The 60948-nt window shown below is 29.9% G+C and overlaps 1 protein-coding gene across 1 annotated transcript; it reads right to left on the bottom strand.

Annotated features, from left to right (window-relative positions):
- Positions 1 to 299: 299 nt before the first annotated feature.
- Positions 300 to 46069, bottom strand: LOC107457189 (homeobox protein OTX2-A-like). The gene is given in 4 exon segments (NM_001323839.1): positions 300 to 924; positions 1946 to 2106; positions 25557 to 25790; positions 45911 to 46069. Coding segments are annotated over 3 exon segments (912 nt in total). The 5' UTR covers positions 25762 to 25790; positions 45911 to 46069; the 3' UTR covers positions 300 to 378.
- Between the last annotated feature and the right edge of the window lie 14879 nt (positions 46070 to 60948).

The following is a 60948-nucleotide window of genomic DNA, read 5'->3' as shown; positions in this document are numbered from 1 at the left end:
TCAACACTAGGACTCGAACTCCAGATCTGCCGGTCATAATATTGACAGATAAGCCCTTTCGGCTATGATGTGCACGCAGTTACCAAGAACTTAGTAGGTGATTCTAGTGGGTGCGACAAAATTCTGGTTGTTTAACCGTATTAGGTGAAAGCAGTTAATAAACAGCTCTTCTCAGTTTAATTACCATTTTATTTAGGGTTATTTGACTGTTTTGTTTAAATATAGTAAAATAACCATTCAATAAATTGTTATTTAACCATTTTTTTCTGAGAAATTTCTAACTGTGTATAATATTTTTCTTTTTTTGTTTAGAAAAAAAAGTAAGGAATGAAAGAAAAACTTTTGAAAATAGGCCTTATTTACAATGTAGTCTCGTTTTCACAAACTCTCGAATTTGAGATGGGGCTTGGAATCGTCCACTAAATAGTCATTTCGTGGTGGAGGTAGCGCCGAGTAAGCGTTGTACATGTCCCCCCTGTTGTGAGACGATGTGAGGGGTTGATAGGAAGGATTATAAAAGGGGGAGGAATCGTAGTGAAGAGAAGAGTAGGGACTGTTCTGGTGATGGAAGTATCCATTGGTATTGTAGGTCGTTGCAGCCGCGGCCGGACAATTGTACTGATAGGTAGGGGACTCCAATTTCTGCATGCAACTGGTGGTTATGTTGGGCAGCACGTAAGTGTCCGAATGGGTTGTGGGACTGTACTGAAGATTCCTTGGTGGTATGGGTTGTATGGGAATGGACGGACTGGAGTCTCCGGACGCTGGACTGGCTTGTGATTGGGACGTTGAAGGACTGCTACAAGACGGAACCTGGGCTGGAGGACTCTTCGAAACTTGCTTTTTGGTGGAGCGATTTTTACTGGAGCCATTTTGATTTTGTGCTTGCTGGCGACACTTGGCTCGCCTGTTTTTAAACCACACCTGAAAAGAGACACAAAATATAGCATCCAAACAATATTTAAATTCATAGCAATAAATGCAGAAAAACACACAATGTGATTTTTAATGAAAAGTACATTTCCAAATCGTACTTACAAAAGCAAAATACTACTTATGGATGGTATTTTCGACACTAGAGAGCGCTGCAGGCTCTTTGCTGCCTATACTTCCGGGTTACTGCTTCTGGGGTGTATTTTGAAGCCATTTGGCTCAGAACGTGTTCATTATGTTTTGAGATTCTTTTGAAGAGTAGTTCTTGCAAACGTTGTATTTGTTTATTTATTATTTGTGTTTACAATGAATTGTAAGTCTAAATACTACTAATAAAGATGTCGTTATATAATAAGAAAAGACAGGACGCTTATATTATGTTATTAATGTTAAAATTATAAAGGGTATATAATTTTAACATTAATTTTGAAATAGTTGTGTTAAGTAGAAGTAACATGTGATTTTGATCAATAATAAATATGTAAACCTAACCTTTGAAAAAGGAATCGTTATAAAACACTTCCTACCATTTCAATAACATATGCCAACTTTCGAATTTAAACCGGAATTATAATTTATAGACTTAATCTTGCTGCTAAGAGAATATGCTAACACTAACGTGTGCACCAAGAACAAACGGTAATAAGCAAATGGAAAAAGGTCAAATCAGGTCTGCGAGTTCTTTCTAAATCTACCAAAAATGTCATCTTTTTTTTAATAATGTATCTATAAATAACTAAAACGTTTAACATTTTATATAAAACATTTAAAAATTTTAACAGTGAGGACTCATTCATACTTCATTCACTGATCGTAATTTTGACCTGAACCAGAGAACGATAAATCTCCAATGCAGTACCCCCAGAGGTCTTGTACACACATACATACACATATATATACATATATTAGAAGGAGGTAACTACATTAAGACTAAGTCACTGGAGTCAGCTGATGACGAGGTTATGTTGTTCTAAATGAAATGATTATTATTTAAAATGAGTGATTGACATACTTGAACTCTTGATTCTGCCAATCTAATTTGGTTTGCGACTTCTTCTCTCATAAAGATGTCCGGATACCTGGTTTTCTGAAAGAGGGCTTCTAGAATATCTAATTGGGCTCTCGTGAAGGTTGTCCGTTCCCTCCTCTGCTTTCGAGCTCCCTGCGGATTAGCTGCAAAAAGAAGTATTGATGAACTACAGTGTTTTAGAATTTTTTATATATATATATATATATATATATATATATATATATATATATATATATATATATATATATATATATATATATATATATATATATATATATATATATATATATATATATATATATATATATATATATATATAAATTTATAATTCAAATTTTTTAAAAAAAATGTATAAACTATCTAAGGAAAAAAAATTTTTTTTTAAACTGTGCAAATTCTGAGTGAACTGCTGATAATTAGCAATAATAATAAAACAGTTTTAAAAATGCTACGCATTTTAATGAATTTAAAACAATATTTTTTAGATACTTTGTTCCACATGAAAAAACTTAAAAAATTGTTATAAAAAATCCAAATTAAAATTAAAAAAAATCAGCCCTCACTATTCGTATAAATAAAAGATAAGCATCTACGTTTGTCTCTTAAAACATTTCGCTAGTATTTTATGAAAAATGCTGCTTAAAATTGAACAGAAAGCTTGAGCATTGATTAGGATTTTTAATTTTTAGATCAAATTGACTTGCTAACTGAATTTTCTATAATTTATTTCGTTTTTTTTCTCTCTTTAATCTCTTACTCATAATTAAGAATTTTTATTCTTCAGTTGGGTTTTTGAAATGAGTTGTGTGATGCCTCTTCTAAACTACACTTTCTTCTCTTATTAAACAATTAAGTAATACAAGTACAAACGACACCGAAAACGACCTCAAAGTCCTAAAACTTAAGAACTGGAGGGGAGTTGCCATGGACAGAGGGAGCTGGAGAAGGCGTGCTGTTGAGGCAGCCAAGGCCTGCAAAGGGCTGCTGCGCTCCTGAAGAAGAAGAATACAAGTACAAAATTTTAAAGTCAGTTCCTTCTTAGGTCAACAGAGAAATTTTTTATTTTAGTCACTTCTTATTCAATAATTAAAATTTCCTTTCTTCCGTATAAAACTAAAATTAATTCATTAAATTTATTGAATGGCTTAATATTTGAAAAAAAAAACTGTATTAACATCGAGTGTTTTCCCCAGCAAGTTTAAAAAAATGTACTTGAACTCTTGAGTGGATGAATAAAAAGTATTTTATGAACATTTGAATAATAGAGAGAGAGAGTGCGTGAACTAATAGTAGGAATTGGGTATAATATGAAAAAAACACAACTACTTCCACTTCGAAAATTTTACTAGGAATAACATTTACCTTTAAATTGAATTAATAAGCAGAGTTTTAAATATGTTTATTAAATTCATAAACCTAGATAAAACAACAAAATAAATTATTTCAAAAGAAACTAGACTAATACAATTCTAACCTGGTGAGTAGTGACTTCTAACAACACACTTTGTTTAATGTTTATTTGTTGCTAGAAATCAGGTTCGCAGAAAAGTCTGTTTGCTAGTTAAATTTAGTAGGAATAACACGACCTGTGACGTAGGCTATAGTATACCCAATTGAAAAGAAGAAAAAAAAAGCAAAACGCGTGGTATCAGACAGCTACAAAAGTGTAATTTTGATGACGTGAACGACACGTGCAACCACGTAATGATCTTTATTGAATTTATTTGACATAGCGAATATTAAATAATTAAACGTTTAAATGTGGGCAATAAACTATTTTCTTGCTCAAACAGAGCTGTAAGTTAGAAGTGATCACTGATGTTATCTTTAAAATATGAGATGAACTGAATCGCTTATAGTAAAATTTAAAACAATGACGAACGCTTAACCTATCAGAAAATTCCATTTCGTTTTTTGCTTATCCCTTTTTAATGAATGAATTAATATTTGAAAAAACTATATTAACATTAAGTGTCATACACTAAATGTATATTTGTACTTGAGTGAATGGCTAAAAAGTATTTTATGAAAGATTGAAAATTGGAACAAGATAATAGGGATAAGGTGAGCTAATAGTAGAAATTGTATAGCAGCGAACAATTTGTTTATATGAGAAATGATTTAAAACAAGCTAATTAATTAATTATAATTCGTCACAAATGAGTACACAAATCTTGAAAAGGATTTAGCAATCACATATATTTCCAAACAAATATTAGACGAAAATGAGTGTTTGCACAGCGATCATAACTTTTTTTTTTCTTTCTAAGACCAACAAATTCATTATTTTTACCTTCTAAAACATCACTTATCTTTGTTCAAGTTATGAAGCAAAATTATTTTTATTTCGTTCATTTCTTTTTCAAAAATTTACTACAGCATCATCAATACTTTTTCTGTTTTTTTTTTTTTAAATTATCAAATGAGGTATTATGCATAAATAGCAAAAAATAATTTGAACACTAAAGAAGGATTGTCTTGTATTAATTTTTTTATAGCATAAAATTTCACCTTACCAAAATCTTGACGACGCAAACGATTTTTTATCATTTTTGACTTATGTCTAAAGTTCTAAAACTTTTTACACGAGAGTTCGAATTTTGAATAGCATTCATATATCACTTATAATTTGAGCACATAATTTTCAAAAAAAAAAAAAAAAAAGAAAAGAAAAGAAAAGAAAAAAAAAAGAAAAAAAAAATGCCGAAATTTTAAAACTCTGCTAGAATTTTCATTCAAAAATTATGGTAAATTAACCGGCAACAGTCTGTCCATCCGATTAACCATAAGGTTTACTATAAGAAGCATGTTTTACCCTAGCTGGTTTTAAACCATTTACAACTAGTATAGCCTCAAAACCATAAAAACGAAATTAAACTGGGCATAGGAACTAAGCTTTCCGTTAGGTAATGAGCATTGGAGAGTGCAGGACATTGGAAACTCTTCATGTATTGTAAATAATAGAGGAAATAGCGTGATGTCAACGCTGTGATTCGAACCCCAGTTCTTTGGGTCATAAGACTGCCAGAATAGTCCTCTCGGCTATAATATGTTTCCGCAGTTGAAAGGAATTCTGGTTGTTAAATCATATTAGGAGAAAACAGTTAACAAACTGTATTTCCTCACAGTTAACAGTTTGATTACCATCTTATTTATGGTTATTTAACTGTTTCGTTTGAATATAGTAAAATAACAATTAAATAAATTGTTTTTTAACTATTTTTTCCCAAAAATTTCTAACAGTGTATTAGACTAGAAGAATAATCTATAATTTTTTTTTAAAAAATGCATGGAAATGATAACACCCCACGCATCGAGCAAGTTATTCAAAAACAGAAATTAATAACGATCGCTAACAGGTGTCATTTTGGATTGAGAAATCAACTGAAATCAGAGCTTGTTTCCTTTAAAATTAATTTAGATAATACTTTAATTAAACCTGTATTACTTCATGGCAGCGCCTTCCAATAAAACTGAGGAAAATAAACCACTCATTTTTGATAGAAAATTACTCAGAGCCACCTTCGGAGCTGTTGAGGAAAACAAATATTTATTGGATTCTGTACAATTATGAATTATACGGAACCAAACATAATTTCAGTTTTATTAAGTTCTATAGAATAAGATCATATCAATAGAAAGAATGAGGGTGTGACTCAGTTGAGAGGACCGCCATAACGAGGAAGAAACTTTTCGCCGCAAATTCTCCTTCATTACTAGTTTAAAACTTAAAAGAAAGAAAAAGTAAATTCAGTCATGAAGTTTCAATGGTTGAAGAAAAAAAATACTTCAAAATACTAAAACGCAAATGAATTAATCAAAAGAGAACTTCTCATTTGCGTCATCCTCGGTTACCTTCTCATCATTTATTTTCATTTGTATATTTTAAAATGTTCTTTTCAGTATTTGAAACTTCCATGGCTTACTCTAGGTTTGTCTAAACTCACTTTTTCTACACTTTAAATTTTAAATGAATAATAAAGGAGAAAGAAAATGCACGAATTTATGGTTATTTAACTGTTTTGTTTGAATACGGTTCAATAACTATTCAATAAATTGCTATCTAACCATTTTTACCAGAGAAATTTCTAACAGTGAAGACAGAGGAAAAATAGATGAAGAGGAAAATTTTGGAAAAGAATGTCCCTCTATAACATAATCAAATGAGATACACTTAAAAATTCATTTGATTCTTCATTAGATGATTAGAAGCATTGAATTGCATTTATACTTCTGTGTAATAATTTCACTCTGCAGTTGAAGCTCGCAGTGAGGGTTAGTCAGCAGCCGTGAAAGCACACACAAACACGTCCATAAGAGGGGGAGGAGTGACGTGTACGTGACATACGTTACAGTTAAGAGTCCGGAACTGAGAAGAGGTGAGTTTTTGTGGAAAAAGGTATTATCTGTTGAGCGGATCTAATGACGTTTTTCACATTTGTTTAGGCTTCTCGAATTTCCACGACACCTACTTGAAATGCGTTCTGCAGCACCGGAGCCTAATTATATCCACCACCACCACCCCCTTTTGTTATATTGTGTTTCCGCCAACTTCTACGGAAATCCCCTCTTCAAGTTAAATGAACTCTTCTATTAAAAATGACCTTTTTTAAGTTAAAACACCCAAAATAATATAAAGATGCCTATGAGATACTCAAAATAGGCAATCCAATTAAGATTCCCAAAATATACTGCGATGGGTGAATATCGAAGATTGGGGGGTCTCATTCACATAGTTCCTACTTCCACCCCCCAAATACAGTCAAACCCCACTGTAGAGAACCTTCAAGGAACCGAAATTTTGATTCACTCTATAAGTACTGCAAATTATTTTAACTCATTTTTCCGAACTGCTCCCTTTTATGACACGTTATTTAAATAAATGACCCATCAAAAGAAATACAAAAACAATGTGTTGACTTTTATTTTTTATGACTCTTCGTCTTGCTTATATATATATATAATATATATATGCTTATATATATATATAATATATATATAAATATATATATATATATATATATATATATATATATATATATATATATATATATATATATATATATATATATATATATATATATATATATATATATATATATATATAAAATGCGGAGAGATCATGTGAAAAGCCACTTCTTGAAGAGAATGCGGGGCGGTTGCTTTGAAGTCTCGATTACAAACACGTCGCTTTCCTTCCATTCCTTTTAATGAACTGACCCTCCCCTCCATTTTCGATTCCTCTCCTCCTCCCCCCACACACATTCTGCCTCTAATTGCCTTGTCGTTTCTATAGGTTATATCTCAATCATTTTGCGGCTTTTTCGCCACACTCAGAATAAAAAAAATCACAGGCCTCATCGTGTATATTGGATATTTTCGAACGAGCCAATTCTCTCTCATTTGCAGCCAAGGGTGGCGCTTATTAACCGACGTTCTCTCTTCTACAATGTGTTCTATATAATCCTCTATTCTTACTTGGAATATTTGGCATTTATTCAAGAGTTATTGACAGACAGAAGAAAAAGGATGCACTATAAGATTCTGTGTAAAATCTTAATTATTAGTTACCTATACGTTAAAAATAAGTACAAATGGGAAGTATATAAAAATCTCTGAAATAAAACTCATTACATGTATGTTTAAATACAAAAGCATTACATATAAATTCGTGCAAAACATGTCATTATTAAAACACTTCAGTCCGTCTAATCATTGGGTCTCATTATTATAATATGCTAATATAATACCTGATATAATAATTATTCGATATTTTTATAATATATCGTCTCATGTATCCAATCGTCGAGTTTATATTATATATCGTCTCATTTCACCTACTGATACACGAACGTAAGCAAGTGCAAACCGGTTATAAATATGTTTATATATATTATAAATATGTCTAATAATTTTTCCCAGTGACTGTATTTATATATATTGTATATATACATATATATATATACATATATATATATATATATATATATATATATATATATATATATATATATATATATATATATATATATATATATATATATATATATATATATATATATATATATATATATATATATATATATATATATATATATATATATATATGCATACACACACAATGTTTCAACTACATGATGTGTTTATTATTAGCATTAACAGCTATCAAAATGGTTTGTCAGTGTCGATTGAGAATGGGGCATCGTTGCTTGCTGGCGGAAGGGGGGGGGGGTAGCTCACGATAAATGGGGATGGCATCCTATAATTTTTAACTGTTTGGCTGAGATTTGTTTAGATATTTAACTTACATATGTTTGATTATGGATTTCATCTACATTGGTTTGTTAAATATTAGAATAAATAAATATACTAGCTATGGTAAGGAATATATTAAATAGAATACATATGGGATAAGTTATTATTTACTTCTGAAAATGGATAGGGGGTGGAGCAAAAGGAAAGGGTTGTCAGCCCCACTTCTTTTCTACGAGCCTTGCCAGCAATGTTCAAATTCTATTTTATCTGATGATTCATTGCCTTTTGAAAAATATGAAACTCATAAAAACGTTACAATTTCATTTACTCTATTTAATTTTTTAAAAAATTTATTCGATTGAAATAAAACTGCAAGAATATAATATTTTCAAGTTTTAAACCTGGCAACAACAAAAAATTGCTTTTTTGTTTTTTAAAGACAAACGATTTAATTCGTGTTTTAATAAATTAGAGAGAGTTCGTAATTTCCAACGATTTTTGTTTCAATTTAAATAGTTGATCAGAGTTTTTAAAAAATATCTCTAAAAGAGGGAGATTTGCAGCCAAAAATAGTGGAATGGCTGTTTTGTGCAGAAAAAGAAAAAAAAGGTAGGGATGAATTTATTTATTCGAATTTTTGTTCTAAGGGTTTGCCGCTGCGCAAAATTTATGTTTCGCTCACCTTCTTTAAAAGACTCACGCACGGCGATTGGTTAACTGCTCCTCTTCACGCACCTCTAACAACAAAAGAGAAAAGAGAGAACGTCTCTAACGAAGAAAGTTCGCAGTAAGTTACGGCCGCAAAAACGACCTAACAATTTATTAAAAAAAAAAAAAAAAAAAAAAAGTCAGTGCGAATTCTCCCCCTTCTCTCTCTCTCTCTCTCTCTACCTCTAAGATAATAAAAAAAAGAAATATGCTTGTTATTCTGTAGAATAAACTGTTGGGAGGGAAGAGCTGTTGCAAAAGGAATATTTTAAACATTAAAAAAAAAAAAAATCGATAGTTCAAAAATGATTTTTTTTTTTGTTGTTTAACACTAAACATACCAACACATAGTATATATATCTATTTCGAACATAGCCGGACAAATAACCGGACTTTATGTTTCTCGATTGAATGTAGGAAATATGGATGTTAGGAGGGAAATAAACTAAAAAAAACTGTATTATAATTAAACAAAATTGTATAGTGCAAATTTTCATGAATTGCAAGCACAAAGGATTTTTAATTCATTGCTCAATTCTGTTTCCATTGTACATTTTCCGCAGACATATTTCTTCTAATTATTATTACTTCTATAATTCTTATAATTATAAGAATATATAAGAATTCTTATAATTATAAGAATATATAAGAATTCTTATAATTATAAGAATGTATAAGAATTATAATTCTTATAATTAATGTTATTTCTTCTAAGAACTTGTGCTGTCGTGATTGTTCCGACATTTTTCTTCGTAAAAACTAACAGTTAGTTAGAAATGAAGTAAAGCTATCGAAATGAAATATAAGATACGGATATACCAAAACATTTAGTTTTTTTTCCCACATTTTCTTGCACAAGAATGGCCAATCTAAAATTTTAGTGTGAATTCACAGTTATTCTGATAGAGCTCACTACGTAACACAGTCTTTGCAGAAATGTGCTACTCATCGAATGCAATGCGTTGAACACGCATATCATTGTCATTTCTGATTTGACAACCTTATAGAGCAAATAAATTGTTCTTCCGGTCAAATGATCGATTGTGGTAGAAATAGGTATAAGACGAGCATTATTCCAAACAAGAAAAAAAAAATAATAGTATACAGGGCTCGAAAAACCGCCCGTCCTCGGCGGTCAAAAATTCCCTTCGGACAACGAATTTCTCGAATCCGACGTCCGTGCGGACGGCCATTTTCCCGTTAATGTTCGTGATACATTTTCAATTTTTGTTATCTTACAAGAGTCTAGCGCCTCAATTCTAAAATGACTCTCCAATCTCGAAATACAGCAACATACTGCGTATGATGGAATGGATGTTTTCTCTGTCTGGGAGTACTGTAGCGGTTGAAAGGGGCTTTTCAGCAATGAACTTACAAAAAAACACATTACGTACTGGTCTTAAACAAGAAGCTGTTAAGCGCAATTATGAACCTACCTAAATGCTAACCCCTTTTCAGATTTCTGTGCAGAAACCTCTGTAAATCATTGGCTTGATTGTGGAACTGGCAAACGTCCTATTTGATTCATTTAAAAAAAACGCATTACCCTCGGATAAATTGACATAGCAGATAACTTGACTTTTGTCATTTAAATTATTTCATAAAATAAATATTAGGTTACTATTAGTAACCTAGTATTTCTCTTATTACTGTATAATGTAATCCTAGTTACTACTAATTCATTGTGCAATTTATATAAATGTTTGTAATAAATAAAAGAAAATTATGTTTTTATTTATTTAGAAGCTATGGGTTAGTTTCAAATGAGGACGGGTACATTGTTGGACATGTGTCGTCCTCGGGGACTGATAAAATTTTTGAGTTTTTTCGAGCCCTGATAGTATATTAACTGCATACAATTGTTAGAAAAAGTCATGAAGTCAAATGTGCAAAAACGATAAAATGATGAGCGCATTAAAAGTTCTTAAACGGCCATTTAACCGGTCATGGTATGATTAGTGCTAAAAGAGATTGGACGGTGGTAGTTAGCAGAGATTGAACCAACAAAAGGCGCCCCCTCGAAAGGTCACAAGAAAAGGTCAGGATTTCGGATTATAACTATGCAACGTGATTATAATTATGCAATATCAAACATTCATAAATTATTCAATATTTTACATTTAAAATTTTTTATTTAAACAAATTTTTCACTACATTGTACTCTCGTTGGTCCAAAAAGTAAATTATAATGTTTGAAATAATTATGAATACTTAATTTGGGCGATATTAAAGCTGCCTAAACATATTTTAGTTGAAATTTAATTTTTGACTTTTAGCCAAAGATCATGGTCTTCTGGCCCACTGTTCATTAAATTGTTTGGCAAAAATTAAGTCAAGCATTGATGAAACAGTGAAAAAATGTAGTTTTCAAAATAATAAGTAATTTTTCTTTGGTTTCTCATCTGCTAATGAACTTACAAAATCAATGAAGCAAAACTCGATCATTTTAATTTATAATTTTTGAACAGTCATTCAGAATATTTCAGTCATTCAGAATAAAATTTTGTTATTTATGCAAAATGTTGTTTACCAGACATTTATTTCTAGCACTCCCTTTGGTTTTCTTTCTAATTTCTCATTCACATATGATGACGACCTTTTTTTAACACAGATTTGTTTCATTTTATTTTATATCCATCGTTGAACAGCCGAGCCAATTTTAGGCTTACGACTGCCAATGTTCAACTTCGTAGCCTTGTCAATTTGAACCAATCCAGAAGACAAGGAAACTCTTATATCAGTTGTTATTGATTTGGTATGGGAGCATGGAGGACTTTGCCATTCGACAACGTGCATCAGTCACCATTTACTACACGGAGAGTCTTCGGCCGGCCTGGGATCCAATCCACAAACTCTTGGACATGGGCCCAGTGCCCTACCAACCAGCCTATGATTTGAAATGTTGTGGCGTTTATCGGAGTTAATCCAGAAGAAAAAAAAAACATTTGGCCAACGGGTAAACAGTGATACCCATTGGCCGAAAGCGTAATAAAGGGATCGCAATTTTTTCCTTTTTATTTTTGCTTTTTAAAAATGTGAAGAATCTGAAAGTAACAGTTGTTGGGTCTTTCAAATGAAACAATTCTTTTAAAGTGGCGTACTTTTACGATGCAATTCCTTGAAAATGTCGTACATACATATTTTTTTAATTTTATAATAATCAGGCACTTTGCCGTCCATATATTTTGTATTCAATTAAGGAAATGAATAAGAAAAGAAAAAAGTTGTGTGAAATACATAGTAACAGAAATGATATTCAGTCAATCGTATTTATGACTTTACGGTTTAAGCGTCTTCTATGAATAATTATTGCTCTTTTTTCTTTTTCCTTCTAGTATCAGATTTCACGTTTGAGTGATCGCGTATTTATCTAGATTACAGAGAAGAAACACCAATTGAAGGGAAAAAAACAAACCTTTTGTTCAACATTCCAGTGAGTAAAGGATTTGACCCCCCCCCCTCCATAGCGGCATGATTTTTCTCAAATATTTAAATATTGATTTTCTCATTATTTGATTATCAATATGCCGGGGTTGTGTTGACTACCCCCCCCCGACATATTGATAACTTTAATATATTCCCATAAAATAGGATGGAATGCGTATTTTTTAAGAAAGAAGGAGCTTATTTTGTTTTTTTCTATTGAAACCTTAATGGTGTGAAAAATTTTGTACTGTATACCATTCTTACGAAGAAAGTGTGTTAACTTTGTCTTTTAAGGGGTCTCAACTTTGCTGTAAGGGGTTAACTTTGTTATGTAAGGGATGTTTTGAAAAAAAAAATATTGTTATACTAAATTTCTTCTCATAAATTTGACAACAAAATATTGTTTGATACCTCCAAAAACTTCTAGAGTTCCTTAAGCACGTATATTCACCGAAACCTCAAACAATCATTTGTTCTCAGAATTAATATTTCGAGCTTCCAAGTTAGATATTTTCAACTAGCCCCTTAATAATTGGTATATGCCTCATTTATGATAAATGAATTTAATAAACTGATTAAATTTAATATTATGGCTTTAATTAAATAAACTGATTTTAGTTAGCATTTAGTTTATTCAATTTCAGAAATCGTGCTATATTTAGATCATAATTTTTTTCAAAAAAAATATTTTTCTTAAGAAAATTAAATTTTTGAAGTTGAAAAAATGTGTGCATATATATATATATATATATATATATATATATATATATATATATATATATATATATATATATATATATATATATATATATATATATATATATATATATATATATATATATATAACACAAATTAACATGAAAAACATGAATGAAACATGAATAAAAAACCTGCATATGAATCCACCTCTCAATAGTGCGATATTCTCTGAAGCAATAAACCCTTGTAAAACGATTTTTTTTTCAACCTTATTTTCTCCATTTATCCTTATTTTCTCCATTATTGGTGTTTTCAGATAATTTAAGAAAAATCCTACTTTATCATATTTTGCCTTTTTTTTTCCTGTCTTTTCTGACAAGAAAAGACTCACTGCTGATGATGTACTTATCTTATTTACAGTGAATGGAGTGAATGAACACCAGCCCAAGACCTTCCATTCTTAGAATTGCCTCCCCTAATCTCTTAAGAAGTCATTGATTTCATATTTAACCATAATTACCTCTCTGCGAATTCAATCCAAATTGATTTAAATTTTATGTAATATATAAATAGATTTATAGTTAATGCCTATATAACATTAAAATTAAAAAAAAAAAAAAGAAATTATTATTGTGTTCCCAAAGTATGTAGGCCATCGACACATTCCTCTGCAGCACTCTATTTATTGGGTCCCCATATCAGTGTTGTAGCGAGGTTTTGCTGTAGTTTGGTGCAGAAGAATTCTAGGTAAATCTCCGTCACGTGTTCTTTTTCTCTCCGTACTTATATGTATATTTGTGAATCAAAAGAGGAGAAAAACGGCATCGCGTGTCTCTTAAAAAGAACACGCAAAGTATTCTATTACAACAGAAAACAAATTTGTATCATTTTATCCAAACCGTGAAAAGAGACACTCAGCGGACCATCCTATTAACACACGCAAAAAGAAGTTCTCTCAGTACAACCACAAATATTGAATCAACGTTTTACGCCACATTTAAAATTGTGATGGCTGACAATACCCATTGGTAAAATGGTTGTTGTCTAATTTTCTTTTTACCATCTTTACGTGTGATATTCACCTGAATGAATATTGAAAACGATCCAATTTGAACTGAAGGTCAGAATTTCTGATTCATAATTAAAACAAAAATAGCGTTCAAATGATGAAATTCTCTTTTATTCACAACTCAAGCATTTATGGGATCTCTCTGGTCCCCTATCACAAAAATAAACCCAACCACTTATTGCGTAACAAAATTAAAAGTGAAAAAAATAATTCTAAAAAAATTATCAAGTAGCAGCGATCGCCATGCAATGACGACGCATGCGCACGTTGAACACGATTGAAAACTGTGATGACGTCCAAATAAGGTGCGCGCACCATCAAACCCAAAACAACACCCATTTTTTCAATGGGTAATAATAGTTAATGAAGGGGCTCTTTATTTTCCCCGTCATTCATTAGCCTTCATCCGTTTTTTCAATTCCTACGATTTGCTCACACCCTCCTTCTATCTTGTTCAAATGTTCAATTGTTCATAAAATTCTTTTTGTTCATCGATTCAAGCTCAAATTCATTTTTCTAAAAACTTGTAGTGGATGATACTTAATGTTTATATAGTTTTTTTTTCTTTTTCAAATGTTGATTCATTCATTAAATAGGGATAAGCAAAAAACGAAATGGAACTTTCGGATGGGTTAAAGCACTAGTCATTGTTTTAAATTTTACTGGTTGCGATTCAGTTTTTCACCTATTTAAAAAATAACATTAGTGATGATTTCTAACTTATAGCTCTACTTGAACAAAAAAAAGAATAGTTTATGGCTCGCATTTACATATTTAATTATTTTATAGTCATTGTGTCAGATAAATTCAATAAAGAACATTACGTCCAAATAAGGTGAGCACGTCATTCAACCCAAAACAACACCCATTTTGCCAATGGATAACATTGTTTCAAAAATTCTTTCCACCCTAAAAGTAAAGCTATGTGAATAATTTTCAATTTGAGCAAACTTTTCAGAGTTGGGGCAACTTTTAAGATATTACATCACACACACCCTTTTTTTTTCTATCGAACTGCAACTTTGGACATTTTGCTCCATTTTCAGAAGGAGCAGCGAGGACTTAAATAAGAGTCGCAAGCTGTAAAAATAAGTGTCATTTTCATTTGAGTTTTCATAAAAGAGCCTCAATTGGGAAAAATGCCACGGCGGAAATTTTTCTTAAACTCTTTGAACCAATAGACAAGTGGTTTATAGGACACGGTGTGGTGACTTTTGAGCATTTCCTGGTTGGCGACAACAAAATTTCTTGACTCTCTTTTTTTTTTTTTTTTTCAAATATTCTTTTTTCTTTTCTTTTTTTAATGCGTTTTGTTTCCCAAAGAGATAAAAATAAGAAAAAGGAACTTGTGGGATGTTAATAGGGGAGTCACGTCCTCCCAAAGAGGTAATAATCGTCTGGTTCGATTCTTTTGACTGATCATTCGATTCGATTGAAAAAAGAAATGTTCTGTACCAGGAGAGAACTCAGAATAAGGCTTCGGGGTCCGCACGCGCCGCTATTAGCTTTGGAATTCAATCGATGCAAAAACATGAATGCGTTTTGAGGTTCATTTAAGCTTTTTTCCTCGTTTTCCATCAGCTCTTATTTCTGAAAAGATAAATTATTTACTTTAAAAAAAAAACAATTCGCTTTATTTATTGTTTAATTGGACAGTTAAAAAAAATATTTTTAGTAAAGCTTATTATACATTGACTAAAAATTCAAACCCTAACAAACATATAACTATAAAATTCAAAATAAAGAATAATATTTAAAACCACGTTTTTGTAGTGGAGAATAATAATTAAAAAAAAAAAAATTGAAAAACGAAAAACGTGGGGCTCATGAAATACATAACAGTAATGTTATATTAGTGTGTGTATGTGTGCTCTTGAGAATATGTGTACGTATATCTGTAATTCTAATTGTATCTGAATGTGGATGCGGAATATGTTTGTGTATATGCATATGTATGTGGATGTATATGCGGCTGTGCATGTGTATGAGTAAGAAAATGTGTATATGCATGTGTATATGTACTGTTATGTATTTCATGCGCCCCACGTTTTTAGTTTTTCAAATTTTTTTTTAATTATTATTCTCCACTACAAAAACGTGGTTTTTAAAAATATTATTCTTTATTTTGAATTTTTTTATTTTAAATTATAATTTTTTTAATTTTTATTTTATATTTTTTAAAAATTATTACTTTTCAATTATTATTCTTCACTACAAAAAACCTGGTTTTTAAAAATAAATATTTTTATTTAGATTATTTTTCTTAGTCAAGAGTAGTCAAGACTACTACAAATAATAGAACTTTCATTTTAAATTAGGGATACAAAAATCCTTATCGAAAAGCAATACCTTTACGACTTTCATTAGTTTTATGCTGATGACAACCAAAGCAATCTGGAAATGAATGAGGAAAAACTGGATCCTACCGCGTGATTTTTCAGCCAATAAAAATGCTCCGACAACGAAAATCTTTTCACCTGACATGTAATACTAATTTGAAATAATGGAATCGACAACAAAAGACAATCTCGAAAATAATTTATTTTTTAAAATTTTAATTTTATTTTACTTTGTATGTCTTTTTTCTCTTCATTTTCATGCATTGTCATCCAATTCTGAACTGTGTGCCAAATTTGAAGTCTGTAGCTAGTCGGGAAGTTAGTTTAAAATCGATTACAAGATTCCACCCGGACAGACATACACGAAGGCAAGTTTATATAAACGTGGTAATAAAATAGCACTGTTCTGTTTCACTTCTATTTCCTGTACTTTTGGTGCACCCTACCCTTTCTTGAAGTGTATCCATGATGGGCCCATGAAAGCTGCAGTGCAACGGGAGAATGTTTTTTCAAACATTAATTCAATTTAATTGATTCATTTTAGTTTTATAGGGGAGAAAAGAAATTTTAACTATTTAATAAACTAAAATAAAATGTTTCTTTGCTGACCTTATTCACTTTAATATTTTTTTATATTACTCGTTTTATATTTTATTGCAGAAATTGTGAAGACCCATTAAGCAAAACTGTTGTTTTTATATGCATTCAAAAAAGTTGTTTTGTTGTAAAAACGATGATGAGCAATGTCTAGTTCGTTCTCCCTCTCTTTACCCTTCCCCCCCACCTACGACTTACTACTTATAAGTACGACTTTGACTGCATCGCATTAATATTCAGTGCATAATTCTTTTCTTTTTTTTAAATTGTCACGCAAAATAAAAATATCTGCTAATGTTTCGCATAAATTCTAGCATTTCTGAATAACTCAATAGAGTTTACATGCGTACCCTGTTTTATGCTAGTAGTGGGGTAAAATCGGCTGGTTTAACTTGTTGCAGAAAGAAGAAAATCATTTGTAAAATCGCTTGTACATCAATGAACTTTCGAATATGACATTGTGTAAGACTAAACAATGAATATCTTGATTAAATCAGTCAGTTTCTAGGTCACACAATTTAGTTCTAAAAAGCCTTCGAATCCTACTCCCCCCCCCCCAATCAACCAACCATACATACATCTTTCCATCCATAGATATATCCATACATACATCGGTCCATATATATCCATCCATACGACATCCTTACATAGATCCCTACATGCAAAGATCCATACACACATCTATACATATTCCTGTGTAAGACGAAACAAATTTAAACAATTTGACTCATTTATACAAAACAAGTAAAACAAAAATTTTTTTTCCATTTTGTAGCGTAATGTGAAGATTATATAGCGAGTAATTATTATATACCTGAATCAAGTATTGGGAGAAGTTTGCCTTCGTGTACAGCTCTTCAGCATTTTCATGGGGCGTCACCATTAGATTCGCAGTAAATGTACACAACGGAAAGAATTAAAAAGTTATGTTTAAGTTGACATGTCATTGAATTTAAGAGTTAAAGAATCTAAAAGTTAATCAAAATCATCAGCAATACGCTCTTATAAATCTCCACAGTATGTACACCTAAATGAATCTAGGGAAATGAACTTTTGAATATGTCAATCTTTTCTTTTTCAGAGTAACGCTTTCTCATTTTATTTTTTTGTCGGCAGACCTTGTGACCGTTCTTCCGGAAAAAAACAAAAATAGTGTCCCCCCAAGGTTCTATTCCACGGAAAGAGCGTTTTGACACAAATGTGTGCAATAATAATGGCAATAACAACAACTGACGTCAATTATTGAAAAATATCCCGAAATAAAGAGACTCTTTCATTTTCTTCGGTTGGATTAATACGATTTTATTAATAAAAATTGGGTTTATGTTAGAACCACATAATGTCAAACTATTTTTGTTTTTGTTTTTGTTTAAACGGACAAACTATTTCAGTGTGCTAAAGTAGATCATTTATTCTCCTTCCGAATTTTAAATATTAAAACTGTTTAGAAACAAGCGCACAATATATCAATGAACGTGACTCCTTTGAAATAAGCATTGAAAATAATTTGTGAGATCCATTCAATTTCTTATCTTTTAAATTAATATTAGAAAATTATTATATATATATATATATATATATATATATATATATATATATGGAGCAATCCATACAAAATTTACACCCATGATACAAAAATGATATAATTAATTTTTTTATTGTTCTTTATTGAAAATAAATCGACACGTATTTTTGCGGTTTTGTTTAAATTGCATATATTTGCCTATACGAATTTTTGAAAATTTCGCTTTTTTGAGCGCACGACTTTGCAAGTAATTTTTTAACGTATTGCCATCCAACAGCAAAAATATTTAAATACACTTTCTTGAAGTGATTTTTCTCAAATTTTGGGAAAATCAACATTAAAATATAAAATGTCTTATTTTTAGCATAAAAAAATTCATTTTTTGAAAAAAAAAAAAAAACAATTTTTGTTTCGCAATTTGAACTTTTTTGATTTTTTTTATATTTCGACAGTGTGAAGTATAATCAATAATGATATTAATTCCAAATTTTTGGAATGGTAAGACACTTTGTTCAAAAGATATAAACAAAACAGTGGCGGCGCCGCTCGTTACTCGTTACGACAAGCCTGACGTTTTGCAACTGCAGATCACAACATTATTCTTAATATTAAAGTGTTCCTTTTTCTAATCTTTAATCAATATAAGATGTCATCATCTAGTTTTAAAGATCGTTGCTGTAACCCTTTTAAAATAATATCCCATACAATAATAAAAGGTTTTCGAAAACCAAGTGCTAGTTTGTTAGCCAAAAATTCATCATTGATTGAAAATGATTTGTTATGTACAGCTTGTAGACTAAAAATGTCAAAGTCATATTTGGAAAGTAATTTTAATTATCTTTATTGTGAATATAGAAATTTTTTTTTATCATATTAAAAATAATTTCTTAATTTTGTATTTATTTACGTTTTAGTTGCCAACATTAAAAAATGCTGATCCTGAATCTTGTGCAAACAATTCAAGTTCGGATGACGATTTAGATTCAGATGAAGATTCGGATTTTGATTCGAGTTCTTCTGACGAATCTGAAGATGATGATCCGAATTATATTCTCGAGGTGATTATTTGTCAAATATTTGTTTGTTATACATAAAATTTATACATGACTTAGTCATTCATATGTGAATAAACTAATGAAATTAACTTGTAAAAAATAGGCTATATCGTATCCAGAAGAGATGCTGGCAGTTTTAAAAACTAGGTTTTACGACTCTAAATCGAGTGAACAAGAAAAAATTGACATTTTTATGACTTTGACTACTATGTTCTGAAGTGTTTCAAAAGCTGCTAACAAAATAGGAACGAGTAGGAATTTAGTTAAAAAAGCCAGACATTTATTGTCAGCAGGCAGCGTTGTGAAAAAAATTGGTATTTACTTAGCAGTATTACAATTGAATTTCTTATGATATGACTGCTTTAAATGATATTAAATTTTCTTTTGAAATAGGACACACATTGCCGAAGAAGACTGTTGATAAAGTGATTTAATTTTATGAAAGCAATCATGTAAGTTCTCTTATGCCAAGTAATGCTCTGCGTGTGTGTTTGTCCTACGCATGAAAACATGAGACTAATGATTCTTGGTATGAAACAAAACTTTGATTTGCTTTTAAAATCAATACTTTCGATGAATAAAATTTTTATATGTATTAAAAAAATAATGAAAATCTCATAGGAAACAACTGATGCATGAGGAAGACATCGAAATTGTGTATCATCATGATTTTTTGTCAAGAATACTGTGTGTTCAGCCAAAACGAGAATCTTATCTTCATCAGTGTGCAAATTGTCTAGACACGTCAACTCTTTCAAAATTTGTTGCTGCAAAGTTTTAAAAGAAAAGGTGTTGAAAATGTGCACTGCAGAAAGTGGGTTTCAAAACCTCGAACTTCATTAGAAAATATAGAACAACCAACAGAACAATTCGTAACTGACTTTGTACAATCTTCTGAGTCATTTTTACACCTTGCTTTTCTCGCGACACAGCAAGCAAATTTTTACCAGAGTAATATTAATGACCCGGAAACTAATGAGTGCCTTATTGTCTGTGATTTTACGGAAAACTGTGATTTTGTTATACAAAATGCTGTGTCTGGGTTCCACTGGAACAATAACCAGGCAAACGTTTTTACAGTTGTAATATATATTATTATAATGATGGCGTTGCCGATCGCAGAAGTCTCGCAATAATTTCAGATTGTTTGCACCACGATTCTGTAGCGGTTTATATTTTTCTCCAAGAAACGGTCAAATTTGTGTCCTCGTTGAGTCGTGATATAGAAAAATGTATATTTTTCGGATGGTGCTCCACAGCAATTTAAAAATTTTAAAACATTTTTAAACCATATGTAATTTCGAAAATGATTTTCACAAAAAAGTGGAGTGGCATTTTATCGCATGGCAAAGGCCTGTGTGATGGTGTTGGCGGGTACATTGAAGAGGTACGCAACAAGAGCTAGTTTGCAAAAAAATACCGACCCAATTACAACTTCACTAGAACTGTACAGTTGGGCTTCGAAATCTTTATCGTTACCTAATATAACCGTTAAATATGTTGATACTGATGCTTATGAATCAGCCAAACTTCTTCTGAAACCTCGATTTGAGAAAACAAACACTCACAGGCTACATTGCATCACAACCGACAAAGACAACAATTTATATTGTTAAGCAATACTCGTCTTCTGAAACTTCTGAACTAGTATCTATATTGAAGGGAGCATCTCGAAAAAGGAAAAGATTAGTTTGAAATTAATAAGAGTGTGTATATTACACTTCATTATTATTTTATGTCTTAATTTTAGTTATGCGTTAATATCATATAAAATATCTAAATTCTTATTTATAATAAACAGTAAAATAATAATTATTATTAACTAAAAATATTTATTAATTGTTTATACATTTATATAATAATAAAATATATTGTAATTATTTATGTATGTGGAATATGGCTCGACTATTCTCAAACTCATCCGCTACAACTAGAACACTGTTTTGTTTTGAACAAAGTGTCACACCATTCCAAAAATTTGGAATTAATATCGTTATTGATTATACTTCACACTGTCAAAGTATAAAAAAAAATCAAAAAAGTCCAAATAGCAAAAAAAAAAAATTTTCTTCTTTCAAAAAATGAATTTTTTTTTATGTTGAAAACAAAAAAATTTTATATTTTAATGTTGACTTTCTTAAAATTTGAGAAAAATCACTTCCAGAAAGTGTATTTAAATATTTTTGTTGTTGGATGGCAATACGTTAAAAAATTACTTGCAAAGTCGAGTGAGCAAAAAAGCGAAATTTTCAAAAATTCGTATAGTCAAAAATATGCAATTTAATCAAAGACGCAAAAATACGGGTCGATTTTTTTTCAATAAAGAACAATATAAAAAAAAATTTATATAATTTTTGTATGATGGGTGTAAATTTTGTATGGATAATATTGTGAATATGTTGCGAGAGAGAGAGATGATATGTTGCGAGAGAGAGAGAGAGAGAGAGAGAGAGATGGTTTGTTGTGGATGCGGGTCACGTGTGTCGGGACGACCGCAACTCATTTTCAATCAATGATGAGAGCGGTCATGAGACAATCTAATAGAATTAAATTGGTGTGGGCCCATCCCACTCTCAAAATTTTCCGGTGATTGATTTCTTTTTCTTAATTCTTTAATGAGTATCAACCATTTGGGGGGATTGGTCAGATATCCGGCAGATGGCGCTTTCTGGCCTCTTCATCTGTCTCCACAAAGATAGGATGTTTGATATAAATAATTGTAATAATTAATGGTTATTTGAAAGACTCTATGATTTAACTGACTTCCCCATTGATTTCGAATAAAACTCCTGTCGTCTGCGTTTCCGGAAAATAGATTTCCCCACAATTCGAAATCTTTCCTTAAGAAGAAAAAAAAATGAAATGTCACGTGCAGTTTAAGTGCATCTTGAAAATTAATATATTAATGTGAATGTAAACAGTCCCTGACCACATTATGAGACGCACTGTAAGATTCTATGTAAAATCTTAATGATCAGGTGATTTCAGGTGATCAGGTGATTCAGGTGATCAGGTTTGCACTTGTTTACGTTTCTTAAGGAATGGGTTAATATCTATATATATATATTTCTCTTACACGGCACCAAAAAAAAAGCCTCATTACAACTCCCCGAATGGCAACGTTAGAAAATCGACCAATGATTGTTGCTAAAAATGTCACATGGCAAATCTATATGAGGTGGCTCAACATATAGCGCTTTTAAAAACGGAAGCAATAACCAGAGTGAGCATTATCAGGTTGTTCAATTCAGATTCATGCCCCAAAAACATTATAGTATTTAATTTAAACTCAATTAGGAATTAATTAATTAATTGAAGTGAGAATGCGTTAAAAGGCCGCTGTTGAATTTATATTTTTCTACTGGGAGCTACCTAAGCGTCTAAAAAACGTCTAAGTGTTTGTATCGAATGCATTGAATTTTTTGATTTATGAATGAATTTATTATACACATTTAGTTGAATTTAGGTGAGTAACTGCAATATTTGATAATTTATTTTGCTAATATGTTTCTCATTTAGCTAATGTTTTGATTTTTTCACCATGTGCAATCTAAATAGCTAATATACTTTTTAATAGCCAATAAGAACATTGATAGAATTCTTCTACATAAGTACAATACTATGTCTTTGATGATAAAATACTATGTCTTTTATGATAATATACTATGTCTTTGTGCTAGAACATAGTGTTCATTGGCGAGCGAGCGCAGCGAGCCATGGTTCACGGCGTGAACCACATAGGATTGCGTAGCAATTCTCGGGGGTTGGCGAGCGTTAGCGAGAAGGGGGCGGAGCCTCCTAGTATTAGTATATTATAATAATTGGATCAAATGATTAGACGCACTGTAGTGTTTTAATAATGACATGTTTTGCACGAGTTTATCGGCCATACTTTTATATTTAAACACACATGCAATGAAAGAGATTTTTCATATACTTCAATGTTCTAGCATTCACAAGCCAGGATAATGACAAATTCGCCCTTTTATAGCATATAACATTACTTTAATTTAATATTTTGGCCTAAGGCGTTTATATTCTGTAGAAAACAACAGGATTTCTTTAAATAACTCAGATAAATCTATGTATAGTTTATGTATTTAATGATTTCAAGAAGCCAGGAAAATGACAACACAAAAACCTACTCACCATGAAAACTTTTTTGAAATAAGTTTGAATTGGTTCTTTATTCATGCAACAAGACATGTTCATGTAGGAGGGCATATAATCAATCTATTATCATAAGATATTGATTGCTGGCTCTATCTATTTCAGTTATAAACCACTAAATAAAAATAGCCAGGAAAATGGCAGATTTTCTTGGGACAAACAAATTATTGACAGAAAAATTTTTTAAACGAAGTTTTTTTTAAATAATACCCTCTGCGTATATTCTAGAAATGCTTACACCGGTTGAGATACAAAAAATTAGATATTGAAAAATGTATGGAAAGTTTTGAAGCAAGTTACAATTTGAAACATAGTTTGTGACATACCAGGAAAATGACATTTTGAAGTTCAATTAAATTTTTTAACTATACAAAACAGTCACTGCTAGTGCGAGGTCATTTTAAAATGCAAACAGCAATGCTATTTATAAATGTTTTTTTTTTAAAAAAAAGTTCTTTTAGTATGATAGTATTAGATCTTGGAGCAATGGACTGTGTCATATTTCGTGAGAATCACCCATATATGTATACAAAATTGAGGGAACTGAGATAGGAAAAGCAAACAAGTTTCAAAATGAGCGAAAAATGAAGAAAAAATAAATCTATGGAAGACAGAAAAAAGTTCATACTATCCTCTCCTCTTTTGGTTCATTCGATCCACAAAAAATAATATTACAGCAAGGCACGGGAACGAACATTTCGTTCACTCTAATCCGGGAGTTCACTATGAACCATGTTCACTATAGCGGGGTTTGACTGTACATCTATATATAAACGTTATTTGCACCTCGAATGACATAATTAATATTTCGCCGAATTCTTTTATTGCCGGGAGAGAGGAGATATTTTTCCGTGAACACTTCTACGGAAAAAGAGAACAGAAGCATTTCTTCTCCGAAAGTTCATTATCAAAGAGAAAGAAGAAGAAGGGGAGGGGGAAGAAAGAAAGAAAATAATTAGCGTGGCGTGCCACTAAACTCTCATTCAACATCTTTGTTTATTTTTTTAATGAAAGGCATCGAAGCATGACATTGAATTCTGAGAGGTGGCGCCTATTAAAACATCGGGAGCTATTTATAAACGCCTTTTGCCACTCTGGCAACCCCCCCTTTGCCTCTTTATTATTATTATTATTATTTTGCGTGGCAACGGCTCATAGTGTCGACAAGAACGAGAAGAAAAAAAATAAAATTCTCTTCCATAAGGAGTTCCATTAAAAGATCAGTCACACGAAAGCCCAATGGATTGACTTATCTTAATACAATCGAACCTCGCTATAGTGAACCTTCAAGGGACCGAAATTTCGGTTCACTATAACCGGGAGTCCGTACTTTAACTCATTTTCTGAACGGCTCCCTTTTATGACACATTATTTAAATAAATGACCCATCAGAAGAAATATAAAAATGATTAAAAAACAATATGTAGTCACAAAAGATGCGTTCACTTTTATGACTCTTCATCTTGCTTACAAAAAATGAAGGGATGGGAAACTATGAGATAGAAGAAGCAAGCAAGAAAAAATGCTTATGGCTACGCTCCACTCAATAGATGATTTTAAAAATCGGTATATGTATTTTACGAAGAAATTTCGAAATGACAAAAAAAAAAAAAAAAATGAGGAAGAAAAAAAATCAGTGGAAGACAAAAAAGTTCACAATCTCTCTTCTTTTGGTTTCACTCTATCGACAAAAAATAATATTCCATGCGTGTGTAGAGTGAGGTACACTGTAAAAAGAATGCTGACATACCTGGATAGACCATTGCAGAGCGGGATGAAGGGTCGAGTGATGTGGCCATCGGACTGACAGAGTATCGGGGGCTGTAGGTGAAGTGTGGATTGGGGGTGTAGGTGGTAGTGGGTGGAGGGCCGTACTGGTGATGGAGGGGCATTTCGGGGCCTCGGTACGCGGTGAACAGGCTACCCGAGGCTCCCCCGTTTCCTCGGGGTGCCATGCCTTCCCCTTGCGTCGGCCACAGGGTGTCTGAAACAAGAAAAAAGTAGAACATTAGAACTAATCACTCGGACATTGTTGTAAGAACTTTCTTTCATTCTATTGAAATGTCATTTATGACACCTATCACTATCGGTTGTTGAAATTCTACAAACGCGATTTTTTTATTTATTACTAAATAACAAACATCGTGTCGTCAGCTCACACGATTATATCCGCAAATTAGAATGCTTTCTAATGGTGTATCAATGCATCCAAAGTAAAATATATAAATACAAGAGATTATGAATTATATCTTTTTGATATAATTTTATAACAAAAATATATCATAGATTGACAAGATTATAACAAAAAGATATATTCTTGTCGTCAGCTTACACTATTATATCAGCAAATTAGAATGCTTTCTAATGGTGTATCAATGCATCCAAAGTAAAATACATAAATACAAGGTATTATGAATTATATCTTTTTGATATAATTTTATAACAAAAATATATCATAGATTGACAAGATTATAACAAAAAGATATATTCTTGTCGTCAGCTTACACTATTATATCAGCAAATTAGAATGCTTTTTAATGGTGTATCAATGCATCCAAAGTAAAATATATAAATACAAGGTATTATGAATTATATCTTTTTGATATAATTTTATAACAAAAATATATCATAGATTGACAAGATTAAAACAAAAAGATATATTCTTGTCGTCAGCTTACACTATTATATCTGCAAATTAGAATGCTTTCTAATAATGTATCAATGCATCCAAAGTAAAATATATAAATACAAGAGATTATGAATTATATCTTTTTGATATAATTTTAGAACAAAAATATATCATAGATTGACAAGATTATAACAAAAAGATATATTCTTGTCGTCAGCTTACACTATTATATCAGCAAATTAGAATGCTTTTTAATGGTGTATCAATGCATCCAAAGTAAAATATATTAATACAATAGAAAATTTTAAGGAAGTAAACAATGAGAAATATAAAAATGAGAACCGAAGCTGATGTCAGCTTCTGTTGTTATTTTTGTATTTCTCATTGTTTACTTCTTTAAAATCAATTTCATTTCAATTCTGTGATGGAATTTCTGATACATTGCGCAACTTTATTCTGGAATTGCAGTATTGAACTGCCTCATACATGATTTCTGCTTTTATAGACAAGAGATCATGAATTATATCTTTTTGTTTTCATGCCGCTACTCACCAACCCCTAATATTCTTTTTTGGCCATAAAACAGTTTTTTATTTTTATGAAAGTTCAAATTATTCGCTTAAAATATTGTGTTTGTTCCCCGCTTTCAAACATTTCCTTATGATTTCTATTAGTTAACATGAATAAATTTGTTTAGCAATCAATTTTTTAAATAACATTTAAGATTAAAGCTATATTGTTAAAAAAATTTTGGTGAGTTTACAACCATAATTTAATATTTTTGATGATGTATAAAAGAATGATGTATAAAATGCAATTACACAAAATGGATTATCACATTCTTAATTATTTAATGAATCTCTTTAAGTGTATTTTATAATGATATATTAATGTAATTAGGATCACAGTGCCCTTGCAACATTTTTTTGTTAAATAAAGGTATAATCATTCACTTTGTGGAAGCCTTACATGCTCATTTAACTTATAATCAATAATTTATCATGAAAAAATAATTAAACTGTTCAATTTTTTTTTAAATTTTAAACAAATTTTAAAAAATTCAAAATTTTAAAATCCTTAGACTTTTTTTATTTCATCATACTTCATCACTTTTTTTTTTCTTAGTGCTTACAATATTCATCTTAACAATTTTAAGCATTCATTTGTTGATATATAGATTAGAACATTTTTTATAGGTAATTCTGTAAAAAAGTAGAAAAAAAAAAGTTAAAAATTCCTGTTAGGTATATATAACATGCTGTGAAAATTGAAATACCTCATGAAATGCTTATTCCAATCCACAATTTAAATAAGTGTATTATAATTAAGATGAAAAAGTTTACATCAAAACTTTATCTTAAACAGAAAAAATTCCTTAGGGATTTAATTAAGAACATAAAATTATCATCTATGAGAAAAGGCACTTTGAAGTCTGTCTTCTGATCAAGTTTCTGTTTTAGGGCAATCTAAAATCATTCGTAACTATTTTAAAAATGTAGATCGAGAGATGATTTTCTTCCAGTGCATTTGAAATAGTTTGAAGTTTTATTATGAGCAATAAAAATATATATATCGATATTTTGGTCATTTTTTTTTTGTGTGCTTTGACCCCTTAACACCAAAACAATAATAACTTGTAAAACTTTTAATAAGTTTAGTCACCGATTTAAATATGTTTTATTTTAAAATATAACTTCATAAGGATATGTTATAGAATCACGTCATAATAAAGGAACAACTCTTATGGTTTTAAACTCTTAATTTAGAAAACAATCAAAATCCAAAACAGTGTAGAATAAAAGAAATAAATTTTTCAGGTCACATTTAAGTTTTGGATACAAAAATATTTTATAACGAAACAATAGAGGTGACACCACTTCACTTTCCTGTCCAATCCATCATCCAATAGAAATTATTTTGGAATCGTCCAATAGGAATAGTGATTGAATGATATTGGAACATTCATCTCAGTTGAACATCTCATTTTATGCTGATAACAGCTTAAAAAAAAGGGGGTATTAATGGGAAAATTGGATCTTACCATACGATTATCTGGTCAATCAAAATACAATTGAAAACTATGTTATCCCATTATGTTACATAGAGACTTCAGTTTGGTAAACAATGTTTGCAGCAGCATTTTTTTTTCTCACTATTATACCTGCCAATATGGATAGGGAAAAATCCAGTACACTGTTAAAAATTTCTTGGAAAAAATGGCTAAATAATAATCTGTTTAATTGTTATTTCACTCCATTTAAACAAAGCAGTCAAACAACCATAAATATAGAAGGTAATGAAACTATTAACAGTGAGAAAAATCATTTATTAACTATTTTTACCTAAAACGGTTAATTAAGAAGAATTTTGCTGTACCCACTCAGCCCACCTCATGAAGTCCTTGCAACTGCTTACAGATTATAGCCGAGAGAGCTGATCTCATGATTGACAGAACGGGGGTTCGAATCCCAGCGTTGACATTCCCTTTAACACACATGAAGTGTTCTGCACTCTCCAATACCCATTGTCTAACGAGCTCTATGCCCAGTTAATTTTCTATTTTAATGGTTTCGAAATCATGGTGGCTACAAACGGTTAAAAAACCGTATAGTTTTGTTTTCATGATTTTATAACCATACTAGTTGTAAACGGTTTCAAAACCGAAAAGGTGAAAATCTTCTTTACGGTTAATTGGATTGCTGCTGATTTTTTGACCGTAATTTAAGAATGAAATTTCTAACAGCGCAAATTTTACAAAATAAAATAAACTTCATGATAATTGCTGCATAATGCACTAAATATTTCACACAATTTCACAATTCAATTTTAGGTATTGTTATAATCATCAAATTAGAAAAACTGCACTACTTTCCAGTTATGATGGACATCAAGCATACTTGAAATATTGTGTATTATGTTTACTCGCAATTTCAAATATTAATAGGTATTTTAATTCATCCAAAAATAGTTAAAAGATGTTTTTAAAATTAATTTAAAGAGAGAGTTCTGAATTAAAGTAAACTGAGCATTCTTAGAACAAAACTAAGTTTTGAACTGATTTCTATAAATGAAGTTCGCTTCATTGTCTATTAGTAATACTTATTTCAATATTCAAGCAAGCAATAATCTGTGAAAAGATTATATTTAAATATCGATTTTAGGAAATATTCTAAAATGTACAAAAACCAGGAGAATTTTAATTGAACCGGTAGACCAGGAGAAACTGGCAAAATCCAGTAGAGTTGGCAGCTATGCATTACTATTAATTCTTAATGTGAAAAAAAAAAATCTGTCAACATTTGTCTTTAAGTTTTTTTTCCCTTTATTTTAGGAAAATTAGTTACTATTAGACGTGTAATATACTTTGAATTCTAAAAAAATATCTTTGTCCTAACGTCCTCTGAGTTAAAAAAGGATTTCTACCATCCTCCGAATTTGTTTTCGCCCATTTGAACAAAATTCAAAGCAAAGCTTAAAACATTTATACACAGAATTCATTTTGGATTAGTTATAAAAATGCCAGTGCAAAATCATGTTACGCTTTAGTTTTTTGAAGGAAAAATAAGAAATAATTTGTCATCAGTTTTGACGTTACTTTTCGACAGACCTTCCATACATATCTAGTTTAAAAATAAAATGACATATGTCTATAATAAGGAAGGAAATTTTGTTATTTTTATTTGAAAACATTTTTAAACGAACTGACATTTACAACAGAGCAATTTTCACTTTGCTTACCGATTGTATTATTTGAGAGATCTCGATTGAAAATCTTTTTTTGAAAAACTACTAACATTTGTATTAAAACTAGTTATATTTTAAAAACTACTAATATTAAAAAAATATTTCATTGCAGATACGTATAGTTTGTATTTAGAAAGCCTTTTTTTCTGCTTATTTTTTTTACTTCTTTTTTTTAGGGGGGAGGCATTAAAATTGGAAAATTAAGAGAAATTATAAAAAGGTTATAAAAGTTTCCCAAATTGTGCATGAAGTTGCATGTATAGAGAAGCCCTAATAAAGTAGAAGAACGCATAGAAAGCAAGACATTTAATAAGAATTAAAAATAATAATAATACGAATTCATAAATCATAGTTCAAAATAAGAAAAAGCTACAGTAACAAATTTAAAAAAAAAAAGTATTGATGAATATAAATCATAAAAAGAATCCTCGAAAAAGACTATACAAAATTGTATTCATTTAAAAGCAACACAATTGGGTACCCGCACTTCAAGAAGAAGAAGATCACTACTACCCACACATGTGACCTATGACGACAGCTGATAAGTAAACGCTTATAAGCAAAATGGTTAGTTAAAGTTGAGCTAAGTTTCACTACACAAGTCAGTTATGTACCGTGATATATTTTTGATTTGTGTACCTGGCAACTTCGATGCATAATTAGTTTGTTTATGTTCCATGTGGCTTCGTGCTTGTCTTTGTGTTAAGTAAGAAATATAGAGTGAAAGAATCGAAATCTTTGTGAAAAGAATATAGAATGTGTCATTGAAGGGAATTGATACTTGACGGGCTTGGCTTACTCGAAACAGAATGAAAAAAAAAACAGTTGCTAACGTAAACAAATGCCACATTCCAGTAATCAATTACTATAAAGATTGATTACTAAACAAATCTATTCATGTGTACTAAGGCATAGGACGGCATTGGACGTGGGAAGTAGAGGACCCAAACACAATATTTTTCCTAGTATTTTAAGAGAATAATTTCAACTTTCATCGAAAAATCTAATTCATTTGAAAAAAAATAAAAAAAATTAATAAAAAAAAAGGACAAAAATATTAAGAAGCAATAATTGGGGGTTGGTAAGCTGCTTAAACCCTTGGCATATCCATAACTAAGTTATCAGGCCAGGTTATAAAGGTTAAAGCGCAATAGATAGAAAATATTTTTAAGGTGTGTTCATACTTAAGTCATAAACTGATTTGATTAAGTTTGTTGTCTTGGATTTGCTTGATATGAGTAAGGCAACCACGTATTAAACTAGATAAACTCAAATATTATCATTCATTAAATATTGTGTTTTAAATAGCATTTTAATTTCATAAGTTTTCTAGAGTTTAATAACATTTATAGAATAACATTTCATATCTGAATTTCAGAAAAGGGTTAGAGAAAAAAATTTCCTAACTTTTTCTCTAAAGTTAAGAACCAATATTATTTGTTAATTACTCATGACAACTAGATAATTAATCTATATTATTAAATAAATAAAAAAAGAATGCTTTATATTAAGTATATTTTCGTTCTCGGATATTTTTGATCTCTTTGTAAGTTCATTCGTATAATATACTACACCGTGAATGAATTATATTATACCGTTACGGTATAACATAATCTATAGTGAATGAGCAAGAATGAAACCGATCGGTGAATGTGAACAACCGCAATAGTCTCTTTGGTCTGAAATATTTGTTTCGTGTGATTTGATATTCATTTATTCATTGATATCTCAAAATTTATTCGGCATTTTAATATTCGATTAGGATAGGTAAAGAAAGTATTAGGAATACATAACCTTACAAAAACATCAGGGATTCCTACCCAGTTCATCCTAATCGGATCTCAACGAATTAATATTCACCAAATATTCATCGGTCATTCAATTAATATTCACCGGTCGACTCATTTCGGTCACACGGCAGGAATCACTTTATTAAGAGGCTCAGTTGGCATTTATGCTAGAAAATATTCCTTTTTTTTTTCTTTTTTTTTTACTGGTATTTTCAGGAAATTTTTTTTTTTTTAATTTTAAAGTTTTAAAAAAATATAAATTTGCAAAAACTCTGCTTGCTTAGCCTAAAATCAATCAGTGAAAAATGCGAATTCTATTAACGCACATTTTCGAACACTATAATTTTTTGTGCATAATTTTATCAACCTTTACGTTTGCAAATTTTGCTTTCGAATAAAGCTTAATTTTTACAGTAATGGTCTGGTTATGACACAGACAAACGCAGTTCCGTGCTTGAGACACCCTTCGAAATGCACGCTTATTCAGCAAGACGTCTTATTTTCAGTCCAAATTTATTAACTAAACACTTTTCCTTGAACACTATCGTTACGGATCTAGACAGTTTTTGAGGTGCTGTTGTCCAATTCAAGTGAGTTTTAAATTTATAAATTTATAACACAAGTGTAATAAATTTACAGCACACGTGCAAAACAACTTTTTTTTAAAAAAAATGTATTCTAAGTGATTTTGGATGATATCAAATTACGAATTAATCATACATTCTTTAAAAACAGTTTGAATCAAATGCTATGTTTATTAAAACAGAGCTGTGTGTCTAGATTTAAGAAACATTATATATATATATATATATATATATATATATATATATATATATATATATATATATATATATATATATATATATATATATATATATATATATATATATATATATATATATATATATATATATACATTGATTATCCATTAACAAAATAGCATATATTAATCAAGTAAAAACAACACAAACATAAAAAAATATGAGAGATATAAAAGCAGCAATTATTCTATTACCAGTAATACTTGCAATTTAAAGTGCTTTCGGCAGACTGAATTAAATCTAATAATTAGGAACCAGAGAGTTCATATTGAAAACCAAATGAATAACTAAAAAAAAGGTGCAAATGACAACATCTACGAATACATGGTTTTAGTAATATTTGCATTTCAATTTCACATTTATATTTTGATTCTAATTTAGGATTAAACCTCGAATCATTTCATCTTCTGAAATACGGGACATTATATTTAAAAGGTCTTAACTCTGTCATCTTAATTGGAAAGGCTATATTTACTTCAAAATATTCGTGTTTATATTTTCAAATGTATTTTACCTAATAAATGATACATACGTTGTTTTAAAATATTACTCTAAACAGATTAGTTGAAGAACAAAAAAAGTACTTTGCAATGTTTCAAATGTACATTACTATTAAAGCAAAAAGTTTTGTCCCTTGTCTTCAATAAAACTCGTTATTAAAGGAAATTCTTTGAAAAGTTCTCCTCGTGAATACCCCCCCCCCTCTAAAATAAAGCGTCATGGTGGATTGCAATTATTGTGGGAATTATTTTTCATCGGTAAATTTCTTTTACTTTTAATATTTTGTTTAAATAACAACTGTATTAAACAAGATTGCTTTTTTCAATTCCTACTATTAGATCACACTCTCCCTCTATCTTGTTTAAATTTTCAGTGAATGAATAAAATACTTTTCTTTCATCCATTTAAGTTCAAATGCAATTTTTTTAAAACTTGTAGTGGATGATGTTAATACAGTTTTTTTTTAAATATTAATTCATTCATTAAATTAAATTCATTTAACTTTAGTTTTATAGGGGAGAAGAAGTTGTCATTATTTAATTAAAAGTAACTCAAATAAATTTTTTCTTAGTTGACCTAAATGGGAATTGATTTTAATTTTTAAAAAAAAATTTTTTTTTTATATATATATACGTTACTTGTTACTTCTGCAAATCAATAACATTTCTGTGGAAGCTAAGCTTTAGCACTCCACTATGAAAAACAATTTTACGGTGGATTCAATCAAGATATTTTATGTTTGTAGATTTATTAACTTTTGCAGTTTTTTAAAATTTGTGAAAACCAATCAAAATATTCTCTTTTTTCATTAAAATCAAATAATCTGCCACGAATTTATTATTTCTGCTTACGTAATCCTTTACTTACCATCATAATAAGGCTCCTATACTATCAGAGCTGACCTATCAAGCAATATTGGAGCAAAAAAGTTTGCAAATTAACGTTATGTTAGTATTGTGCTTATGTTAGCTCTTTGGAGCAAAAATAGATGATGAGTCGACCCGTATAAATTGGGTATACTATAGCCTCCGTCACAGATCGTGTTATTCCTACTAAATTTAACTAGTAAACAGCATTTTCTGCAAACCTGATTTCTAGCAACAAGTAAAAGCATCAAACGAAGTGTCTTGTTTATAAGTCGCTACTCGCCAGGTAGGAATTGTATTAGTCTAGTTCCTTTGGAAATAATTTATATTGTTGTTTTACCGAAGTTTATGAATTTAGTAAACATATTTAAAACTCAGTTTATTAATTAAACTAAAATTTAAATGTTATTCCTAGTAAGTGGAAGTAGTTGTGCTTTTTTCATATTATACCCAATTCAAGGGCTCTACATCATAAGTATTTCTCAAATTATTAAACGTTTTATTAGCTCGTGAAAACAAAAACTACAGTAAAAAATGATGCCATAAACTGAAAAAAAACCCAAAATAATAAACAAGTAATATAATTTTTTTTAAAAGTCAATTCCACCTTAGGTCTACAAAAGAAAACATTTATTTTAGTTATTTTTTCATAAATAATTAAAAAAATTTTCTCCCTTATGGAACTAAAATTAATTAATTCAATTTAATTAAGGAATTAACAGTTGAAAATACTGTATTAACATCATCCACTACAAGTTAAGAAAAAAAGTATTTGAACTTGAGTGGATGAATAAAAAAATATTTTACGAACGATTGAGAACGTGAACAAGATATATAAATAATGTGTGAACTAAATTAATGAGTTATTATTTTGTGCCATTCTCGTTAATGAACCAAAACTTTTATCCTATCAAAATAAAGATATCTGAGGCCAACTCTTGAGATTCAAAAGTTACTCCCAATAAAGCTGTTCTTAGCCATTTCGAAGGCTATATTAGTATATTTGGTACTTATTAAAACTGTACCCTAATACCAACAGTGCCTATTACTAAAATAAATGGCTCATTACTGGCACCATAATTTTTTTACGTTTCTCCTAAATGAGTTAGTACCTTAATTTTGATCCAACTTTGAGTTGAAGGTTAATAACTTTAAAACTAAGTTAACTGTCAATACACTTCAGATTTGTGTTATGAATCGTTCCTCTTTGGATCAACTTAAAATGTAAATCCTTATAGTTTCAAGGTTGACGTCTGCATTATTTGCATCGAAACCAATTCTATGTATGACGCATCCTCTTCAACCCATAATTTTGGACAGAGTGTAGTTTTTCTGACATTTGGAATATTTTTGGACCTTGAATTTAAGCATTCCTTGTAATGAACAGTCAAACCCCGTTATAGTGAACATGGTTTATAGTGAACTTCCGGATAGAGTGAATGCTGTACACATATAATATTATTTTTTGTGGATATGGAGAACCAAAAGAAGAGAGGAAATTGGATATTATGAACTTTTTTCTGTCTTCGATTGATTTTCTTTCTTCATTTTTCGGTCATTTTGAAATTTCTACACATACCGATTTTTAAAACCATCTGTTGAGGAATGGAATGTAGCCATAAGCATTTTTTTCCTTTCTTCTATCTCAGTTTTAAAAAAAAAAATTAATAATAAAAGATAAAAATTAACACATTTTTTGCTACTACATATTGTTTTTCAATCATTTTTGTATTTCTTTTGATGAGTCATTCATTCAAATTACGTGTCATAAAAGGGAGCAGTTCGGAAAAAGGAGTTAAAATTGTTGGAAAGAGTGAACTCTCGGTTATAGCGAACCGAAATTTCGGTCCCTCGAAGATTCACTATAGCGGGGGTTTGACTGCATGTGTTTGGTCAGTTGAAAGTGCAGAAGAGACAAAGAAATCCCCCCCTCAAGAATAATTCGTGTTCCGTACAGAGAGTAACAACAATAAGTGTGTGTTTTTGGAAAAGGGTGGCGGGAGAGGGGGAGAGAATAACATGGTGCGATAGATAATAAGGGGTAGAAAAAGAATCGCGTTGGTGACAATGGACTTGGTGACATCTCCCACAGTCAGGCCTTGTTACCGACACGCAATCCCAGTCGGTCACGATGATTTCTCTCTTCAGTTCAAAAAGTCGTTTCGATAAATGTTTGTTGTTTTTATTATTCATGTATTCCGTCCTTCTTCGTATTGAAGACTCACGCGAGACGATTGTCTGAAAATATACATTCGAATCTTTCCTTCCGTCCGAACAATTTGTTAAAATGAACATCTAATGGTACTTCAACGGCACGATAGATGGTCAATCACCTCAACCCCATCTTTCACTTCCATCATCAACTGTCTTTCTCCGAGTTTTTTACTTTGTGACATTTTAACGTTATAAATCCCCGCTCTATTCGAGATATAACGAACACTCGGTTGAAGTTCTTAAGTGGTCCCTACCGCTATTTAAATAATGATATTTCGCACGTTTATGGAGTACAATCAAGTAACCTTTTCAAGCAGTTACTTAAATGAATGTTAGTTCAAAAGTAGATAAAATGACGGAATAAGGTGTGGTTGGAAGTTGTATAATTGACTCATTGAAAACAGGATCATAATTGTTATAAAACTTTTATTTAGCATGTGTAGAACTCGAGATACGAAATTATATTCCATTCATAATAAGACTTTCCAAGTTAAATAATACATTTTGAATAATATTAACAAGGACAGGAGATAAATCCCCTCTGACCTGCCTGGTCAAAAACCGACTTAAAAAGTGATGCAATTATTCCCAACGGACAGTCAAGAGGGTAGGAAGGACAGTTTATCGACAGATACCCTTTGTAATCAATATGAATTTGAAAATACTTTGGCGAAAGCAAATCCCCCAGAAATCAGTATAACCATGTCACATTTTTGTAGTAAGAAATAAACAATAAAGAGTTAAAAATAGATTTTTGTTTTCAATTAGTCAGTGAATTAACGACTTTTAAATTAGTATTAAAATAAAAAGTTTGCCGTCGATAAGAAAAGAATAACATATTTTATATTTGCTTTTTATAAAATGTTATAAAAATTAAATCATTGATTTAATTTAATTAAATCTCGGTTAAGAATGATTAAAAAAAATTTAAGAGATTAAAGAAATTTCAAAAGCTAGGAAATATGCAATGTCTATTGTGGCATAACGGTATACAATTATGACTTTGATAAAAACACATATGTTGAAGTTGATGTATGTATGCGTTATTGAATTTGCTGCACAGAACTTATATCCTTATAAGGTATTATGGTGAATATTATTTAACACTTCAAGCAAAATTTGGTTATCAGGAGAAATTCTCCGCGATGTCGTTGTAAGGGAGGGTTTATATAGTTGATTAAGTTTTAATGAAATTATGCACTAAAGCAGTCATTATTTCTAACAATATGCCAAAGGTATTGAATACATTGCTAATAGTGAACTAATTTTTGTGGTACACTGTAACAGGAGTCTCCCCCCCCCACGTCTGCAGTTAGACATTCAAAAAAAAAAAAAAAAGATAAATAAACTGCTGTCAATCACACATAAAAATTTTATACAAATGCCCTTCAATTTTTTACCATTTATTATTTATCTGCTTAACATCCATTTAGATTTTACTTTGCCTGCATGGATTCGTGTGTTGAGAATAGTAAACATTTTAAAATAACACTCGACTTAAAAAATGGTATGTCAAGAAATGATGTTTACTTAGTAATATAAGATTTGATGAGATTTAAAATAATATAATAGGATTAAAGAAAAAGTACTATTAAATCCTCGGAGACGTGGTGGCTCAGGAAATAGAGTGTTCGCCTTCCGAGGAGGTGAATTGGGTTCAAATCTCAGCGACGGCTGGTCGATACGAATTTTCCTTCATTAAATATAAAATTAAGAAAAATTTTCCTTCATTAACGAAAAATTAGGGAAAAAAAAGCATCTTTCTTTTCTTTTCAGAATGAGGGATTTTGCTTTACAATTAACGTTCTCATTCAATTCCCAGGATAATTCTTTTATTATTATTGCTATTATGATTATTAATTATTCATTTAAATCGTAAGAATTAAAAAGCAAAACTTGAGAGTCCTCGCTGTTGTCATCCCTTAAAGATAAAAAGTGGTTAAATTGTTTACCATGGACTATGGTAAGTATGGTGGTAAGTAAGCTTACCACGGCTTTAGAAAGGGTTCAGTTACATAATTGTGATTAAGATAAATGTCGTAAATGCTCTCATTTTTCAGAAAAAATTTTCCTCAAATAGGTGTGAGTTTAGTTTTTATAAGTGCCTCTGCCTATATTTATCTTCATTTCATTTATATTATTATTGTCATAAATTTCTATTTTCATCCCCCGAAGTTCAAATGTCTGATAATCTTCTCGAAATGTGCCAATCATAAATCGAAGGCATTAATAATACAAAATATGATATTTGATACGTTGATGTTTGTTCAAATGAATATATGATTCTTAAATTACTTCCTTGTTAAAGTAATCTAATTATTAAAAGTAATTTTTAAAAGTAATTTTAATAATTGAAATCTAAATTATGAAAATATCATAGTAACATTTTTATTATTAATATGATAAATTATATTAATATATAATCCAAACTGGAGAAGTCTTATGCGTGATGTGTGCATTTTTATACAATTTAATTTGAATATTTATTGCAAAGCAATATAAACCTATTATTTTTTAATTTACTTCCAGACTGAATGTAACTTGAAACGTCTATGCTTAATACTGAAATGAAATCTAAATTATGAAACAGAACAAGATTTTAAGAAAAACTGCTGCTTGTTTGCTTAAGTTTTCGTTATTAGAAAAACGAAAAACTGAGATCTGATTTATTTATATTCTTTATTAATATGAATTATTTTTCTTCCCCATTTAATTTTTAATAAGGATTCCAAAAGTACATATTGAAAACTGAATAAATTATAAAGTAAACAATGTGCAGAAATATGTGCGGAAACACGAGCAAAAATATTTTTTAAATGTTCTGAATAAAATTAAACCCACCTCAGTTTTCAAGGCAATTTTAAAACTACATATCCCTATCAACAATAAATTGTACTAGATTATTTCCTCTTTCAAAAATAAATATTCTCAACAAAAATGCATTTTAATGCTTTTATTACAGAGAAAATTGAGACTTTTTCTTTGATAATGAAACACATTCCCTTAATGATGTGTGTCATGCAACTATTTATAAAATAAAATTGTTGCTGAAATTATGCTCCAAAAATAAAATTGTACATCAAGTTAAATTTTAAAAACAAATTATAAAATAATTTTAAAATTACTTAATGTACCTGAATCATAATCCCCACAACAAACTATAATGTTATTCTATAAAAATTGTCTTAAAAAAGACACACAAAAAATATATTTTTCCTACCAAAAATGGCTCCTTATTTAGTTCATTATCATTGGTATCAAAAGAACATTTTATGTAACTATGAAATATTATTTAAAATAGCGTTTACGAAAAACAAGGCAGTTCAATTAAATTTTTTTTTTAATATTTATTTTAATAACCGTATACATTTGCACCCGATAAATAGTTCATAAAATTTAAGACTTAAAAAAAATCTATGGAAATTTTGCCCCCCTTTAATATCATGCAGGCTAAATAGAAGGAATATTTTGCCACTCTTAATATAAATAGAAAGAAATATTTTGCCACTCTTTAATATCATGCAGACTAAATAGCATAGCTAAATAGAAATAAATAAATAAATTATTTTACCAAAATAATGTATGGAAAAAGTGATTAATCATAATTTTGACAACCCCTCAATGTGTACTTAATTCCGGAAGTGTAAAATTTTTATAAGGGAATGCAATGGAAGCTTTTGATATGGGCGATTCCGCCGTAGTTAGAAACGGCAGCCCGGAACAAAACCGCTCCATCTGCCAACGCGTGTATTATTTAGCCATTCCAAGTGACGTTATACGATTATACATAAAAAATTATGCATTAACATTTGAGCATTAATAAACAATGATCACACACCATGCTTTGCTTTTGAAAAAGAAAAGAAAAAAATCATTAAAGAGAAAACATAGTGGCAAATACAATGAGTAGCTTTTTTAAGAAAGATTTTAAACTGTGAAACTACCTAAAAATGATAATAAAAAAATAATAAAAAAATTTATTATACAAGCTTATATATAGCATCCCATACAATCAAATAAAGCAGTTTAAAAAAATAAATAAACAGCGCAACGATAAATAGTCAATGCATTAAGAATCAGTATCACATTTTAGAACTTAAAAGTTATTAACGATGAGCTATCTTTCTGAACAATTAATGTAATATTTAACTGAATGAAAGGAGAAAGAACAACAAATTTAAGTCTTTTTTGGTGGAATTCGAAGAAAAAAGGACATATAATTATGTTTTGCAATCACATAATTAAACTTGAATACGCATACACTGTAAAAAAATTTGTTGTATAGTTGGCCACCCGTTTTAGTGTTGGGGTAAATTAAATACATTTTTAAGTGCAGAACTGAAGTTATGGTGTAAAAAATTGCATAAAATTGACAAAATAGCAATTGTTTCAAAAGAACTAGTGCGAATAAATTACTAAACATTTGCTTTTCTTTCTTCTTTTCTTAAAATAAAATGATTTCGCTAGGAAGCCATAAGTGGAATCTAATGTGCATGTGTATAAACAAATAAATAAATAAAACAGTGAGAAAGTAAATAAAAAAGATGATAAATTTTAGCTTACTTCAACCCCAAGAATGTTATACACCGAAATATTTACACATTGTCTTTCAAACTATTTCAATATCTGATTCAACAATTTCCATTAGAAAGAAAGAACAAAATAATAAGTAGGCTCAGAAGGACTCTAGTTAGAAGGTTTATTTTTGAAAATTAATATTATAATTAAAAATTCTTTTAAATCCTTGAAAAGGATTTTATTTTTCAACTTTTCATGTTAGAACAGGAGAGCATAACACCCAATGAAAAGAACTGTTGAACATGATTTGCTGCCATAAAAATGTGTGTTCATTATCAGCCATCATTTAAAAGTCGTTCATACCCTTAAGATAAAAATATATCTGCCAACATGGATAGGAAAATATCCAGTAGATTTTATGAACTAATACAAGTCTGGTGATAATTGTTGCCTAATGTTCGAAATATTTTACACATAGGGAATTTTATAGTCATCAAAATAGAAAAACTGTTTCCGGTTAGAATGGACATTAAATGAACTTAACTGTATTATGCTTACTGATAATTTTGAATAGGAAGGCATTTAATGCATCACCGATATTTAAGTTTATTTGAGAAGGGTGTTCTGAATAAAAATAAAATGAACATTTTATGACAAAAGTTTTAAACTCATTTTTATAAATGAGACTAATTTTATTATATATAATACTTATTTTAATATAAGACTCATTTATATATAATAATTTTTTTACATATAATAATTTATATATATAATACTTATTTTAATAGAATAAGCAAGCAATAATCTGTGCAAAAATTCTACTTCAAAAGGGATCTTTTAAGAAACTTACTCAAATTTAGGGAATTTTCTGAAATGTACAAAAAACCAGGAGAATTTTTATTAAACCAGTAGAGGAAGAGAAACAGGAAAAATCCAGCAGAGGAGTTGGCGTGTGTGTAAAAAATGAGGGACCTGAAATATTCATCGTGAATGACAAAATCTTATTTGAAACTCCTTTTCGTCAAGATATTTTATTTCTTCTTTCCGTATATACCAAGTTCCCGATAATGTTGTTACACGAAGAGAATATTTTACAGTGTTTCGAAGAAAGACTTTTTTCCCCATCGAAGATCTGCATGGCTCAATTCTACAAAACCCCCATTGAACAAAGAAAATTGCATTTTAATAAAAAAAGAACTTTTTTGCATTCTTTGCAGAGAAATTACAATTTCAAAAGCAAGGGAAACCAAATTTTATAAATTTGTTGTTAACTCTAAAAAAATTAAATCCCCCACCCCCCCTGTAAATAATAAGTGCCCAAATGCATATTTTTGTGTTTTAAATTATTTGCATCTAACAGTTATTTTAAAGCAGAGTTGGCAAGTTTTAAGACAGAATGGATTAATCCACGGTTTAAACCTTCCTGTCAAAAAACCCTTTATTCAAATTATGTCACAATTTAAAAAAAAATATTCTGAAAATAAAAGGTTAACTTTTGAATAAGAAATAAAATGAAGAGAATTTTTTTTGTTTTATTAAAAGAGTTTATTATTATTTTTAATATCGCATAATTTATCCTTATGCAAAAACGTAATTTATCAGTATTAAAAGCATATTTATTCATATTTGAAGGATGTATTCACTTTTGTTGTTCAATGAATTGTGAAGCTTCTAAAGTTGCACATTTTTTCCCTATTATATTATTTTCCTATTATATATAAGTTAAAGCTAATTGTATAAAAAGTATCATATATGTATTAATATATGTAATTAATATGCTTACAATGGTTACACATATAGAATTTTTGTCTTTTTACCAAAGTTCAAGGTTTGGGGCCAGTTTAGGACGGCTTAGGACAATTTTAGTCAGCTTAAGACCACGCATCCTGTCCAAAACCAGCTTAGGGTGCCCAATACCCTGTTTTAAAGCATTTAATTATTGATGTGTTTCAAATTAATATCGCAGCCAAGTTTAAAGACATGTGAAATGATCTGACACTAAATTTCATAAAAAGCAAAGCGTTTCAAGGTTTGCAATATCTCTCTTATTTTTATTCAGACAGATTTAAAAACTATCTTCTGAGTGGGGTAAAGGAGATGTTTTTCAAGTTGCTTTTCAGACATAACAGGAGACAAACCCTCCTGTTACGTCAGCAAATCCCTTCGGAATCAGAAACAGGAGCTTTTGACGGAGATTAAACCGTCTAGCCTCTCTCGCTCCTGAAACTGACAACTAAATCTCATTCAACAGACTTTGTAAAAACAATAACGAACGTCTAACGAAATAAATAGGTTTTTTTCTTCTGCTCCGTTTTACATATTTTTTTTATTCAATTTTGCATTAACCCAATCGCCCCATTTCAATAAATATTTTTTTATTCACACTGTGACGTATATTTTTCGCTAATTTTATTTTTTCGTTTTTGTCAAGGGCTCTGAAGACACCCAAAAATGAATAATAATTCAATTGGAGAAAACACTTTCGGTTGAAAATTTTTTAAACTATTGCATTTTTTTAAACTTAAAACGGTTATTGGCAAAGGAAATTTTTTGAAAACGTATGATTATTCCTTTTGAGATTTATCATTATGTTTTTATGATGGATTAAAGTTACAAGTCAGAAAATAAAAATATAGATATGCATACTGCAGTATCAGCCATTGCCATATAAACTTCTCATTGAATCCGTTTATTTGAAATAAGAACCATTAAAAATAACCAATTTATAATTCTCCAAAACAGCATGTTTACTTTTGAGTGAGTGCTTTCATTTTCTCATTCATTTTTTAAGGCTTAATTTGAAAATGAATGTTAATTTTTCAACTTTTATTTTATATCCCGTAATACAAAAAATTATTTTATGATTCCTTTTCAGAAGATTAAAAATTTCATAAATGATATTTTTATTATATCCTAATATTAGGGATTTGATTATAATTTTTTTGTGTTCTTTGATTTTATGAGTCTTGAAAACATTCTTTTAGTATTTTTAAAATTTAACTATAATACTTTTAAAATAAGATACATTAAAAATAATTATTTGAAATAAAATTCATTAAAAATAACCAATTTACAATTCTTGAAAACAACATGTTCACTTCTCAGTGAGTGCTTCCATTTTCTCATTCATTTCTTAAGCTTTATTTTAAGAAATAAATGCTAAGTTTTCAATTTTTTTAAAAAATTTTATATCCCATAAGAAATTACGTTTTGAGTTTTTTTAAAAAATTTTATATCCCATAAGAAATTACGTTTTGAGTCTTTTCAAAAATTTGATAAACGATATTTTTAATGGATCCAAATGCACTGATGTAAGAAATGAATCGAATTTGCAGACTGGGTCGACTATCTGTAGGACTACTAGACTGATTTTTATGAAATTTAATATGTGTTCATGTATTGATACAATACAAAACAAATAACCCTTCAACAATTGTAATACTTACGCGTGATAGTGCGTAACGCACGTTGGAGTCGGAAGGTATGGAATTGCTTACATGAAATGATAAACTGCCTTATTTCAAGTATGAAATCATGCTGCAAGGCCTGTATATCTGTATCATCTACCCCCTATTGAACCATTTTTTGTTTAGTTTATCCTGCAACCGTTGTTTCATACCTTCCGAACCCATCGAGTGTTATACACGCTCATGCATATGTAATACAATTGTTGAATGGTTATTTATTTTGTATTGTATCACATATTAAATTTCATTAAAATCAGTCCAGAGAAAATCCAGCCTGTCTGCTTCATTTCTTACACCATTGTATTTAGGGTTTCAGCAATGAATTTGTTTTGGAATCTTTGATTTAAGCCAATATGAGTTTTGAAAGCATTTTTTTTAAGTTAGTGAAATTTTCATTAAATATTTTTCCCTTTCATTATTATTAAAAAAAATCCTGTATAAAACAATATTTAAAAGCTGCTTTATTCACTACTTGGTGAGAAATGAATGTAACTCTAGTCTACGTAGTTATGGATTCATAGAGTTAATCAGGGCGTTTTAAAAACCGAAATCATCAGAGAAAGAGATCATCCCTCATTCTATGGTTTTTATTGAAAGAAAAACACATTTTTTTTATAAAAACAAAGAACTGTATTGTAAGAAAAAAGCATGCGATTTTTAATATTTTAAAATAAATTAAAGCTATCTATCGATGCCGGGAAAATAACTGCGCTGAAACAAAAATTATTACAGTCTTTAGTTTCATTTTCTAATAAAGTGGATAAATAATTAAAAAAGAATAGTTGACATTTTTTTTCTTCCGGATAATTGATAAGTAGGAATCTATGCGAAATATTACCAAAAAAGAAAATGATAATAAATAATGCCAATCGCCAGATTGCCCAAGAAAGTCATTTTGACTGGTTTTTAATTTCAATTAGAAAAACAATGATGTATATGTAATGAAAAAATTTCTTAGAATTTTGTTGACTTTTTGTACAACATATAATTTTTCTAGTGCTAATATTTACTAATAACGTGTTATATAACTGTAAATAATATAAAAAATAATTTTCAAATTTTTTTTTCTTCACATTAGTAATTCTTTCACTCATTTTAACTGCTTTTGGGTAATATAGGCATAGGTCTTTCTAGCGTTAAAAAAAATGAATAGTTTCGTTTTAAATTGATAGTGTCCCCATCCCTTTTGTGTTTAGGACAAATTCTGCAAAACCAAAATTTCAGGCAATTTCGCAATTTTTGAAAAACTTATTATCGCATTATATTTTTAAGTGTGTCATATTGTCATTTAAAAAGAATGACATAAAACTGCAATAGTGTAGAAACTAACAGATTGCGCAATACCACGCATGTAGAAATATTGAGTGAATTTTCGGTGGCTACACCCTTTAAATATTCAGTTTAACATTTAAGACGAATCGGGGAAAAAAATAAAAATTGTGTCACATGGATTTCGTGTTTTACAATACATTCAAAAAGACATTTTGACATATAAGAGTTTGCATGAAATTAACACTGGAATAGACAAAAAGTGAATATTTAAAGCGAACATACCAGTAATGTTTAACAGTTTTCAATATTTTCTTCTCTCACTTCGCACCATAAAAGATGATATCAAAATAGAAATCGTCTTTCGAGTGGATAAAAAACAAATCCTGTGTAAAAAAACAGTGGATAAAAATCTAATCCTCAGTCGATGTCCTCACACCAGCGTTTTCATCCCAGTCACTGATATCCCTGAGACTCGCGGAAGAGCGACCGTATCCTCGCCCTCACTGCGCATGCGTCTTTCGAAACTGGCTCCGCCTTTGCCTTCTGAGGGTCCAATGAGGTGGTGAGTAGGCGGATACCATTTGTTCGGTAAAGTACCAACGAAGGTTGAAATGCGTCAGGAATGGTAGCTGAACATTGACATCTGCCATTGGAGGGACCTTTCTTTTTTTATTTATTTGAAAGAAGAATAAATAACAGAAAGGGAGTAATCCTCTTCTGGTAAACAATGTTGCGTAACATCTTTATTGTTTGTTGTTTATTTACAATGGTGAGGGCTGTTGACCGAACTTTCTGTTTTTCCGCATTAACATGAAAACTATATAATTTCAGCAGTTTAAACATTTTTTTTTTCAAAATGAATCTCCTTATAAGGACATTTATTTAGAATCATTTTTGTAGTTTTATGTCATTATTAACTAGCGCTGACATTATAATTTTAAAATAGTGTTGAACACACATAAAAAACAGACCCACTAAAGAGTTTCTGTGCATAATCAGGTTGCTATTAGTCATTTGATTAATAATATTTTAATATTTAAAAATATCATTTAGCCTGAGTGATTTTTGAGGAAAGCAACGGCATCTTTTGTACAGTTATCAAAATGTTTCTATGGTTACCTACTGAGGATGTGGCTCACTGCAGACCTTAAATTCACGTTGCATGGTTAATAGAGCTGAATAAAGACAATTATCAAACGGAAAAGAATTCCTTTTATATTTTATAAGTTTTCACACATGTTCATAATATCTTCTTTCTTTTTAACATACTTTCTTCTCATAAGCGGTCAGGAGATATAAAAGATAAATAAATAAATATATAAATTCGATGCAAGGCAAGGATTAACGATGCATTTTTTTGTGCTAAAAATATTTCTCCATGTTCTTTTTAAGTTTACAGTAAAAATTACACTATTATATTATATTATATTGTATTGTATTGTATTGTATTGTATTGTATTGTATTGTATTGTATTGTATTGTATTGTATTGTATTGTATTGTATTGTATTGTATTGTATTGTATTGTATTGTATTGTATTGTATTGTATTGTATTGTATTGTATTGTATTGTATTGTATTGTATTGTATTGTATTGTATTGTATTGTATTGTATTGTATTGTATTGTATTGTATTGTATTATATTATATTATATTATATTATATTATATTATATTATATTATATTATATTATATTATATTATATTATATTATATTATATTATATTATATTATATTATATTATATTATATTATATTATATTATATTATATATCGCTGAATCTGGGATAATTCGTAACATCGGGAGCACAAAAAAAAAAAAAAAAAAAAAAAAAAAAAAAGACTGACCTTATGGAACATTTCTGCATTTCGAATAGGCAAATACACAAAATAAATTGTTATCTTTTTATTCAGGAACTTAAAATACAGCGAATGATGACGCGCTGATTCATTTGAAATTTTAAAATTCATTTCGTGAGTTGCTTATTTTCTTGATTTCTTGTTTAAAAAAGTTCTTTTACGACGTCTCCTTCCTTAAGAGAAAATACTCCTTCGTTTGCATCTTGCTGCATTAGTTGTAAGTTCCCAAACCATTGCAAAGTATCAGAAAAAAATAACTGTTTTCGCTGGAGATTCATTATCATCCACTTCTGTGTGTCACAGTTGCTATTAATTGTTTCCTATAAATCCGCATCATTGTTTTCTATAAATCTGCATCATTGTTTTCTATAAATATACATCATCATTGTTTTCTATAAATCTGCATCATTGTTTTCCATAAATCATTAACTTTATAAAATTTTTTAAATCGCGACATTTGGTAAATAGAGGTTCGTTAAACCGGGGTTTGATTGCATTAAATTTCAAGCAAGGAGCGCCAATCAAATGACACCAAATGTGTTCCTACATTCTATATCTTTCCTATAGAGATATCTTCCCCTTTTTAAATGTCTCTTACGTTAAGCCTAGAAATTCAAAAAGCAACGAGTCAAAATTAAAAGAGTCCCATTATTTCAATAACATGATTGGGTCCATTGCCATGAAAAGAATGATTGTTGAAAGAGACGGTTTCTATTTTTACATGGAATGGAAACCTTTTATTTTAATTATTCTTCGAAACAAAATCCCTTCTACTGTTCAGTTGAAGAAAGCGAAAAATTCCTTTGTTGTGTGGAAGGTGTCTCGGAGTGCATTTTCATTCTTCTGAGTAAATAAAGACAGAATGTCTTCATTCTATTTGCCATTCATTTGTGTGTAGTTCGGCACGAGTTAAAAAGGCTTTTTTGGACACCCCACCATCTCTGACCTACCGCATAGACCGCCCCGCCATTTGTCATCGAGATGGACAACCATGAGAACTTGTCCGAAAAAGAAGACAATATTTCTTTTTCTCACGATGCGGACATATTGAGCATCTTAAAATAGTGGTCATCTTAAAGAAATGCCTTATTAAAAGAGATGCCGATGAGCAGTCTGAATGCAGCTCGAAATACGCGTTTTCAAACTTCCCTTATGAATTTTTTTTATTTATTTAAGAATAAATACCACATAATGTAATGCCGTCCATCAGTATATTTTTTGTTACACTTTTCTGAAACGATGGTTGTTTTCGGGAGGTGATTTCAATAGATGAATAACAACCCAGATAGCGAAATAAGGTATATTTTCACTCATCAAAAATCTTTTCATGTAAAGGTTTGTAATGAGGTTTTCGTGTAAACCTTCTAATCTGTGACAATCTGCTCCATTCTACGCACCCAATCCTAAACCTGGGATCTTCGATATTAAAACCTTACATCGAGATTGACTTATGGTTTTTAAGCATGAAAATATCTTTGAATAAAGCTAGTCTGAAGGTGAAAATAATCTTAAATCTAGATAATTATAATGTTTCTTTTCACAAAGTCTTGTTATGCTCAGCTGAAATCCACCTTGTCATGAAATTTTAATAGACAATGCAATTTTACTCTATCACTAGTTTGACTGATAGTGCTGATGGTGACACTACTTTTGGAAAAAAAAATAATTTTTAATTCTTTTAGGATGCAATATTTTTGCCTTATTGAATAAAGGTGTTTAGTACAAGCATTTTCGGGATGATAAAATTCCGACACAGGGTTACATGTTTTCTGGGTAGAAATACGAATTTAAATACCGCTTTATCATTCAATCACATTTGTACTATACAAACCTATTGTCCCTCATATTTAGAGTTTAAAAAAAAAGCACGCCATTTTCTTAAATCTGTGTCCATTTTCTTAAGCATGCATTTTAAGTAGTTTCCAGAATTTAAAGCTAATCAACGATATTATAAAAGATCGTCGCTTTCTTATAGAAGTTTTCAATTAATTTCGAAAAATAGTTTATTCGAAAAATAAATAAATTTCGGGACAAAGGAAGGATAATAGCGATCTACTAATTGTTGATTCCTGGAGTTATTAGGCTGAAACTCTAAATAAAGTACCTCACATAAATTGACTTTAGTTTTTTCCACACTGAAATTTTATAATGCTACGCATGTTTTATCGTTACTATCGAATTTATTGACATTAGATTTCCAGATTATAATTTTATGAATGCGTGTTGAATATTTAGTAACAAATTTAGATTTATCCTTTGATTTTTTCTTTGCAGAACCTGACATTATTTATACCGTTATCCAACATTATTTGGGTCATGTCATTTTTACGCATATATTGCCGATAATACAGTTATATGCATACACTCTAATAAATCTTTACGTATTTTATTCATTATTAGTATTATCTGCCCGGAAAGAAGCATTTCTTGCCCTTGAGGTGGGTTCAAGGCTTAGTCATAAATGTAGAGAAAACAAAATAAATGTTATTCTCAAAAAACAGAGTCCCAGACCCCTATCTTGAAATAGTTTCTTATAGATTTGAAACAGTAAGGAGTTTTACTTACTTAATATAAATTATTACTATTGTCAACTCCTGGAATAAAAAAACGACTCTTTTGGGCAAATAGGGTTGTCTATGGGTTGAGAAAATTTATTAAATCTTCGTTTCTTTCAAGAAAAACAAAATTCTTTGTCTACAAAACTCTTGCCCGACCAGTCTACGCTTCTGAAGCTTGGACAGTGACAAAACTGAAGGAAAATTGTATCACAATATTTGAGAGAAAGATTTTGCGGAGTATACTGGGTGGTGTAAATGAAAACGATAACTGGAGGAGGAGATTTAACTTTGACCTGTACAAGATTTACAAACAACCCGATATTATTAAATACATAAATATAAACAAAATGAATTGGATGGCCCACGTGACTCGAATGATGACAATACAATAAAAATGATACTGCTTTTTAGACCCACTGGAACAAGAAAGCGGGAAAGGCCGCGGTTGAGATGGGCTGACTGGGTGGAGTCTGATTTTCTTGCCATTGATGAAAAGAATTGGAGATCAAAGATAAATCGAAGATAAGTCATTATGGAGAGATTTTCAGAGTAAGGTATTGGCCCACATTAGGCTGTCTCGCCAACTATGATGATGATGTAATTTTATAGCAAAAGTCACAGCAGCAGTTGTAAAATGTAATAAAGTTGCATTTGTGAAGAAGGACGTAATGATTACAGCAGACAGTGCCAAGAACAGCACCGTATGAATTGATTGTAATGTGCTGTAATATTCACGCCACTTAGTGGGCATTTTCATCAGTCTGCTGTTGCGTTCAAAATCAGAAACCTTGCGAAATCTACATCAGTCTGCGATCATGCTCGGAACAGGAACTTAGTGAAATTCACGTCAGTCTGTTGCTATGTTCAAAGCAGTAATTTTGTTATAAACTTTGCACCAGTCTGTTGTATCAGAACAGCCACTTTGTTGTATATTTAACAGTAACTTTTGCTGAACAATATTTACGATATTTCAAAAAATGAAGCTTAGAAAAAATATTTTTTTCTAATGTCCTTTTAAAAATTTATTTAATTAAACTTTTGTTAAAAGCTTTAACTTTTGTTTGTATTTAAACTTTTTTAATGGAGTATAATTGCACTTTTCTGAGAATTCAGAATATCCACAAATTCGCCTTATCGTGTATGGATAGTTTTTAAATCATTGCAAGGGTAAGAAAGTTATCTCTACTGTGTATTCTTTATTTTTATTTTGACTGGAATAGTAAAAAATATGATGGTCTACTATTAGAGAAAAAAAAAACTCAGACAAAATCTTAATTAACTTATCAGAGTTTCGTGTTTTAATGATGATCATATTTACGCGTGACACTTCAATCCGTAAAAATCAAAATTTGTTTAAAAATAACTTCGAAAGCAAAAAAATAAAAATAAAAGATTTAGTAGTTACTAATTATTTTATTTGCTATTTAGTTTTATTTAATTTAAAAAATACACTGTAAGTAATAAGAAGACAAAAAGAACCAAGGATTCTTCCCAGTGTAGTGAAAAACCAAGAACGTTCTTTTGCACACTAAGTAGTTTCTACCATTTTATACACTCATTAACACTAAAATTTACAATTGCAGTAAGGCAACATTTTGTATTATTTTATTTATTTTTTTTTTTAGTTTTTATCAATTTTTATTTTCGGATTTATTTTTACAATATAAATATAAAGTAAGAATCATTCCTTTAGGATGCACACTGATTCTGAAGCACACGTACACTGATTTTTAAAATAAAATTAGTTTGTTAATCAAACTTATTCGCAGCACCGAAACAATATTACAGTGAATTCGAATTAGGCTTAAAAAAGAAGGGAGAAGAAACAAAAAAAGAAGTTAAAAAAATTATGATCTCCGAAAAGCGATCGCAGGTTACCCATTGGCATAATGGTTTTTGTCTTATTTTCTTCTTTTTTTTATAAATATAAATACTACAACTCTAATCTTTGGGACACTCTTCATGTGTGATATTCACCTGAATTAGTATTGAAAACGATCCAGTTTGAACTGTAGGTTAGAGTTTCTGATTCTTAATTAAAACAATAAAAAACAAAAATATCGTTCAAATGATGAAATTCTCTTTCATTCGCACCACAAGAAGTTAACTATTACTGTTTGTTTGCTATTGCTCTTTCTGTGTTTACTGTTTGTTTACTATTGCACTGTTTACTATTACTCTTGAACATAGCTGAAAAGTGTGATGACGTCCAAATAGCTTGGAGCAGTTTAAAATTATACAAATAAATACTTTATGTAGTTGTAGCTGTTCTTTATTTACTTCTTACTAGAGCTGGAAGATGGGCTATTGGCGACAGTCTTGGAAGCATCCCTGAGGATGATACGAAAACATCCCATCACAATCTTTAGCCCGAAAGGATAGCACCCACCCCCGCTTCGGTAGCCCGACGACCTGCACGCGAGCACTTTACAGTTTAACGAGGACCCATACCGCACACCTTCGGTCTCATCGCTGGCTGATCAAAGTGGTCACGCACACTGACCGCAGCTAGTGATGCTTGACTTCGCTGTTTGTCTTAACGATCCGTGGGACATAGATACTTGGAAAAAACTTAATATTATACAAATATTTAATACATTTGACAGATTTTTTATATCTGAAATATTTAATACATTTGACATTGTTAAAAATAAATTATCGTCAATACACAACTTAAAACATTTCGAAACACTTCTTTCGTAAATGTACAGCTGTCTATAAGACAACGGTAAACTCACCACGTCTCGTAATCGATTGTAAAAAACTGAAGTATTCTGAAATAGGCTAATTCAAAAATGATTCACGAATGTTGAATGCTCTTGGTTTACGATTTATGCATTAACTATACCCTCTTTAAAATGCGTATGAGTGTGTTAACTTTAAAGCAGTCTTTAACATAATAGTCCCAAACTCATTTAGATTGTTACCAACACTTTAAAACGGAATCTCATTTATCTCGTGGCAACCAGGGATGTATCCATTGTTTTGTGCTCATAAGTCAAGAACCGCGATGGCTCGGAAAATAGAGCGTTCGCCCTCCAATGAGGTGAACCGGGTTCGAATCCCAGCGACTGCTGATCGATACGAATTCTGCATCCGGCTTACACCTAAGTGGTAGACGGATCATGGGTTAGAGTCCCAGTGCCCTAGGAGGTTTTCGTGGCTTTCTTCTCCATGTAACGCAAATGCGGTTGAACTCAACCTAAAAGTCCTCCAAGAATGCCAATTTCTAACTTGATCCAGGAGTGCCCTTGTCTTCTGAATTGGGTTCAAAACGACAAGGCTACGCAGTTGAACATTGGAAGTCGCAAACCCAAAATCGGGTAGACTGTCCCACGACTGCTATAAAATATAAATCAAGAACAGAATCACCCCAGAAATAAAAGCAGAATTCTCAATGAAGGGGACCCTTTTTTCATTTATATATGCTGCAGTTATAGCAGATGCAGTATAGGATGCTTTAAATAAATGTGCTAATCTGCCAAGCAACGTGTATAGTTGTTGTTTATTTACGTCTCACTAGAGCTGCACAATAGGGTTATTGAGGACGATCTGCGAAGCATCCCTCCCCTGCTGAGAGGACACAAATTTGATTCCCCTGCGTGCGACACTTTTTGGCACAACGAAGACCGCACACCTTCGCAGCACGATCAAAGCGGTCAACACCGCAGCCAGTGATGCTTGACTTCGGTGTTTTACTGCGGGACGTCAAAATTTCAATAGTGTACTGATCTCCTAGAACAATTTTTGATGGGGTTTTCACGATACTTTAAGTTGCGAAAACAACATTTCTCTGAATAAGCAAATTTTTTTTCTGACGGATTTAGACTTTTGATCCCCTTAATATAGCAATCCGGTCCCCATAGTCATGAGAGTGATCCAAAGATTAATTTTGCATCTTAATTTTAATAATTACTTTTTCTCAATTTTATTAATTTTACATCCTCATATCTCAAGAACTCTTTTATTTTGCACATGATTGCAAAATTTGTTTTTCCAATGGTGTGCAAAAAAAAAAAAATTTTTTTTTCTTTTATAATTATTCATTATTTTACTTAATAATCGAAAATTTTTTGAATTATAGGGTATACGAAATTTTTTCATCATTTTTAAGAATGTAATTTCAAATAGCAAAATACAAAATTTGAACGAAATTCTGCTAAATTTTTCCTGCGAAATCGAAGTTTTAAATTAATAATTTAATTTTAAATATTAATTTAAAATTGTATTGCATTATTAATTATTAAATATTAGTTTAAAATTAAATTATACTATTAATTTTTAATCATTAATTTAAAGTAAATAGAATTTTAATTTTAGATAATTCTTTATATAATACGATGTATCGGGAACTTTTCAACCCAGTTCGCTCAAATTTTGTATTTTGCCATTTGAAATTACATTCTTTAAAAACAAGAAAATTTTTTAAACTTTATAATTCTAAATTTTTTTTGACAATTATTTAAAAAAACAATAAAAATAATGAAAAATAATAATAAATAGTAATTATGAAAAATTATCTTTGTATATATATATATATATATATATATATATATATATATATATATATATATATATATATATATATATATATATATATATATATATATATATATATATATATATATATATATATATATATATATATATATATATATATATATATATATATATATATATATATATATATATATATATATATATATATATATATATATAAAAGACTAATTGGATAAAGGATCATTTTGGAGAAGAGGGAATTTTCGTACCTTCGCCCTGAAGTGACATGTTACGTTCTTTATGGCGATTTATTTTTGTTTCAATTTTTTGTTCTCTTCTTTCTCTCTACTCGTTATAGTGTTCAATTAAGATGTTGCAGGTTGCAGGTGGGGTCAAAGGGGAAGGGGGGGGCTAACATAGCGTGACCTGTCATTTCTCCTTATAAGAAAACAGACGGCTTCTTTTTGGCCTCTTTGCATGTCTGGTGGCCGTTTTGGGAAATTGGAATATATAAATGTGTGAGCGACCGATGATTCCGAATTCTTAAAGAGAAAGAAAGAAAGAAAAAAAAAAATTCAGTAGCCCTAGAAACGCCTTCTCTTACCACCTTTCTGACCGAATAATCTCTCTCTCCCCACCTCCGCTGCCTTTATTACATGAGTAGAACTATTGACTGCTATTTCTCGTTTTATATCTCTCAACGAAGGCAAATATTTGTATCATTTCCTTGCAACTTCTATCACATTTCTTTCAATTTATATTTAATATCATCCGACCTTTATTTATTATTTTTTTATGCGCAAAATATCTTGTAACGGTGTGCAATTTTCACATTTCTGCGCAACTCATTTTTTTGTTAATTACAGTCCCTGGCCAAATCATTAGACAGCACTCTCAAGATTTTATGTAAAATAAGTGATCACGTGATACTCTATACAGCTTTATTGTTTGCACTTGTTCACGTTAGTGTATTCAATGGGTCAAATGAGACGATATGTAATGTAAATTACACATTGTTATATCAGGTATTATATTAGTATATTATAATTATTAAACCAAATTATTAGACGCACTGTGGTTTTTTAATAATGACATGTTTTGCACGAGTTTATACGCAGTACTTTTATATTTAGACATATGTAATGGTTATTTATACACGACACTTTTTATATACTTCGTATTTGTATTTATTTTTAAAATATTGCACTACAATGTTAACTAATTGATACACGAGCATAGACAAGTGTAAACAAGATTTCATCTGAGTAAAGCTGTACAGAGCATATATGGCAACGTTACTTTTAAAAAGTAACGAGTAAAAGTACAAGTATTTTTAAAAAAAGTAACGAGTAAAAAGTGAAAAGTTCTTATTTTAAAAAGTAACGAGTAAAAAGTACAAGTACTAAACAAAAAAAGTAATGATTTAAAAGTACATTTTTAGGAAATCGAAAATTCAAAGTAACTTAAAATTTTATTGAATAATATTCTTATGCTCTTTAATGTTTTTGCAAAATTGTTGTTATTTATTTAATTATTTTTAATTTTGAAAGTTATGGATATTAATTTATTTTTAAATTCAGAATATTATAATATAATTTTATAATATAATCGTATAATATAATTTTAAAATCAAATATAATTTTAAAATCAAATATAATTTTAATATCAAACTTTTTATGGATTTGCACGAAAAAGAAATTTTATCTATTGACTTTAATTTTTAGTTTATTATCTTTGTTTAATTAAATTACCATTGATTTAAAATTGTTTTACTCTTTAGAAACGCGTTTTAAAAACACAAACATAAACAAAGAAAACACGGGGTTTCAGATAGCTTTGTGATCTTTGAGCTAGTAAAAAATAATTGAATGTGCAGTATAAGTTGAAATAGAAGGTATTTAAACACGAAGTTAGCTGTGAATGCATATATATTGCATCCACAGCTTTTTTTTTTTCTTTTTTTTTTTTTAAGAAAGCTTACCGAGTTTTAGAAAAAAGTAACGATTTCATTCGATATTTCCGTTACGAATACTTTTACTTTTTCCCTAAAAAAGTAACGAAAGTACAAGTAAAAGTACTAAATTTAAAAAGTAACGAAGTACAAGTAAAAGTACGTACTTTTTACTTGTACCGGCGGTACAAGTAACGAAAGTAAAAGTACTGCCATGTATGGTACAGAGTATCACCTGATCATTAAGATTTCGCATAGAATCTTAGAGTGAGGTCCAATAATTTAGTCAGTGAGTGTTGAGTGGAATCTAACACATAAAATGTTTACACAATATTTATTATCACGTCGTAAAATGATTTATTTTCTGCAAAACAGAATGAGTTACTTTTTTCGTTTAAATTTTTTTAAAAAAAAAGAGCTTTTTTTTTCTGCTTCAAAATTGCAAGATTTTACAAAATGTTGTTCTCTTATTGTTTTTGAAATGCACTATCTTAATATGTATGACGACATTCCTCCCAAAACCACATAAAATCATTTCAATACAATTTCCTTTCTCTTTTCAGAATGTCAAAAACAAAAATTTTAGCTTTTAGCAAAATTATGAACTAAGACGTTTTTTGTATTTTTAACGACTATATTTCTAATAGATAAAGTGTTTTAAATCTAAAGAAAATTTTTTTTCGTCGATTCATGTACCTTGCAATTATGAGTTCACTAAAAAATTTAAAATAAACTTGGTACTTAACACGCTCTCATTTACTCTTTTTCTTGCCACGGCGTAATTTTTGATGGTCTTCCATTGATGGACCCACATAATCTTTGATGGTAACCAACAAAAGTAACCATCATCCCAATGCAGGATTTTGGACTGCTTTATGATGGTCCTACACAAGATTAGCAACTTGTTTTGATGCTTTGATCATGTTGAACTATCAGACATTTCTATCATATTTTCTTAGAAATCAAATGTTGGAACGATCATGAACCATTACGAATTTTCATTATAGTATCTAAGAAACCAAATGATCGTGAACAACCCCAATGTAGGAATTCGAACTGATTTTCGATTTTCCAACGAAAAAAGGGCAAATTGTTTTGATGGTGCTGAACCAACAAGAATTTTCATTTAACCATCATGGAAATGCATAGTTGTAACCATCACGAATCTTCACAGATCATCATGAATTGTTGTTTCTTACGAGTGAAACTGGTCTTGATGGTTAACCATCATAGTATTGAAGAAGGTGATTTGATACGCCAACAAACTTCCATCATTCCAAACTTCATCATGGAATGATGGAAGTTTGTTGGCGTATCAAAAACCATAAACACGTTACGGAAAATGTTGGATGATGGTGACCATCAAAAGATGTTGAACCATCATGAATCGCACTGAAACCAACATAAACCATCAAAATTTTTTGATAGGACCATCAAGAATTTTGACTAGGGTAAGCTTTCACTTTTCTTCTCAACTGTCACAATTTAGTTTATAAAATGAAAAAAAAAAAAGAAATTTATTTCAGTATATTGTGGTACCATCAGGAATTTCCTTCATAGTATCTTGGAAATCAAATATTGGAATGACCATGATACGCGAACGATTTGATGGTTTATTTAAGTGAGATCATTAAAAATTTCCATCCCAGGGTAATGGATTTGTTGGAACCACTGCACCAATATAGGTTTTTGTACTGCTTTATGATGGTCCAACACAAGATTAGCAACTTGTTTTGATGGTTTGTGCGTCTTGGACCATCTAAAATCCCTATCATAGCATAATGAAAATAATTTGCTGGAACCATGCAGGTTTTTAATCTGATTTATGAAATTCCAACATACACGAAGCAGCTTGATTTGATGGTTAATTTATGGTGGACCATCAAGATTTACTATCATCACATCTTACTGTTTGAGCTATTACCTCCATGATGATTTTCAAATGCAACCTCGTTGGTTTTTCAGTGTGTAAACATTATGCAGATTTCAGCACAAAAAAGAAGGGGAAAAAAAACTCACATTGTGTGTGAATTTTGATTAGAATATTATTTACAAAAAGAAATTTAGTATGCTCAAGAATTATTTAAACAGGCAATTTATCACAGAAGTATTTCAAATTAATTGTCGTGATCAAAAATTAGACTTAAACTTGAAGCAATTATTTTCTTGTATAACAGACTAACTATTCAGGCTAATTAGTTAGAAATAGTAAAAAATGCAAGTTTGTAACACAATTAAAAAATGAAACAGAATGAAAATTCAAGGCTAAAATAAAAGCGAGCATTTTTATTTAAAATCTTTTACGAATAATACTATTTTTTGGACAAATAATATGTTCTATATTATTTAATCAACTTCCTTTCAAAAACACACACGTGATTCACAATTATAATGGTCAGTTTTCGTTTACAAACTTCTTAATACTGACAAACTTCCTTTATACTAGCTTTACTATTATACTACTGAACTTATTCCCTATATGTCCTCCTCTTGGCGAACTTTGGCCAAGGTCCTCCTATTACAACTAAAAGGAAGAAAAAAAAAAAAACTAAAGAGCAAGCAAATTAATTGTTTCTTTAAATAATTAATAATAATTTTTACTACAACTCAGTATAAAGTGAAATTCAATTACGATCTGAAATAAATAAAATTAAAGACACGTAAAATTAGTCTAATTTTAGAAAAATGCTAGGTTATAATTTGTATCAATTTATGACATATGTTTATGCAAAAGGATGTAACTGCAGAAAAGTTAGCAAATTATGAGGATGTTTGGAAATATTTGAACAAAATATGTAGATTTCTGCATCTTTGCACAATTTGTATAGTCCAAAAATTAAATTTTTTTTGAACTACTTGATATTAATGCAGATTTTTATGTGAATACTTTACTCTCTTCAAAAAAATACTTTTAACCAAATTCATAAATAGTTTTAGCTTTTTAGTGAGTTTAGTCAGTGAACTGTTATGCAGTTTGGTCAATCGTTGACAGGGAAAACAATTCTAAGAGTATAGTGGTTTTCTACGAAAGAAAAACGGCATTTGCAGCTTTAATGAAGTTCGGGCAATCACACTTTTACAACACTGTAAATTGAGCACTTTTGGGTAGCAACGGTTCAGCCCAGTCCAATAAAACCCATCTTTTTACATACCAAGTGAGTTTTTTCACATTTCGTTATTTCCAATCAATTATCTTTGCAATTATCGAAGCAAATTGTTCTTTGGAACAGTCTTTCAACTTATTGTTTTATAAATTTAACTTAGTAACTTTTTATACCAGATTATATGAATCAAAACATATGTTAGTAATCTGAATTTTGCAAAAAAAAATTATTATAAACAAAATAGCTAAATACATGAAAAAAATAAACTACACGGTGAAAAAAAAAAACTCCTTGTTAAATTATAATATATCACTTATCTATAAAACGAATTACATGAAATAGGCATAATAGGTATGTATAATATGCAATAATTAATTATATGTAATATCATCGTATTATATTTTAAATAAAGATATTAATAAATCGAAGACTGAAAGAGAAACTTCTGTTGCGTTAAATGTTCTCCAGCCGAAAATAAATAAATAATTTCGCTTAAAATGGATCATTCTTAACAATGATCCGCTTATAGGAATCGTCTGCAGGCGATTTCTGTACTGACTGCTGGCAGACGATCGCAACGGAACAAGTTTTCTCGGTTGAAGAAAAAGCAAAACGTTTTCTTCTTCTTCAGGGTACCGCTGCATTTTTATTCATTTATTTTATAAAGAGGCGTTATATTTCAGCATTATGTTATATTATAAAGAAATTGTCTATACATATTGAGAACTTATTAAAAGAATGATCAGAATTAGGACAATAACACAATTTTATTTGAGCGATGTTCAATTGCTGGAAAGTAAGGAATGATTTGAAAAAAGTTATTGTACGGTAAAGGCAAAAACTAGAATTTGAACTGACGCTTATAATCCATATGTGATTCGGGAAAAAAAAAAAAAAAACGGGTACTATTTTTACAGTATTGCAATAAAAGTCAATGTTAACGTTTTCTATTTGCGGTTTCAATACTGTAAAAAATTTCAGAATATAATTTTGACTCTGAAAAATTTTTTCCGAAAGTCTCAGCGATTTAATATTACTTGAAATGAGTAACATGTTTATTTTCGGAAGTAGGAATCGCATTACTGTCGCATGATCATGCGTGTGTGTTACAATATCATACCTGCCAACTCTTCCGGATTTTCCGGAAGATTTTATTTTCATATTTAAAGTGGGAGTAAATATATACTATTTTTTCTTTTATAAACTTAATTTTTAAATGATTTTGATCACCACTATTCTTACAAAAATTAAGCACATATATTAATATGCGTTACTATCATGGTTATCAACTGAAGTTTTTTCAAATGCAACGTATTTGTTTGCTTAAAATTGAAGTTTTAATTCCATTTT

The sequence above is a fragment of the Parasteatoda tepidariorum genome, chromosome 3 (genome assembly GCF_982258835.1).
Source record: "Parasteatoda tepidariorum strain Cologne lab strain chromosome 3, Ptep-v5.0, whole genome shotgun sequence".
Classification (NCBI taxonomy): domain Eukaryota; kingdom Metazoa; phylum Arthropoda; class Arachnida; order Araneae; family Theridiidae; genus Parasteatoda; species Parasteatoda tepidariorum.
The sequence above is the reverse complement of the archived record's forward strand: the minus strand, read 5'-3'. Positions and strand labels throughout refer to the sequence as shown.